Below are 71,937 nucleotides of genomic sequence, written 5' to 3' on the forward strand. Positions count from 1 at the left end.
CCTGATCGGTTCAGATTTTTACTTGCCCTGCCAAAGTTTTCACTGGCCCCACTAAAAAAATAAGTTAATAGCTATTACTTAGCCACATATTTTTTTGTGTCAAAAGCCAAAAATAACTATACATACACTTTTTATTCAGCATATTTTTTCTTTAAATACAACTAGGAATTTAAAGAAATTACAGTTGTGATGTAACAAAATTGAAAAAAAAAAAAAAAAAAAAAAGATACATATATACATACATGCATACATACAGGGCTGAAAATTAACATTTTTACTTGGCAGCACCAGTGCTCCTAACTTCAAAAGTTAGGTGCACCCAAAAAACTATAAGTACCGCTACTACAAGTTTTATATTGACAGATTTAACAGAAACTAACAAACAAAAGTCTTCATGTGCTCACCGGCCCTGCACACACTGCTTGACATGAATGAGATGAACTGAGTTAACGATAATAATTGTGCTGTTCTCACAGGTGGTGTCTGATATTGCACAGATTATATTGACATTTAACTTATTATTTGCGTATGTCATCTTAATTGAAATACGGTCTTTTCATGAGCTGTAATATTATTTTACACTTTGTGATGGTGTATGTGCTGCCAGTTGCATGACTGACAGTATCGTAACAATTAAATGATAGATTAAATAACGTCTCGTGCTTAAAATGTGTAGATGTGGTCAACGTTGTTACCTGAAAACACGCCCACTGGCTTTACGGTGATTGGCTTTAGTCATTTTCATAGTGGACTTTAACCCACTGGAAGTCTTTTATCTACTTTTCAAAAAGTGTATATGGTGGATTAACATTAACCATATGATCACTGATAAGATGCCATATTTTGTAACTTTAGGTGGTTTCTAAAACACAATCTGTCAATGTTGTTTTCATTCTCTCATATCCAGACCTACATTTTTTGCAGCTGTAGCTCTCTGTCTTCTGAACTGAGTAATTGACTGATATTAACAAATCCATTCGCATTCTGTTCTAGAGCTGTTGGCCAATAAGAAGAGCTTGAAGGTGGGGTGGAAATTGTGAGATCTATGTTAACTACAGCAAGTTGACATGTTCCTAAACATTTTTTGTTGCAAAGATGTATTCTGCGTGAATGTCTCAAATCCGCGCATACGGCGAACGTTTTGCAGTAAAAACTGATCTCACGGCAACAATTTCATGCAGCGCCGGTTTGCGTAACCTGACAGAAATTCAATAGGCTGTTTACCATTCTAAATGGTAAGCATTTAGAATGCATGGCACTGTTCAAATTTCTGCTGCGCCACAGAGCACCATCTGATATCTGGTGTGTGACCCCCTTTTTTGCCTTGCATGCAATTGATAAGCAGTCGCAGCCAAATTAAACATAAGTGACAAGGCAGTACTGGCCCGGTCAGACCAGTAACCATCTTGTCTACTGTCACGGGCGTCTCTCACACTGGCCCCTAGCCAACGGGCAGTCCTAATTGTCGAGCCCTGCTATTGGTAAATTGGTAAATAAATGTTGGTAAATCTAAGCTTGCAAGAAAAGTAATGTGTTGTTTTTTTGTTGTTTTATTTGTATTTGTGCAAGTGCAGAGGCTATACAGGAAAAGCTGAATGCTATCAAATTGAGAAAAACATTCATTTTAATGTTACATTTTTAAAAAATCTTCTTAATCTTTGACAGCCTTAGTTATATCATATGTGACTGTAATATAAAAGCCATGATGTTCTAGATATTTGGAAAAATCTGTCGCTAAGAAATATTGTTTTAAGGAAAACTTAATGTAGGGCAGGACAAGCAAAGATGTCTCTACACTGAATGCCTGCTTGTTTTTATGCATCATAGATCATCACCTTCATTTTTTTTAATAATCTGTGAGCTTTCAGATGAAAGCAGCATGTTTAGAAAAACTTAATGAAGATCCATTGTGAACTGTTACAGAGAAGGAAAATCCCTACATATCTCAATGTTTTGCAGCGGTTGAATTTGAACATCACTTGATTTTTCTCATGTAAAGCCCAGAAAAGGGAGGGAAGCATTCCAAAAACAGCAACCTTCAACGAAACACCCTTACAATGAGCGTTCACACTATCGCTTCCTTCAGTATCTACGCACTGGCAATCTGTCGAGGTATTTCATGTGGTGATTGGTTTTGATTGTAGCAGAACGGTCATGATAGCATTTAGACCTGCATGCTTTGTCTAGACAGCAATGTTTTGATACGTATTCTGCAGTTAATTTCTCAACTAACAAGAATAAGGGGGGAGGCTCATAAACAAATGGTTATTAAGCAGTAATGAGTTTGAAAATAAAGGGATATTCACCCAGACATTACGTTTCTTACCATTTATTCGCATTTAGTGGTTCTTAACTCTTGTTAATGTATTTGTTATCTGTTGAACATGCAACAAAATATTCTGAAGAATGTTGGAAAAGTCATGTCAATGGCAGTTTTTTCCACATCATTCTTTTGTATATCTTCCTTCCGTTCAACAGATGAAAGAATCTCAAAAAGATTTGAAACAACTAGAGGATGAGTAAAGGCTGACTGAATTTTAATTTTGGGTGATCTATCTCTTTAAGCTTTAAAAAAATAAGGTATTTTGAATATAACAATACAAAGAATGTATTAAAACCTGCTTCTATATATTCAAATATCTCTTTCAATGCCAAATGATATTAAATGGTGTTCACCCCAAAATGAAAGCTGTCATATAATTTAAACTTGAAACACACATTTGTAAGAATAGATAATTAAAAGTCACATAATGATATTGTAACAAAAACCGGACAATTTTAGATTTTTTTATTTTAACAACAAAAAAAAAATGTAATTATTTTCAACTAGCCAAGGTGGCAAGTGTGAGCAGCTGTCTAACCCACCCACCCACAGCTCAAATCTACCCGCATTTGGTGGGCGTTAATGTCAAGTCCTGTGTACAACCATAAGTCGGCACTCACAACCTCTTTGCTTTGGCAGTACATGTGCATATCCTCACACTTTAACTTTTGGTACATATTTTGCTATTCATGGGGACCAAATTGCTCGCTGCCATATTTATGTCTGATACGGTAACTCTCACAACCACAGCGCATTTAAATGAGACAAAATGAAATTGATATTTTGCTAAAGAACAAACAAATACTGGTTATGATGCTTCTGATGATACCTCAGACTTTTTCCACCTTCTTTCAAATCTGTGATTTGTCTGTCTCAGTTTTCTTCTCTGTACATTTATTCACGGCATCCCCACTGTGTGCCGTGGCCAGAAACTTTAGGACATACAGCCTACATCAGGATCAGAAAACTTACCCGAAAACAGTATTTGAAGAAAATACATTCTGGTGATCTGCTGAACCATAGAGTCTAGTAATAACCTCCAACACTGGTAAAATGTATATCTTATTTGTTCACAATGCACTCCAAACAGCAGCGAAGCTCATAGAGCGTTTACAGTAAAGACTATAGTACACAGAGACCATTGAAAATGTATTGGATGAAGTGTATTTTATCACAGAAAGTGATATAGATCTCAGGAATTAACATGACATCCATGACATTTATTTGTGTCATCAACACGGCAGATCGCAAATGGTGCTCGCGTGTTTCTGACACAGACCCAAATGAGGGAGAGCATGCTCTTTAAGAGCAACACAAGTATGTCAACAAGTACAGATAACAGATCAGTGTTTGGGTGTGCAAATTGAGAGATTCGTTAAGTTTCAACCTATGATGTGAGAGTACCAATGTGGAGTACATTCATGTGTGTCTTTTCAGTACTTTAACGTTCCACAAAAACGAATTAGGTTTATTCTTGTCAAGCTGGTATTGTTGAGCTTTATACACATAATATAATTCATAAGTATATCCAAGTTATGAATATATATGCTTAAGAGAATTCTTTCAGATTTTATTCAAATCTTCACTTTTTGTCAAAGTCTTTAGAATTTTGTTAATGACATGTGGTTGAGTGAATGATGACAGAATCTTTACTTTGGGGTGAACTGACATTTCAACTAATACACCCTCTATTGACATTTTTCGGGTTTATGCATTGGGTTTAGCATATCCCTGTCATTATGTACGGTTAATCAAATACATGTAGTTGATTTTATTTGTAATGCATTTTAATAATATAGTTTGGCAAAATTTGAAATGTATTTGCTTTTAATGTAAATGTTATGATCAGTGTTAAATATTATTGATTTAAGAGTTGAAAACTATTAATTAAATCATACAATCCCTCACTGAATAAGTGAGATGTAAGCTAACAATTAGAAACAAATAATGTGATCATAGTTATTTAATGTTTCTAACCTACATGAAACTTCACAATTCCTAATTACTATTTTAGTGACTCATTGGAGACTAAGTGCTATTGAACATTCCTAAATGTTTTTTTACAATTTAATTAATGCATTAAAAATACCATGTAGCATTTGATTATTGTTTATTATATATATTAAACCATGCTTTTAATTAAACTGTAAGTAATGTTTAAAATTGGACATGAAAGCTTATCAGAGAGAACCTGCATAAATATGTGAACATGCATTTAAATGAGCTCTTCTCTCAAATTGTTACTGAGTTAAGGTGGTACTACCACAAAAAAAAGTTACTGTTTTTGCTTTGATACTGAAGTAACTTATACTTCTATATATCATTATTCTTAAATCCAGTATAATGGAATCATATGCTACTAGCTGTAGGAATTGTCTGGCATTGACTGACATATTGTTTAAATCTTTACACAATAGTTAAAGGTGCTGTGTGTAAGTTTTTGACTCTTCTAAAGCATAATAATACCATATTATGTTTTTAGATATTTAAGAAACATGCCAAGTGAACATACATGTTTATCGGAAAAACAATGCTGAATTCAGATATTCTGCTTTGAAAATGTGTTTTCTGTACCGGAAAGCTGTCTTTGTTTCGTTAACTTTAACCTGCCCAGTGCCAGTTCAGCCAATTATCTTTCAGCACCCTGGGCTGCCTTGCTGGAAAATACCGTATTTCATTCATTCATTCTTAAAGCATACGTACGTGACCGAAATGTGACCTCCAGTGCACAGTAGCAGACTCTGAAATGAGAAGCAGATTCAGTTCCACATGAGGTTATTAATTAGCAAATTATATAAATATTAGAAACGTAAACCTTAGGTGATCAGGTTACATTCTAACTGCGTGTCCTAACAACACACTTTGTGATAAGATACGCAGTGATAAGCAAGTTGGCTGTTTCCACCAGATGAAACACGACAGAAATTAAATTAAAATACAGCCATTAAGAAGCACAGAATATGCACTCACTTACAAAATGTTAAGTTTTATAATGCATTTGTTACACAACCCTTTTTAAGCGTGTAAGCGTGTATTAATTGTACACGCTGAATCACTCATCTGTGTCTAAAGTTCATTTCATAAATTTCAAATGGTTTATTTTATTTACATAATCTGAGGTGAACTGTCTGCTGTTGCTTTCAGCATTTAGCAATACATGCCATGCCAGTTTTCTGTTGTTCGCCTGTTAGAAATAAAAGTCGTTTCTAATATATTAATTCGAGGTATTGGTTAGGACACAAACTTTTTTAATATGGAAAATATTCCTATCAGGCGCCGTTGCTTTTATTTAGAACACTGTTTAAATCACTCGCTCCGGTCCTCAATCTGGCAACCTGCGCTTGCATGTGTTTTGATCCAGGAGTGCAATATCTAGTTCAACCACTGGATGTCAAACTTACATACTGCATCTTTTAGAGGTTTAGTCTGACATACTTGGAAGCATTTAATACATTCTTAGAACAAAAAGTGCATTTCACAAAATGAATAATTAAAATGTAAGCACATAATACTTAAGGCCTCCTATTACAAAGTGGGACTCAAAACAGTCTTCACTAGTTGCCAGATTATATTGTTTTGTTGTTGTTGTTGAACTTTTCTCAACATGAAAACCTTCAAGGAAGTCACAGAACATTTGTGTGCAACCAAATTGCTAAAAGATTATCAGACATTAGATTTTTTTAGTTTAAACGTTTAGCATATATTTTTTATCTGTTTAATAATACTAATTTTAACATTTTAAATAATAATCCCTACAGTTTATATTGTGTTTTTCTAAAATCTCCTCATCCACCACCAGAGTGCAGCATCATCCTAGATAACGCGATGGCAGCCAAATTGTGCCAGACTGCACATCAGCTGATTGGTGGAGGGGGAGACTGAAGAGTGATGAAGTTAATTATTATATGGGGATGGTTAGAAAGCCATAATGGACAGAGGCCAGTGGGCAAATTTGGCCAGGATGCCAGGGTTAAATCCCTACTATTTACAAAACATTTCAACTTGTATTAGCAAAAATTGGCAAGAATTTTATTTATTTATTGTTCCCCCCCAAGAATAGTATTTTTTACTTATGCAGAAATTGAATATCTGTCTGGGCCTTTCCTAAAACTAGCTTCTAGAACAAAATGGGAAAACTTTTCAGTCTTTTAAATGCTATCCAAAAGTGTTAAAACAGTGCTGATTAGATGATTCCAGGACCAACTAATTTTCGTTTTGTCTTCTTTCTTTTTTTTACTCACTGTGCAGCTTGAAGAATGCAAATGGTTTAGTTGCAGCTGACTTGGCTCATGCTCAAGGCTTCCATGATTGTGCTCAGCTCCTCTGTAATGCTCACAACCATATAAATCAGCTAAATGGGTTCGGACATAATGGGACTGACCACGTACACATTCAGGGTCGCAGTCTTTTGAATGGGACAGCTAATAGGAAAAGATTTTTTGACAGCACAGAGCCAAACAATGTTAAAAAAGCAAGAACTGATAGTAAGTATGCTTTGAAGTTTTTTTTTTAAATATATATATTTATATCTAGGCTATAATTATTTAAATTTTTCATTTCAGGAATGAATTCCTCAGTGAAGACAAACAGTGCAATTGGAGAAGAGTTTGAGAGTATGAATGTGGAATCCACTGCTGAAATACAATCAGGTGGGACTGGACCTTCTCCACCAATGTCTATTGACCTTGAACATCGTGAAGACAGTGTTTCATTGAGGATCCCCTCTCCCAACCCAAAAATGTTGGACCCCACAGCCATGACTTCTGTTCCTGGCCCCTGGCTATGGACAAACTCTTATGCTTATTTATGATGGCCAAGTTTCTTGAGGGAAATCTGCAGTCTGTCAATGCGAACAACTTTGCTAGTGTATTCCTATGTTTTGAGGCTCTGAAATATCTATTTATCTGAATTAGAAAGACTGTTTGCCAATTATGCACAATTATGCATTTTGGGTTATTTAATGGCAGTTTGTAGTTCATTTGAGTTAAAGAATTACATTTGCACTTAGGTGTTTTAGGGCATTAAAATAAGAAAAAAGCTTGTGACTATTTGGCAGAGTAGGCAGTAGGCATAATTTCTTGAATCTTGTATAAAATGAAATGTCGTGTGAGCAAAAATACACACAATGAAAATGAAAAGAAAACGAATGTGTTCTGGTACAATTTTAGTTTCTCTGGTCTGGTCCAAGTTGATGTGTGATCAAGACATTTGTTCATCATTCTGTTTCTGACACGTATCTTGTTTTGAATGACAGATGAAGCCATAGCCACAGGTTTGAGGAATGGTCATGGGCATCACAACAGTTTCACTGTCAACAACTTCAGCACAAACGGGCAATGCTATGAATCTTTTTTTAATGGGGTTGAGACCATTCCAGCTGAACCAAGAATCGACATGTGTGGCTCTCTGCACCTCAGCGGCAGCCCAAGCAGCTGTGTGTCTCACCGACCGGCATGGGATGCATTTTCTCCAGATTCCAGTGAACATCTACATTATGGACACTACCATGGATTTGGGGATACGGCAGAGGATCTGGAAGATGCTAGCATCTGTCATGAACACAGTACAACTGTGAAAGTAGAGCGGCTCTATGACCAAGAAGTTCTCAGTGCCGTACAGCTGTTCCATGGATGTTAAAATCCATGGAATTTGATCGAAAATGGTCATATTGATGGCATTACAATCAGCCTTAAACTGAATGGTTGTCTTGCACCTTAATGCAGGCAGTAATAAGAGTTTTTGTTTGTTATAAATGGGGAAAATCTTTCTACCAAAGGGAAGCAAATGTATTGCATTTTTGTACCTGACCTGACATAATGACTTTATTTTATTATATGTATGTGTTTGAACTCAGCTTAGCCTAATGGGTGCATTTCATTTTCCCCTATAATAAAATGTTAGAATGTTCAGATGTACAAGGAGTTGATTTTGTGTGTATGGATTTATAGTTAATTGGTAGTTTTGTGAAAGTGAATACAAGCTTTTTGAAAAGGAGAATTTTGTACGATTTGTTGTATTACTTTTTTTACTTTTTCCTAAGAAGCAAAGCTTACATGCTTACTGTAAAACTTTATTGAAAGATGTATGACATTCCTTCATCTTTGTACCTTATGTTTTGATTAAAAACCATGTGTACATTAAAAGAAGCCTCTTTGCTACACAAACACAATTCTTATATATTAAAGTGCACATATATTAATTTTCTTTTCAGCTTAGTCTTTATTAATCCAGGGTTGGCACAGCAGAATGAACTGCCAACTAATCCAGCACATATTTTACACAGCGGATGCCCTTCCAGTTGCAACCCATCTCTGGGGAACATTCATACACACTCATGCACACTCATACAGTATGAACAATTTAGCCTACCCAATTCTCCTGTACCACATGTGTTTAAGCTGCGGGAAACCAGAGCACCCAGAGGAAACCCACGCGAACGCATGGAGAACATGCAAACTCCGCACAGAAATGCCAACTGATCCAGCTGAGGCTTGAACCAGCGATCTTCTTGCAGTGAGGTGACAGCGCTACCTACTGCATCGCCAGTGCACACATATTTTCATAATTTTTATGTAAAAACATTAAATCTGTTTATTTAAAAGCTAAACTATGACTTTGTTTATATTTATTTAAGTGCATTGTTTAACCCTCATTTAATCTCTGATGTGTATTTTCCATGTGGCACTCAGAAAAGCAATGGAAAAATAGCTCTTTACATCATATCTGAGATTGTTGATGCTGCATAAGTTTTTTGTTTGTTTTTCGTTTTTTTTTTTACTTGACGAGTCTGAAATAAGGACAGGTCGTGGTGCAAAACAAAAGAAGAAATTTGATTTGCAAAATTTTCCTATGGGAAACACATACACACCAGTTTTCTGCTTCAAGTGTAGGACCATTGGACACACGGGTGTCACCTGTCGTCTGTGCTGACCTTATATACTAGGTGCGCTCAACTTCATGCAGCACTGCGCAGATCGATCGAAATCTGTCTTAAAGCGGTGCATGCTGGTTAGAAATCTTGTCCGGATTGATGCTGCATCAAAGTACCGCGACAGCGCTCCGAGATCAGACGGCAACCTCAAGCCGCCTTTCCACTGCACACGACATTTGAACACGACTGTCGGAATACGCCCCCCTTGTGGCAGCCGCACAGTATTTTCAGCTTTAGTGCACCGTGGGGGAGAAACTGATTGACACGTGTCCGAAATAAAGGAGTGCAAAAGCAAGATCCTTTATTCTCTGCGTTTACATGGTTTAATGAATGAAAGAATACTAGAAACTCATAGACCGCTAAAATATTGGAGGGAATGTGGAGACAACATTAAAATATATTTTTTATTACTTTCTTACTTACATTTATGAACAGAAAAGTTTTTTTTAATATAGACTTTTTAGATTCTGCTTTTTAGACCGATCTGCTTGGACAAAACTGCAATACATCATATGCGGTCGGCAGGTCGCATACAATCTAGTAGCAGGAGTTCAAATATTTCAACGGATCCGCAGCTCAATTCGGATCCGAATTTTCCGCATACGGAGATGATCGGAACTCCACGCAGCTCCTGGACTGCTCTCCATTGGAGATGAATGACTTCCGGTCTGTCGTTTGTCGTGTGCAGTGAAAAGGCGGCTTCAGACAGTGCAGCATCTGAAGAGCGGCTGCAGGAGCTCTGATGACGACACCGATATTACACGATTGGCCGAGTTCACCACATGACAATAAACACGTGTGTTTCGGGTTTATTATTGGACAACTTTCGATTCAAAAGTTTCAAAACAAACAATTTACTTTTCATCCCCACTCTATCTTGTACACATTTTGCTTATTAAAAGACTATCAATATTTTACTGCAGTAATCATCTTTTGTTAAATAATCTGGTTATAAAGGCAGGCTTGTTTCCACAGGTTTATTTACAACTTTTTTATACAGACTATTTACTGCACCCAACTCCACAAACGATTTAAATGATCTATTTTAGTGAATAACATAAATATGAACTCAAATAAACAGACTTAAAATAAAAATAATCATCTTTATATATCCTGCCCTAAAGCTTTCTTAACAAATTAAGTTAAAGAACTATTTTATTAAATAATAATAAAATGATTTTATTATTTTAATATAAATATATATTTTATTTCCTGTCTAGCCGTTTATACCTGGTCTTATACCTGGAAACATCTGCTTAAAATGTAGCTTACCTTTTGTTCAATATTTTTGGATTAAAGTTCTTTTTTGAAAATTCTTTGAAATTCTTTCATTATCTAAAATAATCTTTTTTATCAAGACTTAATCAAAACACCTGTTTTGCGTTTTACATTGAAACGTTTTTCTCTCTTGCTTTTGTTTTATATTCATTCATTCATTTTCTTGTCGGCTTAGTCCCTTTATTAATCTGGGGTCGCCACAGCGGAAGGAACCGCCAACTTATTCAGCAAGTTTTCACGCAGCGGATGCCCTTCCAACCGCAACCCATCTCTGGGAAACATTCACACACACACACTCATAAACTACGGACAATTTAGCCCACCCAATTCACCTGTACCGCATGTCTTTGGACTGTAGGGGAAACCGGAGCACCCGGAGGAAACCCACGCGAAGGCAGGGAGAACATGCAAACTCTACACAGAAACGCCAGCTGAGCCGAGGTTCGAACCGGCGACCCAGCGACCTTCTTGCTGTGAGGCGACAACACTACCTACTGCCCCACTGCCTCGCCCTATATACTTGTACATATACAGCACTATTCTATGCCATTTTTTAGTATAAATAGTATAAGTAGTGCATTTACAGTACTTACTCAATGTTTGCTTATTCTAAAAACAATAAGAGCACTTTAAATACCTTTAACTATTAAAGAGAAAATATTATGCATTAAAAATCGTTAACGACAACAGGCTAATCTGCATGCAAGGTCAAAAAACACTTTCATTGTCTTATATTATGCATTTATTTTTATCTAATTATCCCAACGACTCCCATATGATTCGTTCAACGATTCATTTGTTCCCAAACCCCTCCTTTGTGCGAGGCTAATCTGCACTGATTGGTCAGATGACCCAGTCTGTTGTGATTGGTCAACTGGGTTCAGCTCGAAACAGAGAGAAACGCCCAGCACGGTTAAAGCCTCATTCACAGTAGGTGTGACTCGCAGTGGCAAAGCGACATGCATTCGATTATTTCAACGAAGAGTGAGCAACTTCCTCGATCTCAGGGTGCTTTCACACCTGTGAATCAGTTAATTTGTTCCGTAACAGGGATTAAAATTGTTATATTGTTGCTCTTTGTTCTTGGTGCGGTTCGCTTTCACATGGCAAAGTTCGGTCAATTTTCCTAACAGATAAACAGGTCTTGTTAATAGTTCAGCATGCTTTCACTTTCGTATTTTACATGAAACACACAATTACCAGTAGAAATGACATCCCGCCCTACACATAATTCTCTCTTCATATAGCCGTATATATGCCTATATATTATTATATATTCACATATGCCAAATGAACCACGCCAACTGGGCAAACAAGACAGGTTCCGAAACAAAAGTCTAGGTGTGAAAGCACCCTCAATCTACACGAGTGACAGCAACTGGGTGACTGGGTGGGTGTGTCAAGTGACGCAATAAAGAATCCTTCAACTTTATACAAATAAAAAGCATCTTTCTTGAGCGTCAGCCAATAGAAGCACCAACAGAGCTCATGTGATCCTCTCTCAGCTCGCTCAGAGGCCGGTTGTAGAGGGTATATGCCGAGCTAGTGTTTTTTCCATACTGATAAACCCCCGGTGACCTGTTATTATGAACTTTTTTCCATTTTATACGGTTCCTTTTACAGCATTCAGTTAAATAAACTTTGGCATTCATTTAGTTGCTCAAGCGTAAAACAAAACAAAAGCCATTTACTCGCACGCACCAGTCAGAATTGGCAGGCTATCGCAGAAGCTATACTGGGGTTAAATAAATGCTCATAATACAAAGACATGGTGGGGGAAAATGTAATTTAATGCAGTGCTTCTTTTACAATCTGAGACCTACTTTATATCGGATATCACTCAGCTAGTGGAGATTAATTAATTGATTGATTTTTAAAGAAAACAGACCCTTAAACGCGCCGGTTTTTGCATTGGTATACAGTTCGCCGAAAGCACTCAACTCTGGTTACTGGCAAATTAAAAGTCCCATTAGCATGCTTCGGCATATACCCTATTCTCTGTGCTGTAGACCTACACAGACCTGCGTTTGCAGCAGGTCGCCACCCAGAGCGAAAGGCAGCTACAAAGTCGCTGCTAGTGTGAATGAGGCATTCGAAGTTGTCAGAGCGCTGAGTAAATATACAAATGATAACAACATCACGCACTCATTATTAATCCACACAATTGACCCTTCGCTAAGCCACACCCAAACACCGCTACACACCAATCGTGGCTTAGCAACGGTAGCTACGCGCATGAGGTTTGTCAAGCTTTCGAGAGAGGGAAACAAGCCAAAGCGTTGTGCATATGGATTGTGCAAATTTTACCCGGTATCCTAAAAGTTTGGATGGGGTGGTGGAATTTTTTCTCTTTTAAAAACCTACAACCCAAAAAGAGAAATGCCAGCGTGGATCAAGCTCTGTGAGGGGTGCTAAGGGAGCGGAGTTAAGTTGGTTTTGTTTTGATATTCCTGACACATTTAGTGATAGACCGACGGCAATAACTCACACACCTCTTAGTCTAAACAGATCTAAACTGTGTGTCCTACAAAAATACAAAGCAGGTTATGTTTCACAGTTGTCTTTTTCTTTTTTTCGCTCGATATTATGAGCACTGCTCCGTTTAAGCCTTCGCCATATAGTCATACTAATAGCAATCATATGTCCATCTCGTTCTAGCAACAAATATTTGACATTACATATCAACAGATCAAAACCGAGATGTGATCACAAACTGGGCACTTGCAATCAGTATACTTCACCCCTGCTGTTTTTCAGTCATTTATAACCCTCATGTGCATGTCAGAGCTACAATTCACCAATGTTTTCGTCTGTCTTTTGAATGTTTAGTCATTCATTGGTGACGATGTTATAGCTGGTAGGAAAACCACCATAAAGGTTGTCTGAGAACTAATTTTTCTTGTTTCAGTTATAATCATTTTTCATGTCTGGCTACTAATACAGTTGACCAAAAACTAATGAAGTATTAAAGCCTGACAAAAGTTATAACAAATTAAAGAGCATAGCAAAGTCAGTTTGTCAAATATTTCACCTTTTACTTACTCTAACATAATCCTGGACTAGGCCATATCTTGAGCTGATGCTGCGGCGGTCATGGAGGAGCAGAGAGCATGAGCCTGATTCCTGAAAAACCCCAGTGACAGATGAGTCACATTGATCCCGTGGGCCAGCCTGATCACCTGCCGGTAACCTACTCACACCTGCAGTTCTCCAAGATGGATGTCCTGTGTTTCCCAGCCTCCGGCGCCTACTGAACTGAACTAAATTGAATTTAAACTCTAAAGACTAGACTGACACAGTTTCAATTTACTAGAACTTCTATGTTAAGCTGCCTTAACACTATCTACATTGTAAAAGTGCTATATAAATAAACATAAATTGGATTGAATTGAACTCTATGTTATTTAGCAGCTTTTACACATCCTTTTTTCTTCAGTGTTTTAGACAGTATAAATAATCAGCAGATTTTAGTGCAATCTGATGCTGGTGTTTACAGCACCATAATGGCTGCAAATACAAAACTGTGATGTAAATGAAAACACTCTATAGCGGGAGTGCCCAAACTTGGTCCTGGATGGCCGGCGTCCTGCAGAGCTTAGCTCCAGGACTGGGTTTGGACACCTCTGTTCTATAGGTTCTTTTGATTTGAGACAGAATAGGCTATTATAAATTGCTCTTGACTTTCTTGCTTTTTCCCAAGCCATGGATTTCTGTCTGTCTTACATTTTAGATATTGCCACTTTCCTTTGTGTTTGTGATTGAGCCCAGCTAATGAGAAATGGAACCATTTAACTGAATATCTCAACCAATCATCTCCCCAAATCACACCTGCTCATTCAGGCAGTAAGTTGGATCAATTGATGGGTCAGCAAGTGAAAATGCTCTCTGTCAGTCTTGGGTTTGGATCTTTTTTTTTTTTTTCGTGTTGTTGCTGCTGCTGTAGTTTTGTTTCATTTCTGCATAGCAACACCCTTTAGTTCCTTCACCGTGGTGACCTGCGGTCAAGTTCTTCCCAGTGTCATTATTACTACTTTTCTGATGTCTAGAACTCTTGCAAGCCCTGAGATCATATCATTGGAAGTACTGTATTCCTCTCATTTCTCCTCCTCCCATCTCTTAATGGGAATAACAGTTGATGTGGTAGAGACACCCTTTCAAAAGCTCAGCAAAACTATCCACTTGTGACTTTACTTTCACTTGTGGCATTACTTTTTAAACTTTTTAATTACATCGTACTTCCACTTTTTGTAATTAAAAGCATAACTCATAACTCATAAAGCATAATTTTCTCTTCTACTGCAGTACTTCAATGCCAGCATGACATTAAGGGAATATGCAGCCCAGCTAAAACAGTGTGCTGTGAGGTGTGAGTTCGGGGCAATACTGGACAAAGCACTGTGTGACCGATTCGTGAGTGGAATTTGCAATGAAACCTGCCAGCAATAAGTGTTGTCAGAATCTAATCTGGTATTTGCACAATTGTTTGAGACTGCATTAAGCATGGAGACGGCTGACAAAGACGCAGCAAATATGACTCGCACTTAGGGGTTGTATATAAAGTGGAAGTGTGACCTTACAATCAACCAGGTAAGAAGTGTTAGATGTCATGGCAAATGACATCTATAACACAATAAGAAGACATGCATCATACATGACATGCATGGCTCTGTGGAGGCAGAGAAAGCTGACTGGCTAATGTTTTCAGTACTAAGCGAAGAAAACGCTAAAAAAAGTCATTCACAGAGCATTTAATGTAAATGGCATGGGAATCATAATGGAAATTGATACTGGCACGGCTGTAAGCATAATATCTGAGAAACAATTCAAAGCAGTATTTTCAACTAGGCTCTAGAAGTCACAAGAGGCATGCTAAAAGTGTGCACAGGAGCGATTATCCCTGTCTTAGGACAATTTCAAGTGGTCTATGATGGCCAAAGTTAACCATCACCCTTTATTACGGTTAAATGGAGGGGTCTTCATTGACATAATATGAAGAATGAACTGTCACAGCATTTATAGTTCAACATTTACTATTGCATTACTAAAGTTCAAAGTCAAGCCTTTCAACATGAATTAACAATTTACTAACGTTAACAAAGATGAAGTAAAACTTTTGAGACTTCTCGTAACATAAAAAAAGATTAAAACAATACACCTAGTTCAATCCATGTTTATTTACATAGCACTTTTAAAAAATAGATTGTGTCAAAGCAGCGTTACATATAAGTTTTAGTAAATTGAATCCTTTAGTCTTGTCAGGCACAGGGATTGAACCCGGGTCTCTGGTGTTAGAATCTGATGACCTTGCCACAGAGATAGGGAATCACACAGAGAGACACAGCTCACTTCCAAAAAAGGTACAGAATCTTCAGAATGGGAAAAAAAAACAAAAAAAAAAAAACACAAAAAAATTTGAAAATGGGAAAAACTTCAGAAAACAAACAATCACAACATGATAAGCACAAACCCTAGACCAGAATTAATAATAATGTAAACAGAACTAGACACACCCACTTTCCTGACTTTTTCGAAACTACAGGTAAATGAGTTTGGGGTCCAAAATGTTTTTATTCAGGACCCAGGAGTGCTCCTCAGGGTCATAGCCTTCCCAGTCCACCAGATAGTGCCGAGATTTATGTACTTGACGGACATCAAGAATTTTGCGGACTGTGTAGGCTGGTTTGCCCCCTAAAAAAACGTGGAGAGGGAGGTTTGCCTGGCACACAAAAAGGAGACGACACCACAGGTTTTAACAAGACATGAAAGGTAGAATTTAATTTTAAAAATTTGTGTAAGTATAATTTCTAAGAAACAGGGTTAACTTTCATGACTATCTTGAAGGGTCTGATAAATCTCTGGGAGATAATTTTTGAGAAAATTTAAATAATTGTGAAAGGAGCTGAAGATAAACTAACTGAAAATTATGCAATGGAAGCCTAGCTAATGATCAAGATTTTAAAGGTTTTAAACAAGGAATTAGGGAAAAGCCATATATACCATATATTCAAGAAACCAGTTTTGGATTTTGTATTAAAGGGTTTGAGAATGTTATAGAGATAAAATAGGGGATGGCGAAACTACTTGTTAAACAAGATATACAAAGTTTTTGAAGAAAGAGAAAAATTTAAAAGTTATAGTAATAGAAGATTTTACAAATAATTTTCATAATCCATGTAAAATATTGTCACTTGAAACATTAAATGAATTTAGAAGGGAAAACTTATGTTTATAAATGATTTATAGTTTATAAAAGGCATGGAAAAATATTGAATGAAATAAGAAATGCATTTTGTAATGATAAATTTAAGACTAGAAAAATAATTTATTTTATTTATTATTTAGTTTTTTATTTATTTATGCAAATTATTGAAATGGTTTTCTAAATTTTGTTTCAGACTATAACTTTAAAAAAAATTCAATTATTCATGCACCGCTCATAATCCATAAAAACACAAGAGTTATGGCCTTGCCTCAGGTTATTTTAATGTTTAAACTAAGAAAACTATTAGCTTTATTATCTCCACATCGGGGGTTCCGGCAAGATGGCGGACTGAGCAGTCAACCTTTTTCATTCGTGTGGTATATATGTCCCAAGTTTAGTCCTAAATGGTTTAAATATTTTCATCTCGTTAGTTTTGAAGTCTAGAGTCGTTATACCCGAAGTTGTTTGCCTCAAGTTCGTATATGATTTCCCTTTAGCATCCATCTAATTAGATAGTATGGAGAAACACGGTTACTCGATGAACTCCGAGCTTTCCGGTAAAAGAAAACGGGGCACGGACTCTGACCCTGCCACCCCGTTAAAGCCTCAGGGTGGGAAAAAAGGCGAAAAAAACGTTGGAAATGGAAATCATCTGATGCTGGTGTGTCGAATGTCGCTATTTTAGAAGTAATAAAAGCTCTCGGTGTTAAAGTGGATGAGCAGCACGAAGACATTAGCACACAATTACAACAACATAGCGCCATGATCGCAAGTGTCGCAAAGGCAGTACAGTTGAATGCAGAAGAAGTTAAGGAGTGTAAAGGAAAAGTAAACACGTTAGAAAAGCAGGTGGAGGTTCTCACAAGAGAAAACAGCAGCTTGAAGAATCGAGTTCTAGAACAGGAAAGTTACAAGAGAAGATGGAGCCTTCGTATCAAAGGTATGAAAGAAACGCCAGGAGAATCCATTCGAGAAGATGTGGTTCAGCTTCTAATAAAGATTGCACCTGAATTTTCGTCCAGCATGAGCGAAGCGGTGGACGTGGTGCACCGAGTGGGGAGAAAGGAGGCTGACAGGGCCAGAGAAGTGATCATCCTCTTCGCGCGAAGAGGAATGAGAGAGGAAATTTGGAAGAGAATGAAAAACTCAACGGTGTGCAAGGTTGCTGGGATTAGATTTGCGGAAGATTTGACGAAAGAGGACAGAGAGGCAAGAAGAGCGCTATGGCCGAAGATTGAGCAAGCAAGAAAAGAGGGGAAGGCAGCTGGATTTCGAGGTCCTTTTGCTTACATAAATGGAAAACGTATTTCAGAAAATTAAGGGGTATATGGACCGCATCATTGGTTAAGTAAGATGATAGACAAATGATGTGGGACATTTTACAGTTTGTACAACTTTTTTGTACTTGGGTTTTTCCTACAATTTAATTCCACACGTTTAAAAACTATTTAGAAGGTCTTTTTTTGTTGTTCCAGTTGTTCTAATGTTCTCGTTATTATCTAATCTCTCTTTTTCATCTTTAAACTGTAGGGGTCTAAAAGATTCAATTAAAAGGAAAGGTTTTTTTCCTTTTTGCAAGAGCCAAAATTCAAATATAATCTTTCTTCAAGAAACTCACTCAGAATATATTCAAATATAATCTTTCTTCAAGAAACTCACTCAGAAGCTGTGGATGTTCCGTTTTGGCGTAATCAATGGCATGATGATATTTTTTTTAGTCACGGCACAAATCATTCCGGAGGTCATTTGAAGGATCACCTGACATTAAAGACTGAAGTAAGAACGCTGAAAAAAAAACATCAGATTTTAGCCCAGAAGAGTTTCTCTTTTCCTAAATTAAAGCAAAACTTCATAATATTGTGTTTATGAATTAATTTGTGTGTGTGTGTGTGTGTGTGTGTTGCACTGCTGGAGTAAAGGTTAACCAGTCCACACAGTTCATGCAGCTATAATCTTTATTATCTTTTATTAATAAACTATGTACAATATTTACAAGTCGGCTCCAGGTCTCTAGGATGAAGGTCTCTCAGCGATGTGGTCTCTTCTGGTCGCCGCGCGTCTCTGGTGAAGATGGGGAGCGGGACCGTTTCCCTCCGGCGTCCCGGACCGAAGATGCCGCACCTGCTGAGGACGAGGAGGGCAAAGGCTCGGTCTGGCAGGAGAAGGACGGCCTCTTTCTCTTCTCAGCAGCATAGGCCTCACTGAACAGATCGAGCGCAAACACACACACAAACAAGCAGACATCATGTGAGATTTGGACAAACACTAGAACATGCGGCTATGCCAAGTACAGTTTACTCACGCGTCTATGATGGGAATGACGTATCTGCCGCTGCCGTCTATTATGACTCCCTTTCGGTCTGGGTCGTCCACCTCCAACAGGAAGCTGCGGGGAATCCCTGTGCTCTTCCGGATGCGCTTGTGCGGAGCGGAGCCGCTGCCCTGTGAATTGAGGAGTGACAGTCAAACTCTGAGCAAACAATCTGACTGATGAGGACAAGAGCTCAAGTTCACAGCAACCGTAAGCTTGGAAAACCCAGTTACCACATTAGTGGGGCAGTGCCTAATGTGGTGTCCTGGGATCCCAAGCAGCCTCATGGCCTCACTAGTGAATATCAGAACCATGAGAATCAGCTCAGTCATTTCTCACAAAGCAAACCTGTCAGTGTCTGAACGCTCACCTCCTGGAGTAGTAGCACAGGCTGGACTGGTACATCACCACTTTCAGCTTGTCCTCCTCTGACACCTTTGCCTCAGCCAGATTCTCGGTCTGTTTCACAGGCATTTGCACATTTGAATCTTTTTCACCCTCAACCCCTCAAACAATCTCAAATCTCCCTAAGAAGCTGAGTGTGTGTGCGTATATTGTGTGCTTTACATTGCGTTTTGCTATTGTGCTATTCATTTGTTCAATACCTTCAACAACTGCTCCAGGGAGAGGAGTGAAGGATCAGCTCTTGGTGAAGGTTCACGCCAGCGTCCAGCTTGATGTCTGCAAAACAAAGGAGCTTGTGTGACTAAAACACCAGGGACAGACCAGGAGTCTTTATATAACATCTAACAGAGGACGCGTGTGCTCATTTCCAGAGTCGACTCACCTACAACTCGCTCCAGTTTGAAGACCTCAACATCAGCGCGGGGGAGCTGAAGCGGCAGATCATGAGGAGCAAGAGGCTAAAGTTCTGCCAGCTGAAGATCAGCAACGCCCAGACTGATGAAGGTGAGTTGAGGAAAAGACACTTCAACTGTTCTACACTAACATCAGACACTTAAAGGTGTTTGTTTAAAGGTGCCAACTGATCATCAAAAGTAAAAATGACTCATTTTATCTCCTCCCAACAGGGAAACCACCAAGAATGAAGAATGAGTTACTATCTGGTGTCATGGCTTTGCAATTAAAACAAGTTTAGTTATAATGGAGGTCATTGGGGGCAAAAACAGCCACTTGAACAATATGAACAATACATAAGGGTTAAAAGTCTAATAGACGGCTTGGTTAAAACGAGGCTAAATCTAGGCTGTCAGTGAGTGTGCACCCCTCTCACAGTGACCTCACTTGCTCCGCTGAGTGCTTTGTGTCTCAGATTGCATGCAAGTCTGCAGCCAGATACTACTGGAAGCTAGTCATCAAATACACAGGAACGAATAACTACACGTGTCAATCTGTCTATTAATCTATCTAATCTGTCTAGTCAGTCTTTTATTATCTTTTATATGCAAAAATATTCATTCATAAAAACATATGTATATATGAACACTGGGTCAAATAGGGTCCATGCATTTTAAATCTAATAACAAAAATAACCCAATGTTGGTTTTGTCCATATTTCAATGAACGTGTGTAAATGCACGCTTTGATCAAACCTTTTATTCCCCTTGATGATATTGTGCTTTTTTTCCCTCAATGCCCTCCAAAGTTTCAATGTTTGGCCGTGTCTGCCATATCTGTTTTGTTAAAAAAAAAAAAAAAAAAAGGAAAAAAAGGAATGCATCGGTTCCTGCATGTAGAATTCAGAAATCTCATGGCATTGAAAGAAAACTGGCAGCAGTTGAGTGCCGAGGTCAAAGGTCAGATGAGCAGGCATCACACCTGATAAACACCTGGGGCAACTGTACAGTAAAGAAAAAAAAAACAACAAGATTAAGAAATATTGCTTTAATTTGAGAGAGACAAAAAAACTCTTCCGTGTTAAAATTTGATGTTCCTCCAGCGTTCTTACTTCAGTCTTTAATGTCAGGTGATCCTTCAAATGTCAGTGTAAATTGTTGAGTGTACCATTAGTGCTCAGTCGTGTTTTTCATGGTTACCAGTGCCGATGGAGTTTTTTTTTAGAGCGTCATATTCTGCTGGAAAAGTTTCATTTTAATGGTAATATGCCATGAGCTGAGGTGTATGAGTAACTTCACAAGTTGACCATAGTCTAGACCGATGACACGCTCATCTACTCCCAGAACCTGGCAGAATGAAATGTTGCAGCTCGTCCGGTCTTCAATGATGAGCCCAAAACAGGCCACTTTACAGAGCCGGCCCAAGGCTTAAGAGAACTGAGAGGCTGGACTTGGTTAACTTTAGATTTTACACAAATCTCATTGTTTTGTTTTTCACCTAAAATAGTAATTAAAACATCCAAGACGTGTTTTGCCTCATCAAAATGTGGAGTTTGATCAGCAAACTACTCATTCTAAGACAACTATGCCTTGGGCTAAATGACTTGGCTTCAAGTACGATACCACACGATTCAGAAATGAAGGTACAGACTGCACAAACAGATAAACGACATGATGCATCTCATTTCACCACAACTAAAGGCAGCGACAAAAAAAGTCAAGCTCTCACGATGATGACATTTCTCATGCAACCCTTTAGCAAGCCTACATAGTATTTATGCCTAAAAGTCACTGCATGGGTAAATAAGAAACAAGCAACACACACACACACACACACACATTTATATATATCCATGGGCTACTGTAAAGTAATATGGTTCTGTCATAACGTTTTGAATGAAAATCTGCATTTGGATAAGACACCTTTAGTATAGTTTTGATTTTAAGGCATAATAAAGATCAAATGCAAGTACGAGTGGATTTACATTGAAAATTTCAAACGCATCAAGAAAACCATGTGCTAAGGAAATTTCAAACCATTTTGAACGCACAGAGACGAGCTTTTGTGCAAAAATGAACTTAAAGGTGCCTTTAAAAAAGTGTCAAAGTACTTTTAAAAACAAAAAAAGCAAACCCCCAATAGGTGGCAGCAAGAGGCCGCTTTATTTGAGTAAAGCATTGAACGATTCATTCAGCCAAAGAAGCCAATAGGATGAACGGACAGTTGAATCAATCCCTGAATCATCGACTCACCCGAGTCTTCTTGGCGAAGGCCTGAATCGTTCGTGTAGGGAAACGTCGCTGTGTATTATTCAGAGATGGCCAACTGTTCTGCTGTTTATTTTATTATACTTATCGCAATGATTTTACCACTACTACTGCTATCAATAAAATTAATATTAATAATAATAATATTGCCGGAAGTTGTACAGCGCATGCGTCACGTGTTCATCATCAGCATCCATGACAACCGTTCTGTGGGTGTTGTTTGAATCTCGCTTTGTCGATTGGCATCTGACCTCTGCGTCCTTCGTGACAATTTTTCCGGATTATCGATATTATTGATCGTTGGATACGTCGATTGATCGCCTGCTGTTCCCATCACTCAGGTTTGACCCTTTTTATTACGCTGTGCTTTGTGTTTGTGTTCAGTATGTCTTGTGTTCACTACAGGTTCCAGAGTCGACTCACCTACGACTCGCTCCAGTTTGAAGGCCTCAACATCAGCGCGGGGGAGCTGAAGCGGCAGATCATGAGGAGCAAGAGGCTGAAGTTCTGCCAGCTGAAGATCAGCAACGCCCAGACTGATGAAGGTGAGTTGAGGAAAAGACACTTCAACTGTTCTACACTAACATTAGATGCGTTATATCAGACACTTCTGGAAGCTGTAAGGTGGTGCTGATGCTGACATGTAGTGATGTTTTGACTGTTTTAAAAGGCTAATGGCTCTCAAAGTATACCGTGCTCCATAATTATGTGCTGATTCTGATTTTATTTTGCTGTCAGAATACACAGATGATGCTCTCATCCCTAAAAACACGTCGGTCATCATCAGACGGATCCCTGCGGCGGGACTGAAGTCCTCAAACAGAAGATTTGTTGGGTAAGTGCTGTGAAATGAGCACACGCGTCCTCTGTTAGATGTTATATGAAGACTCCTGGTCTGTCCCTGGTGTTTTAGTCACACAAGCTCCTTTGTTTTGCAGACATCAAGCTGGACGCTGGCGTGAACTTTCACCAAGAGCTGATCCTTCACTCCTCTCCCTGGAGCAGTTGTTGAAGGTATTGAACAAATGAATAGCACAATAGCAAAACGCAATGTAAAGCACACAATATACGCACACACACTCAGCTTCTTAGGGAGATTTGAGATTGTTTGAGGGGTTGAGGGTGAAAAAGATTCAAATGTGCAAATGCCTGTGAAACAGACCGAGAATCTGGCTGAGGCAAAGGCGTCAGAGGAGGACAAGCTGAAAGCGGTGATGTACCAGTCCAGCCTGTGCTACTACTCCAGCAGGTGAGCGTTCAGACACTGACAGGTTTGCTTTGTGAGAAATGTCTGAGCTGATTCTCATGGTTCTGATATTCACTAGTGAGGCCATGAGGCTGCTTGGGATCCCGGGACACCACATTAGGCACTGCCCCACTAATGTGGTAACTGGGTTTTCCAAGCTCACGGTTGCTGTGAACTTGAGCTCTTGTCCTCATCAGTCAGATTGTTTGCCCAGAGTTTGACTGTCACTCCTCAATTCACAGGGCAGCGGCTCCGCTCCGCACAAGCGCATCCGGAAGAGCACAGGGATTCCCCGCAGCTTCCTGTTGGAGGTGGATGACCCAGACCGAAAGGGAGTCATGATAGACGGCAGCGGCAGATACGTCATTCCCATCATAGACGCGTGAGTAAACTGTACTTGGCATAGCCGCATGTTCTAGTGTTTGTCCAAATCTCACATGATGTCTGCTTGTGTGTGTGTTTGCGCTCGATCTGTTCAGTGAGGCCTATGCTGCTGAGAAGAGAAAGAGGCCGTCCTTCTCCTGCCAGACCGAGCCTTTGCCCTCCTCGTCCTCAGCAGGTGCGGCATCTTCGGTCCGGGACGCTGGAGGGAAACGGTCCCGCTCCCCATCTTCACCAGAGACGCGCGGCGACCAGAAGAGACCACGTCGCTGAGAGACCTTCATCCAAGAGCCCTGGAGCCGACGTGTAAATATTGTACATAGTTTATTAATAAAAGATAATAAAGATTATAGCTGCATGAACTGTGTGGACTGGTTAACCTTTACTCCAGCAGTGCAACACACACACACACACACACACACACACACGAATGAATTCATAAACACAATATTATGAAGTTTTGCTTTAATTTAGGAAAAGAGAAACTCTTCTGGGCTAAAATCTGATGTTTTTTTTTTCAGCGTTCTTACTTCAGTCTTTAATGTCAGGTGATCCTTCAAATGTCAGGAGTTGCTATTTGTTTGCAGAAATGTCCCGGTAAGATAATTTTTCACAAAGCTGATGATGATGGACATTGGTTAGTAATTGTTCTTAATTTAGATAAACACTTCCTTATTTTGATAAATGTGTACGGGTATAACAACCGCAGCCAAAATAATGATTTACTCTGCTTAATTACTGATATTATTAGTGAATTAAAAATCACCTATCCCACAGAATTTATTTTGATTGGAGGGGATTTTAATTTAACGCCAGACTTATGGCTAGATAGGGAGCCCTCTAAGCACAAGTTAGCTCATGTTAATAACATAATTAAACATTTTTGTGTTCAAAATAATTTAATTGATATCTGGAGAAAGCGGAATCCTGGAATTAAACAGTTTACTTGGGTCAAACCGAACGCAGAGGCTAGAACAAGAATTGATTACTGGCTCGGCACGGACACTGTTTTTAAATACGTGTATAATTGTTCTATCTCTAGTGCACTAGTTAACCGATCACTGTGTAATTAAGCTAAATTTAAAGCAAAATATTGATTCTAGTTACTCAAAAGGATATTGGAAATTTAATTCAGAGCTTTTATCTCAAGAAAAATATTGTGAACAGATAAAGAAGATTATAAAGGATATTGGTAGCAAAAGTATGTCTAGCGGCTGTAAATGGGAGTTTTTAAAATTCAAAATTAGAGAATACTCTATAATATATGGAAAACAATTGAAAAAAATTAGATTAGAAAAAGAAATTAAATTATTACATGAGATAAATGAGTGTTGCAGTAAACATACTTTAAAAGAGGTCGATAAAGAAAAACTTATTTTATTTACGAATTTATTGACGAAGTTTATATTGGAAAGGCAAAGGGTGCATATGTAAGATCAAGAGCAAATTGAATGGAGGCTGGAGAAAAAAATAATTCCTATTTTTGTAATCTTGAAAAAAGACGCCAAGAAAGAAATGCTATGAGTAGTTTGTTAATTAATCAAGTAGAAAGTTCAGATATAATGGCAAATATAATGGCAAAAGAAGTTTTACAGTTTTACTCAAACTTATTCACGTCATCTTACTCCAAGGATGACGCTGAATTGTTCTTTAAAAAAATTAAAAAATGTATCCCCAAAATTGAAGATTCATTCAAAGACCTTTGTGATTCACATCTCTCCATTTATGAATTAGATCTGTCCTTAAAAAAAATGAAAACTAATAAATCGCCTGGACCAGATGGGCTAACTTCAAATTTTTACAAGTTTTTTTGGGAAGAGCTCAAAGTATTTTTATATGAAGCATTACAAGAGTGCATAAAAAATAACAATCTAATGCCTACTATGAAGCAGGGACTCATTATTCTGATACCAAAGCCTGGAAAGGATAAAAGAATATTAGATAATCTTCGATCCATCACGCTTCTCAATACAGATTACAAAATATTCTCAGGGGTGATTGCTGCTAGATTAAAGATTGGTCTACCTCAAATAATTAGCGAAACTCAATCAGGATTCTTAAAAGGCAGATGTATTCATAACAATATAAGGCTTGTTCTGGACATGCTAGAATACAATAATTTTATTAAAGAAGAGAGTTTTATTTTATTTCTGGATTTTTTAAAAGCATTTGATAAAGTAGAACACCAGTTTCTTTATCAGTCCCTAAAGTTTTTTTGGTTTTGGATCAAATTTTATAAATATAATTAAAATGCTTTACAAGGACATAAATAGTTCTGTTGCTATTAACAAAAAAACAACTCCTCGTTTTCAGGTGAACAGAGGAATAAGACAAGGATGTGGAAGCTCTCCTCTATTATTTATTTTGGTTGCAGAACTATTAGCAATTCTTGTTAAAAATGAAAATATTGCAGGTATTAATTTTATGGATCACAATTTTATAATTAGTCAGCTAGCTGATGATACGACTCTTTTTTTAAAAGACCATACACAAATCCCCTTAGCACTTAAGCAAGTTGAATGTTTTTCTAAAGCCTCAGGTTTACAATTAAATACATCAAAATGTGAATTGATGGCCATCCATGAGCACCCTTTGACCTCACTTTATAGCATCTCAGTTAAAAATGAAGTAAAATACTTGGGTATTATAATTTCAAAAGATGTAGAGAGAAACGAAAACCTAAATATTGACATAAAAATTGAGAAAAGTAAAATAATTTTAAATTCTTGGCTACAAAGGGATATTACAGTTTTCGGTAGAATATTACTAACAAAAATTTAAAGTATTTCCAGATTAATTTATCCATGCTTTTCATTATCAATTTCATCCAAAAAGTTAAAAGAAATAAATAAAATTAATTATGACTTCATTTGGAGAAAAAAGTATCATTATATTAGGAAACATGACATAATTAAGGAATATAGTGAAGGTAGATAGTACTTAAACTTAAATGGCTGCAAACATTTATAAAAAATGAGGATTCTTATTGGTTTGTAATCCCATCTTATTTGTTTAAAAAACTAGGAGGTATAAAGTTTTTTTTACAATGTGACTTTGAATTATCTAAAATTCCTCTGAAACTTTCCAATTTTTATAAGCAGATTTTGTTGTATTGGAAAATGTTGTACAAACATAACTTCAGTCCTCATAATGTGTCTTTATGGAACAATCGCTGCATATTAACGCAACGTAAATCTTTTTTTTTTGGATTAATGGTCACAAAATGGTATTTGGTCAGTACTGCATATTTTGGATAAGAATGGTTGTTTTTTCAGTTGCAATGAACTTGGTAATATATTTAATTTTAATTGTGTTAAAAAAGATTATTTTAAAGTAATTAGAAGTATTCCTTTACCATTAATTAATATGTTAAAAGAGACACTAGTTTATTCCACAGTCACACCAAAAATTCGGGACATTAAAATTGGTAAGTTAAATTTTATGGACAAGAAATGTACAAATATATTTATTAGAAAATGTCTTATACAGGAATGCTATCCTGGTCCTATTAAAAAAAATTATATTTTCCAACATTTTAATAAGAATTTAGTTAAAAAAAATTAGATGCAAATATTTGACATTTCCTCTTCCTCCAAAAAACAAAGAAGTACATTTTAAAATTATGTATGATATTTACCCTGCAAAGGAGTTTCTGAGAAAGAGATTTAATGTGAATTGTAATGTTTGTCAATTTTGCAATAGTGATATTGAAACTGTTGAACATCTATTTCTTCATTGTAATTTGGTTAATCCTTTTTGGTCAAATGTGGAAGTCTGGATAAAACAATACATTTCAAGGTTTCCTTCTATTTATTGGTACATTGTGAAATTTGGTGTGCATTTGGACAGCAAAGATGAGGACTTTACTGCAAATTGTTTACTCATTTTACTTAAATTCTTCATCCACAAATGCAAAATTATGAAAACAGCTCCTCAATTGATTGTGTTTAAAAAGGAGTTTGCCACCTATGTAGAAGCTTTAAAAATAATGAAAGGTGAGAAGGCTAAAAGATTATTTGATTTGTTTCTTGAATATGGTTTTATTTAACCCCTTACAGAGTTTCTGTTAGATGTCTGCATGGTATGGTGTTATTTATTTGTTTTTGTTTCGTTTTATTAAGATATTTCAAACATTGTTTTTTATTTATTTTTGTTTGGTTTTGTACTTGATTCATTGTATATCTGACATGTCTCAGTCAGTTTGAGATTATAATAAGATTATGTTTGGACTGAGTTTGGCCTAAATTGTTGTTTTTGAAAGGCAAAAAAAAAAAAAAAAAAAAAATATATTATCTCCACATCATATAATTTAGAGTGGGAAACGTCATGAAGATCCACACTCCTTACCAGTTGGCGGCGTAAATAAACCACGCTGTTGTTTCTCACCCGACAATAAATGTTTAAGAAGAAGATGACCATGAGTTGAGTTTAAGACTTCTTATTTGAACGTACCTTTCAAGTTAAAATTGGAGAAGAATTATCAGCTGCTTTTAATATTACAAATGGTACACCACAAGGCAGTGCAATTAGCCCCATTTTATTTAATATAATGATTAATGATGTTTTTGATAAGGTTAACAAGGTAGGAATAGGACTTGCACTTTATGCGGATGACGGAGCATTATGGAAAAGAGGACGCAATATTAGAAATGTTAATAAAGGAATACAGGAATCAATTAAAAAAGTTGAGGAATGGTCTCTGGAATGGGGCTTGAAGTTCTCAGTATTAAAAACAAAATACATGATATTTACAAAAAACAAGAAAATAGTACATACAGATTTAAAGTTATATGAGCAGATATTGGAAAGAGTACCTGTTTTTAAATACCTTGGCTTATGGTTAGATGAAAAGTTAATATGGAAAATTCATATAAATAAAATTGAAACAAAATGTAAAATTATTATAAATTGTATGCGTTCAGTTGCTAGTCACAGATGGGGAGCTAGTCGTAGTGCATTGTTGTGCATGTATCAAGCATTGATTCGATCCTGTTTTGATTATGGCTGCATTGTCTATGGATCTGCATCTAAGACTTTATTAGGAAAATTAGATACCATACAAACCAAAGCGTTAAGATTATGCTGTGGAGCAATTAAAACATCCCCTGTAGATGCAATTAGGGTAGAAATGGGAGAAATGCCTCTTGAATTTAGAAGGATAAAATTGATGATGACATACTGGGTAAATCTCCAGCAATCAGTTAGTAATCATCTTACTCGTAAAATACTAAAAGATTGCTGGGAATACTCATATGAAGGGCAGGACAGTTTTGGATGGAGGAGTAAAAAGTTGGCTAAAGAATATGGTATAGATAACATGATCTTCTGTCCCAATATACCACTTACTGATGTCCCACTATGGAGAGCACCTGAACCACTCATAGATGTAAGCTTGCTAAGTAAATATAAAGATGAATATAGTGGAAAAGAAATAGATGCGTTTTTAAATAATAAGTATTATTCAACTTTACAAATTTTTACAGATGGTTCCAAAGAACCTATTAGTAAAAAGATAGGAATAGGTGTTAATATTCCAGAGTTCAAAGTAAATATTAGTTTAAAATTGTCCAATAATCTATCAGTATACACTGCAGAGTTAACAGCTATAATTATAGCATTACAATGGGTTGAACAAGTCAGACCAAACAAAGTAGTAATCTGCTCAGATTCATCTTCAGCTTTAGTTAGTATAGCAAACTCAAAATCAGATAGAGAGGATTTAATAACAGAAATCTATTTATCTTTATATAGATTAAAGGAAATAGGAGTAGTCGTTTATTTCTGCTGGGTTCCATCACATATTGGGGTATCTGGTAATGAAGTTGCTGACAAATTAGCAAAGGAAGCACTAAATAAGCAAGAGGTGGAGGTACATGTACCTCTGGGGAAAAGAGAGGCAAAATCGATTTTAAAGGAAAAACTAATAAATAAATGGCAAATTAGATGGGATAATAGTAATACTGGAAGATGGCACTATAGTATTATACAGACAGTAGGGACAACACTAAATCAAGGAAGAAATAGGAAGGAAGAGGTGTGGTTATCAAGATTAAGATTGGGACACACAGGGTTAAATGCAACACTTGCGTTAATGGGTTTACATGAGGATGGGAAATGTGATGTATGTGGTGTAACTGAAAATGTAGATCATGCATTATTTATATGTAGCAAGTATAATAAACATCGCGATATGTTATTCAGTCAGTGTGGGGAAGATAAAACAATATATAAAATTATTCTAGGAAAAGGTATAATAGATTGGCAAGTATATAGAGCGTTTATTAGGTATATCGAGCATTCGGGTTTAGGTTATAGATTATAGTCTAATATTTATGGGTGAGAGTATACTCAATCATTGTCATGAAGGCCCTTTATGTTAGAGGAGCTGAACACGCAGCGCTGACATGAGTATGTGGTCTAGATGCAAAGATTGGAGAATATGAAACATCCAAGTTATTTTTTTTTTTATTATTATTTTTTTTTTTAATTTTTTTTTGTCCCTTTCCCTCCCTCCTCGTTTCTTTATGTTGCCCTTTCTAATATTCAGACCCATCATCGGAGTAAGATTCTGTACAGTAGGTGGCGATAATGCTTTTTAATGGGTTAGTCGCCATAAAACAGAAAGAAGAAGAAGAAGAAGAAGAAGAGTTGAGTTTAGAGTGATTTTATTTTATCAGTAATACACCGACCGAGATGCTTACATATTTTTGCCATGACAGGTCGATGAGGTTATAGCTAGCCTATGAACCAACTGCAAAATCTAAACATCTAAAATGCGTTTAAATGTCTTGTTATATTGCGGTTTAAGGTCATCTCAGTAACGCAATCTTTTAAACTCTATTCAAATACTTTGCGTTTTACGAATGTAACTTAGGATGGCAATGAGGCTGGCTTCAGCACTGATACTTAATTCTGGCTTTAGAATCAGGCGTGAAATTCATAGTGGAGTTACAAAAACGTCATTACTGTGCCGTCGTACTGCATGCAGCAGGACGGAAAGAGGGTGGGTAAAACCAGTGGGTTTTGACACCGGTGTAACGGCTTACAATAGTCTTACCAAGAAGAAAGAACCTTTAATTCTGTCACAAGAAAAAATTGCTACCTGGTAAGGCAGCTGTCTATAACGATTTTCGTACATGTTAATTGCAATCGTACTTCATTTTTTTCTCACTGTAACTTTCAGGTATAGCTGTGGACCGACTGTTTATGATCATGCCCATCTGGGTCATGCGTGGTAAGTGTTTAAATGTTTTTATAGCTTGTATCTTGTTTTTGGTTTAGCTTCAAGGGAGCAAGTCAGTATTCATTTATTGATACTGCAATCATAAAGTGTATCTTGCTAATAAAAACTGCACATGCTGGTAAGGTAGGTTTAAACTCTGGTCATGAGCTAAATCTTGCTGGTTTTCAGTATATCTGGACATCTTCATCCTGTTTAAATTTTTTTTAATTACGTTTAATTCTGGATATCAGTGAGCATTTTAACATTTTAAGAACTTTGGGTTACTGTTTGGTCATTTTTCCAATGCCATCCTCTTTCTTCTGTGCAGTTCATATGTCAGATTTGATATTCTCCAAAGGATATTATCAAGACTTTTTGGAATTAATGTCATTCATGTTATGGTCATCACTGACATTGATGATAAAATCATACAAAGAAGCCTTGAGGTAAGTGTCTACTGATAATGTTTCATCTATGTTTTTGTACATGTCAAATTAGTCATTGTGGGATGTAAAAATGTAAGTTAAATGTAGAGAGTAAACTTCTTTTCAGGAGAACATCTCACCCATCACTCTTGCAAGAATGCACGAGGAAGAATTTAAAAAGGATATGCTAGCACTGCGGGTAAATCACCATTTTTTGTGTTAATATTTCCTGAAATGTTAATACGTCTTACAATTTTTTGTTTGTTTGTTCAGGTTCTTCCTCCCGTAGTATATATGAGGGTGACAGAAAATATACCTCAAATTATAGCTTTTATAGAGCGTATTATTGGAAATGGACATGCCTATGTCACAAGTCAAGGTGCTTCTATTAATTCTTTTTTTTAATCACCCTTGTGTAAACAGCATGAAACTGAATGGTTGTTACTATTTGTTAATCCAGGGAATGTCTACTTTAACACGAAGTCTATTAGTCATCGTTATGGCAAGCTTGTCAATCTTGGAGGAAATGCTGGGGAACAGGGTATGTTCACTTTTCTTTTGAAGTCTTCTTTGGTACATGTGGACACTTATCTTAAACCGTTCTTCTTAACAAACCAACCTGCTTAACAGCGCTAAAGACATTACTGATTTGTTACTGTTTATAAGAGAAGTGAATTTATGTTATTAATATCTACTGGAAACTATGACCTAAGTTTTGAAGACTAATGTACAGATTTTTATATTTTAGGGGTTCAGGACAAAGAGAATTCAAGAGACTTTGCTTTGTGGAAAGCATCCAAACCATTTGAACCTTACTGGGAGTCACCTTGGGGACAAGGAAGACCTGGGTGGCACATTGAATGTTCCACAATTGCTAGGTAAATTTCTAAACTTAATGTTTAAATTTGTTTGCATTCTTTAGATAGTTTTCTTAGTTTAAGCATTAAAATAACCCGAGACAAGGCCTTAACTCTTGTGTTTTTATGGATTATATGCATTGCATGAATAATTGCAAACAGACACAGTTGCTCCTGTTGCAAAGTTGAACATTTTATTAAAGTTATCGTCTGAAACAAAAATTCAGAAAACCATTTAAACCATTTGCATCAATGTTTAAAAATGAAATAATATATAAAATAAATTATTTTCCAGTATTTAATTAATCATTACAAAATTCATTTTTTATTTCATTTAACATTTCTTCCATGCCTTTTATACACTCTAATGCCTAGTTCAGACTGCGTGATTTTAGCCCCGATTTTGGTTCGCCGACAGGTTTTGAGAAATCGCAGACAAATGCCTGAAATCACAGGCAAATCGATGCTTGTGCACGTAAGTGACAATCACACAGTATGAACTATCAAAGACGCGATCTGAGAGAATTCAAATCATGCCGTGTGAATTGAGTTTTGCCTGAAAATAACATCAGCGATCGCCTACAGCCAATGAGAGAGCAGCATTCACTTGTGTGTGCGAGTGTGTATACCTGCTGCAGGCCAGCTGGAGGCTGGGGGAAAAGTTAAAAGTGCTCTTTTTCGGTTTATTTGGACCCACGAAATGGAGGAAAAACTAGTGGAGGTTTGACAGGACTCAGGAGCAACTGTGTCTGTTTGACGTTTCATACAGAAAGAAATTAGTTTATTATCAACGTTAAGGAGAAATGGCTAATTCCCTTTAAACCCAGGTGAGCAAATATGTACATTTTCTACCCCATTAAAGGCTTCTTTCTCATTATGTAGTTAATAACAAAGGATATACTATGTGTTTTTGGCTGTGAGACATAGTTTGGATGAAGTTGTCGGCGATTTTTCCTATAGTAAAGTCATGCAATGTGAAAGTCCCAGTCGCCGATCCATCTTGCAGTGTAAACAAAGCAGCTAAACTTAGAAACACTTTCTGCATTTTGCCCATCCAAGTGCACAAACACAGTAATGAGAACTGAATACACCACCGTAGCAAAGGCTACCTGCCATGAGGAGATAATTGAGAGATGAAGTCAGCTTAACAGTATTTATTAATAACTGGAATGAATCTACAGAGAGAGGAAGCCAGCCTGTTTATACACCAGTCAGTGATTTATGTGCAAGATGTGAAGTGACTGGTAATGCAGAAGAGAATACGGAGTCTTGGGGCATTGAAACAGTGTTAAGGGAGTTGCAGATGAGCCCTGTATCCACTGTAAATGGAATTCCAGGTGTTTGAGATTGTTACATGGAACTAGCTGGTTGGTATGGGGGATGAAGCGATGTATTTATCGTGGTCCTAGTGGCGTAGACAGACAGTGCACACAAAAGTTTAGTTGTGATTGATATGGTGGTTGGAGCTAAAGAGCTGTTAGTTAGACCTTCCTGGCCACCATCAGGGGCCTGTTTCAGTAAGGAGGTTCAAACAACTCAGAGTTTAAACTTGAACTCTGAGTTGATTTACCGAGAGATTAAAAACTCAGAGTTTTCGGTTTCTGAACAGCTGATCTGAGTTGGGTCAATCAACTTCGAGTAGACCAACTCAGAGTTAAGCGCGCACACCGTGACTTTAAAAAGGCATTATCAATGGAGCGCAGACATTACGAGTGACTATGGCAATATCTTATAAAAGAGATCACCATTCCTTTCTCCAGCTGAACTTGATGTTCTCATGCAAAGTTATAGCAAATATGAGTGTGTATATTTGAAAAGAAGCAACCATCAGTGAAGAAGAGACAGTTAGCGTGGGAAAACAGCTGCTCAAGTTAATGCCTAATTTCACTTTTTAAGTATTTAAATATTTAAGTATAATAAAATAAGTAATGTAATTTGTGACGTTTATATTTTTTTTCTAAACTTTTTTTATACATTTATTAGTTTTAAATGATTTAACAGTGCACTTGTGTGTCTGCCTTTTTTATTGATCAAGTGATAGAGGTTAATATAACATTTAGAAGGTAAGCAGTACTAAAAAATAATTTTTAGAAAGAATAATAATCCCATTAATCTAGTTAGAGTGCATGTCGAAGGTGAATTTAATTTAGTTATTTATTAAAAAAGGATAAGCCATTCTAGTACAGTTCTTCTGTGTGTGACTAAAATGTAGGCAATAGCTATGTTTCCATCGAAATATATTACATAAATGTATGTGCAAAACTGGAATATTGCATAAAAGATGCGAATAAAATTCCATCCAACGAGTCAAAGAGAAAAAAATTGTCACTTCCTGATTAAACTTGCACCAAATATCAACGGTAAAAAAAGAATTTACTGTGGTAGAAGAAGCTGCATCAATTAATTCTTTATTTAGCCTAATTAATGTACTTGCGCCTCGATGTCAGAAGACAATGCTGAAACACAATGAACACGTGGGGGCGTCTGAAGCCATGAGACGCGGAGACTCTTGACACGCACCAGACGTTCGGAGGTAATTAATAATATACACTAATACTGAAACAGTTAAGGCATTTTAGAATGACTAAAACAATATTTAAGACATGTTACAGTGTGCTCAGCCTGCTGGTTTGTCCATTTACACACATTTTCATTATCATATGATCATGTTCTTTTTTTTAATGTACATACTGTAATTTGTTCAGTAAAAGTGTTTCCATCATAGTTTATGCGCACATTTTCTATCGAATAAAAGTTTATCCTACTCAGTTATGCACGTTTTTTATACATATTTTAAAAAGTTATGTGCATCATGACGTTTCTATCAATCGTTTTTATGCACATATCCAAAATGAGCATTAAAATAGGTGGGTGGAAACGTAAGGCTAAGGCGAGAAATACCGCTTCATCTTTAAAAAAGGGGAGGAGACAGACAGAAACTCTTGAGAATAAAACCTGCTTCTATAGAGAATAAAACCTGCTTCTGACCAGGTTAGATTCACAGAGTAAGTTACCACAGTAACTGACTCTGAGTTAAAGTTACCTCTCTTTCAGAAACAGGCTTGACTTACCCTGCTTTCTTGAGTTTAACAAACCTGCCATTTTGAAATGGAAAACCCAGAGTTTCTCTCATTTCAGGGTTAAAATACTCTGAGTTTTCAGTTAACCTCCTTTCTAAAACAGGCCCTAGGTCTACATAAAAGTGGGCAAGGCTTGATCTGTTTATACATAGAATATGTGTGTGTATGCCTGTATGTGGTTTCTCTGGAAAACACAAGCAATAAAATATAAATTCAACACAGATAACATTATTCATGTACAAAATATTGGCTGCTCACTATATCACAGCACTTAAAGCAACATAATGAGGCATAAACACAACACATTACAGTGTATATATTAAGAAATACATATAAGTATTACTAAAGAACTTCTAATCAAGAACATAAGGATTTTAGCTCACTATAGGACACTGGCGCACTATTCAACTGTGTGTGGATTGCTGACTGACTGCATCATCACATTAAAGTGTTAGAGTGTTTATTCATGAAATAATGTGACATCAGAGCTCATTGTTCACCAGAGATGGGAGTCAGTCACAAATGTGCAAGTCACAAGCAAGTCTCGAGTCATAACCTTTAAGTCTCAAGCAAGTCAAGTTAATTTTTGTCTGACTAAATTCAAGTCACTACTTATTTAGAGACAAGTAGTAGCTTGGTCTAGCAAGTCACTTTTAAGTCAATCAAATTTTTGTTGATTTTCAAACTTTTGCAAGTTATTTTTTGGGGGGGAAAATTATTGAATCAAAATGATTTTTTCTTTTAGTACAAAAAACATTGCATTAAAAGTAAAGATCATCTTCCTCAAAGACATTTTGTACATTTAAATAACTCCAACTCCAGATATTGTAGGCCATTTCACATATATGTTAGGGACAGGTTTAGAGATCAATGGTCTGAAATGGTTTCTTGCTTTGCCTAATTTAAGTTTTAAAAAATTATTATTTTGTTTAAAAAAAGTATCAAGAAAAAAATTATGCATGCGAGGAAACAAAATGGAATATAGCATTTACCAATTTGTTTTAATGCAATCTTATTTTGAATAAAGTTAAACTTTAACATGTTAAAAACTAAAATGTTAAACATTAGCATACAAATACAATATACAAATTGTATAAACTTTGATTAGACAAGACATCAGCTGAAAACAGCTAAACTAACTTCAAAGCGTACAATTTTTGGTGTCATTTGAGGTGTCAAATGAAATTAGAAGTAATTGAATTGCAGGTTTTTAAGTTGCATGCTTTGCATGTTGCTGATCTTGCTTGTAATCTCTAAACCTGAATTTAATTATCTTTGGCAGAGCGCATTTCATTTTTCACCCCCCGCATGCTCTTCATTTGATGGTCGAATAGCAAATACATTTTCTAATGAATCTAATAAATCATTTAAAGTGTTTTTTTTAATCAACTGATTTGATAGCTCTGCAAATCCAACCGTTTCTTTTAAATTGGTTTGCATTTTCAGTAAACACTAATCCACAAATTACTCTGACATGAAAAAAAAAGAATATCCCAAGTTATCCACTTAATTTAAAAAATCATCAACTCCAGTCAGGAATCCGTTGCAGTGCTTTTTTCGGAGAAGTACAGAGAACCAATCTCAGAACCTGATAACATTTTTTTTTTTTTTAAAGATAGATATAATTTATAACAAACTGTTATGTATTCAACAAAAACAAGTTATTTCGAGTAATTTAATTCAAGTCAAGTCTCAAGTCATGACAGTCAAGTTACTCTTATAGGACCCACTTGAACATACATAAACATCTATGACAGGGATTAACTGTACTGTAGCTGTAGGTGGAACACTGCTCCAAAATCTTTAGAAATACCCAGGTCACGTGACTAAAGCAATTCAAAGGATCAGTAACTACACAAGTGTTCAAAGAGTTGGTGAATCTGCCTTTTATTGACAGGGTTGAAGTCAGCCACAATTTAAATGCCCATGACTAAAGCAAAAACAATGACCGGAGTGATTTATCAATCTCTATATTGTGAGGAAATTTCCTTTTGGCCAGCTGGTGTCCGCACCTTCATAATAAAGGTCCTCTGATCACTGGCCATAATAATGTACTTTCACTCTTACTCATCCTTTTGCTTAACCACCATGAACACAAACCCAAAGCATTCATTCAAACCGCATTATTACTTTGGTCTTGATATCATTCAAGCGCATGTGGGACCAAAGGAGCACACTGTACTGTTATTCTGGTTTTAACTAAATTTATCTAAGTTTTTGTTTTTTAAACAACGAACATTGAAGAGATCTCATGTTTGAGATTTGCAAAGTGCACTCACCTGAAGAAATGAATGGAAATCCTTGCACAAATTGCAGGGGTTTCGACAATGAAACTGAAATGTCTGGTTATAGACTACAATAATTCATTAGTACGATGTAGGGCCTCCTTTTGCGAAAAATAAAGCATCAAATAATTTTGGGAATAATAGATATAAGTCCTGCACAGGGGCTAGAGGGATTTTGAGCTGTTCTTCCTGCAGAATAGTGGCCAGGTCACTACATGATGCTAGTGGAGTAAAACTTTTTCGGACTCGCTTCTCCAAAACACTCAAAAGTAGTCCACAGTCAAGGTGTTTGCTGCTGGCACCATTGAAACTGACGTTTGGCATTAGCACAAGTGACCAAAGGTTTGGTTTTAGGGTTTAAGCCCAGCCATTTATATTGATCCTGCCCTACGAACAATTTTTGTGGAAACAGAAAAGTTGAAGTGCACATTTAATTCTGCAGTTAGTTGTGCAGCTGTGGTTTTGCATATTTTGGATTCAATTCAGTTTAGCTATGAAATTTCCAGCACTAAAATGGCCAGTGTTTCAGTTTTGTAGTCCAACCCTTGTTGACAAAGAATAACTTACTTCTCAGAACAGTAAAATTCAGTTATGTCTGAAAAACACCTAAACCCATTAAAAACATATGCAATGGTGACCCCTATTACAAATTGTTTGTGCTTTTTATCTTCAGCTCAGTGTTTGGACATCAGCTGGATATACACTCTGGAGGGATTGACCTTGCCTTCCCACACCATGAGAATGAAATTGCCCAGTCAGAGGCATATCATCAGTGTGAACAGTGGGGAAACTACTTTTTACACTCTGGTAATGCCCTTAATATTCTGGTTTAAGCAGTAATATTGGGAGTAAGACTGGGCGATAACTCCATATCGATAATTATCACGATATAATAATATATATCCACCCACAGTTGTTTAAAACAGGCACAAACTAAAAAAAAAAATATATATATATGTTTTTGAAAATGTATCCTTTTGCAACAAATTTCATTTTGTATAATATGTAACTTAATTTTGATGTATATTTTGTTGGTTTATTATCTACTGCATAAACAAGAAAAACGAATAACATCTATAATAACAGCCCACTATATGCTTTAGCTCCAAAACAATCCATCAAATTTTTTTTACGGTTTCATTTTAATTCATTAACGAAGCGCAGTTTTAGCAGCTTGATCTGGACCGTCTTTACAGGCTATTCGCAGCACTTATAGTATTGTTAGATTACCTCGGAAGAATAAACTCGGTCTGAAGGATGATAGAGCTCAGAAGCTTGTTGTGAATGGAGAGGTTCCCCACATATCTCACCGTGATGCGCAATCGATAAAATAAGACTGCATAGGCCTAAATTCGCGCCAGTCTGTCAGATAAAATTGGTTAAAAAACACCTGCGAATATAAGAGATCTGCGCATAACAGGGTTCTATGTGTCCCGTGATATGTGATGCCAAGAGGGTGACTGCATAATGTAAACTGCACACACTTGATGACGTAATGCGTGGACACGTCGCACTGCACAAAGCATAACTAAACTTTTAAATGTCCATGCTTAATCAGTCATTGATAAGGTCTATCGATTAAAGCGTTATCGGCAATCAATAGATCATCAAGTAATCGTTAGCATCCCTAAATAAAATATATTAAAGGATATTTCACCCTAAATTCACCATACTTGCCATTCAAAGGAGAGTTCATCTAAAACTAAAAATTGTGACCATTAACTCACCTTTTACTTGTTCCAAACCGGTTACATTTTTTTTTTCTGATGTTGAACAATAATATCCAATAACTTAGTAATGTCTTTAAAACTTGAACAGTGAAGGCTGAATTAAGATTGTTCTTTTGCTTATTGTTTTATTTATATTGTCAGACAGCAGAAACCTCTCACAAACTGTGTTAAATTAGCTGCACAAAGGGATTATTGGTGTGCTAAAAACTTTTACATTTATCGTGATAATTATCGATATCGACCGATATGGAAAAAAAAAATTGCCATATCGCCCAGCTCTAATTGGGAGGGGATGATTTAAATGCTTGTGTATTTGTGAAATTTTACTTTAACTAATACAATAAATGGAAATTAAATTAAAACAACAAAAAACTGTTTTCAAGGGCACCTTCATTTAAAAGGAAGTGTAGAGAAGATGTCAAAATCCTTGAAGAATTATGTAACTATAAAGGTAACAAATATAAATGTACATAATGATGTGTTGTGTTTTTAAGATAAATGTACTGCATAATTTAAATCTAACTCTCTCTTTTTAATATATATATATATAATTTAGGATTTTCTGGCATCTTATACTGCTAATGAGTTTCGACTTTTCTGTCTTCTGACCAAATACAGATCAGGTACGTTACATGCTAAAAAGTACACCTGCAATATGTCCACTAGATGCTCTACATTTTTATCTTTTGTTTGTCCAGCAATCGACTATAGTGATGCTAGCATGAATGAAGCCCAATCTACACTGTCCACCATCTCTGCCTTCTTCCACAATGCACAGGCCTACATGCAGGGCCACATGCAGTGCCAGCCTGTAGAGGAAGGATTTCTCTGGGAGAGGTAAAAGCAGATCATTTTCAGGGTCTGGTATACATTTTGATCCAAACAGTAACATTAATACTGCCAGGTTCACAACTTCACACAGCAGCACACACTTGTCATGTGTACTCTTTCATCATCTTGATGCCTAACATCTCAAGAAGCATCTGATTGCACCAAGTCAGACAAGAGCGTGTGCCCACTGGCAGGTGAAAGTCTGTTCCTTAATCAAGCACTTAAAACTCCTGTTAAAGCTGATGCACGCAAGAAAATATCTATTGATATCTCCAGTATGCTGGAGGCTTTTGTAACTATAAAAAGCTCTTGGGATATCCCTATTAAACTTTTTCCCTCCAAGACAACTTAAATCCTTGCTTTGGCTTTTGAAAGCCATTTCATTGTCATTTAAATCAATGGGATTCCCTTTGTGCCACTCCAAGCTGGACTTGCATGCATTTGTTGTTGCTTGATGTTTGCCAAGCTCATTCAGTAGCTCATTCTATCTTAATTGCTTAATTTGTTCTTTAGGTTCTCTACACTTTTACGTCTGGTTTTGTCTAGCTCAGCTTATTCATGTGCATGAGTAAATTCCAGTTGACTGTTCTCTTGCAAAGGGGTTCCCAAACTTTTTCATTCCAGGACTCACCTAGGCAAGTAATTCAATCTCAAGACCCACCATAATATTTTAATATTGAAAAATGGGTAAAAAATTTATCCATTTAAAGCAGTCAAAAATATATGGTATTTGGCTTTTTTGATTTTGTGATTTGATATGCACAAAATGAGGCTTGAAGTGCTTTTTTTGGGATGCTGGCTGTAACTCAGATTTTTTATTATTTTATTATTATTATTTTTTTATTATTTATAAATTTTTTAGAAGAGAATATGATCAAGCTTTGTTAACATTTGCAGATAGTTTTGTTGTAAGGTGCCGTTTGAGTTTTAAGGGGTTCATGCTAGCTTATGCAATTTTTTATAAGCATAATAGACAATGCAGGACTTCCTCACCCTCTGGACCTCTGCCGGTAATAAAACTAAGATCGAGGTAGGACTGATGATATTTTCTGTGTGGCTCCTTTTTAGATTTGTTTTGATCTGAAGACGTATCAGAAGTCTGCAATGCCTTTAGTTTTAAAAACTTTTCCATTTTACCAAATATTTTGCGGCTGCGGTCATGAGTGCTGCATGCTACTGACGTAGACACGTGACAGTTCAACACAAATGAATCTGACTCAGTCATTCAATGTAAGCTGATTTAGACTGTTTTAGCTCATGCGTTTTAACCTAAATGGTTCATTTGAAAAACTGAATCAGAGTTGTTTGCTCATTATTATACTGGTTTTGATTCACCGCAACGTAAATATAGCTGCAGCCAATGCCTGGTTCACACTAGAGGATTTTAAGCCTGATTTGAGCCCGATTTGGAAGTTAACGAGCTCGCCGACAGATCGGGCTGTGATCGGGAAGAAATCTGTGGGTGCACGGCACTCGCCGCTCTTTATGTGTGAACTACTAAACAACGCATCGACGAGGCTCGCTGACGCGTCACCGACACCTCGCAGACGGAAATCCAACATTCAGCATGCTAAATATTCCAGAGCAGATGGCCGACTCAACCCCACGTGTGGTCAGATGTAGTGATGAGCTGCAGCCAATGAGAGAGCATATCAGCATGAGCTGAATGCCTGTGCGTTCAGGAGCTCACCAGAAACATCTGTGATTGGTCAGAATGGGCATCGGTGCACTCGCTTCATTCTGCATTAACACAGACATGAGAGTAGGCTATATTAACAGTGGAACTAGAATTCTGTAACTATTAGAATTACCATACTGCTCATGCTCACCGTTCTCATATAAAACGCCATATTGTCACAACATATTTACATTCAAAGCTATTATTGAGATATTAAAATTAAGCTTTGGATGTGTGGCATCATATTTAATGACACCATTACCCTAAAAATATAATCTTTTTTGGTAATACAGCCTATAAATATGTAGTTAAGATACTAAAACACTTAAAGGACTTGGCTTTTATATTCACTTTCAAACAGGAGCTATTTCACAGCACAAAATATGCTGTTTTGAAAGATATCTGAAGTGAATTGATGTTTTTGCCATCAGAAAGTTTTGTTTATGTTAGCAGGAAGTTGCTAGGCAAGAAAATGCACACATATTTAAAGTCACAGTGAAAAGTATCAGACATGCATGCAGTCATTTTGACCAATATGGTAATTTAAGGCAGAATTGCTCAGTTCTTCACTGTTTTGTGAAGATGTCAGAAAGAAATACACTGATAGTTAGAAAACGGCAGGGTGTTATAAATATGTTAGTTTTATTTCAAAGAGTTATAAAATTAAAAAAATTAAAAACTCTTTGTGTATCTATCCACTCGAACCTTGCAGATGAGTGATTAATCCGCTGATAAATCAGATGATTTGACGATGTTTTTAATGCTTTCTCCAAAGCTTGAAACTGTGTCAGTGCTGTCATCAGCACACAAGCAGCCAATAGTGTTCGGCTTTTTCTGACGACTCCTTCCTCAAAATTTCATTGGCTGTGGTTTGGTAGCTTGAATGAGCTGATGGGGAATGAGATGTTGTCAGATCATGTAGTGTGTGATCCCCCTCTTGTGGATCGTTCACGGAGTGTTGCGTAGTGTAAACACCACAGAGATTAAAAGACACAAAGTCAAGTCATGTAGTGTGAACGGCACAGCGATCTGCTGATGTTTAAAATCCTGTAGTGTGAACTAGGCTTAAGTGACGTTGCGTGACCCACCTTTCTTCATTGTGTGACCCACTTGACAGTTTGAAAACCCCTGCTTTAGCACATAGGGTCTCACTGTGAGTATATTGAATAATCAGGAAGCTAGCAATATTTCCCATAGATGGATTTCGAAAATGACACAATGAATGAAATGTGTTACTGTTCGCCAGCTCTTTGTAACATCAGGTGAAGAGATCTACCAAAAGTATGCCTCACTTGCTGCTTGAAAACAAATATGCTCATTGCTCACTGGGGAATTGTAGCACTTGCTTGAGTTTTATTCACTCAGGGAAGGTCCGGACCCTTACCTGTCAGTGTGTACGCATGCATACTCATTTTTTTCACGCCATATAATTGGATGCAGAGATCAGGCACAAAGGCAAGTCTCTCTCTTCAGTGTTTTAGATAACTTCATTCATGTACGTTACCATTATTTTCTATCTCTTTAGTTTTGGATCAGTTTGCTTGCAGAGACATACAGAAGCTGTATGTAATAAAATAGTTTTTTTTTTATTCTGTTGTTTTCTTTGCATAGTAGTTGCTGACATCAGGTGATAGGTGATATTGCAACTTATTGGCTTTTATGAGAATATTAAACAGATTTTTGACCTTGAATGATTTAAAACCTATTGTAGGAAACATGCATGCGTCGATAGAAATTTTTGATTGCCATGTATCGATGATTAACTATTTTTGATGATCATTTCATTAAAAAAATTTTTTATGATTTAAAACGGCATCTTTGGATATGTTTTCTAATGGAGATGCTGTTGTCCTAAAAAGCAAAAAAAAAAAAAAAAAAAAAAAGATAAAAATCATAGGCATACCCTAGAAATGGTATTGCAGAAAATTTTGACTGTTTTAAAACCTTGACTTGTCCAAACTGTGGTATACCTTGAATACGGTTATCACTCTATGCTTAGTCATACAGTACTTGATAGTAAATATGGTTAATTTTCCTGATGTTTGAATGTAGCCTAAACAAGCGTTTACAATAAATGACTTCATCTTACTTGCCTTTTGTCTTCACTGTTTTTGTTTGGTTAAGGTTGTCTAATACTCAGACCAGTGTTCATAAAATGCTTGCCGATGACTTTGACACACCAAAAGCTGTGGATGCCATCATGAGTCTCATTTACCATGGCAACTGTCAGCTTCAGCCTGCTACTAAGGTAAAATTATAGGGTAGGTCACTAAGGCCTCACATTCTTCATCTCCATTACACATTTTTAAAATGTTAACTTAATGGCTTTTAATCATCATTTTAACTGTGTCTGCAGGTGGATGGGCCTAGGAGTCCTGCTGTATTTGGAGCCATAATGTCCTATGTTATGGAAATAATGAGTGTTTTTGGAGTGGATCTATCAGACAAAACGGTGAGATATCAAACATCACTATCTATTCCTTGCCAGTAAGTTAATTTGTTAATTATAAGCATTATATTATCTGGGATAATGCTAAATGCATGTCCCTCCCTTCCAAAGCCACGCCTTCTCAAATCATAAATGCATACAGCGAATAGATGACCATAGATAACCTTATAACACTAGATCATGTCATTTACCAATTAGAAAACTTTATAGTACTTTATAATACTACGATTAAAAATGTAAAAACCTTTTGAAAACCTTTTTTTTTTTTTTTTTTTTTTTTTTAGAAATTTTTTCCAAATGATGTTTAACAGATTAAGGAATTTCTCACAGTATTTCCTTTAATATTTTATTAGGAGAGTGTTATTTGTTTTATTTTGGCTAGAATGAAAGTAGGTTTAAATATTTTGAAGAATTTTTTTGAAATATTATTAGCCACCTTAAGCAATATATTGTTTGATTGTCTGCAGAAGAAACTACTGTTATACAATGACTTGCCTAGTTACCCTAATTAAGCCTTTGAATCTCACTTTAAATCTGAAGGCTTGTATTTTGAAATATATCTAGTAAAATATTATGTGTTGTTATCATAGCAAAGATAAAAGAAATCAGTTATTAGAAATGAGTTATCAAAACTATTATGTTTAGAAATGGGTTGACGAAAAATCTTCTTTCCAATAAACAGAAATCGGCATATATGCAGTTATTTCCCTCCCTGCAAATAAGGAAAGGGAAATAAATACAATAGAATATAAATATGAAACATACTGTGCTTTAAGCATCTTCACTGTAAGAATAAAACTCTATCTACGAAAATCCTTCAGTCAAGAGCATTGAGTAATTTTTCCCTTTGTTGATTGATTAATTCTTAAAACAGGTGGCAGCAGGAATATTGCACGCTGTTACTTTAATGGTTTCTCTTTGACATGTATTTTGATTCTCAACCTGTTTGTTTATTACACAAATGAGGGTTAATATGAATAATCACTAAACGCTGCGTTTTGACACCTATTTGATCAATAAAGCGCTCACATTAAGATGACTTTAGATGTGTGTGCCCTGCTTGTCTCTGAGCGCACAGTGTGCTAATGAGACCGAATGCTGTGACCGCATTCACACCGCTGCGACATGCAGTCTTATTTCTCGCTTTAAAAAACATGATTCAAATGTAAACGAATTCCCGTGCTGCAAACGTTACAATACAGTAAATGCTTTTAGTAATTTTCATTCAAAACTGAGCTTTGCAGAGCAACAAATGTGTACAACTGCAAATGGGGCGGTATATGATGCAATAATCGTTTATCTTGATTTATGATTTTCATGATCGTTAGAAGTCAAAATCGAATTTGAAATTGAATTTGAGTTATTGCACAGCCCTTGTAGCGAGCAAAACTTGTCATAATGTGCAACTTGTCACACATACAATGATTGCTGGTCTCTGCTGACGTCTCAATGGAGACACGCACTTTGTCCAACGTAAGCGACTAAAACATAAGTGTTTCCCCAAAGCTGAAACTTTGCAACAAAGCAGAACTTGCATGCGATTTCAGATCGAGTAATCAAAGTTGCATTCTAAATAATATAGGGAGTGTGTCTCAGGTTGTCATTGTTAAAAAATAAACTAGTGTGTAAACATAAAATCAGCTTTACCATAGTAAAGATGGCTTACGTTAGGAGTAATAGCGCTATTTACTTGTGTTTTGTTATTCAACTATCTGAAATAAAGAATACTAAAAAAAGAAATCATCTGTCGCTTGTCATCTTTTTATATTAAACTTGCTTTACCAAGACAGCGACTGACACTAATGACTGCTCGCTACTCCTCACATCACTTATTTGCAACTAAATTAATGCTTAGGTCTGATTAATTGACTATATTTCGATTAAATTACATCATCTATGCTTTAAACAGTACCTTGTGAAATTGAACATTTCACAATCAATAAATGGCTGAACAACATTTCTGTGCAAGGACCATAATGCATTGCATATTTGGCTCATTCGTCAGTAGCCTAGATTCATATATATTTTAGAAAGGAATCGTTAATAAGGACTTAGCTTGTAATAACTTTAATTCTCTAAGTGGAACAGCTTGGGTAATCTTTTAGCCTAGTTGAATATATAAAAACATTTAAAACTTTGTGTTTATAATTGAGTAGTGATTAACGATTAATTGATTGGCAATTTAAATGATCATCGATCAAAGGATTTTGTTGAAATTGACATCCCTAGCTTACATGGTAAAACAATTGATTTACATGGGGCACCATTATACTTGGACTTGAATGACAATGAATTATGCATAATTGGTGTCATGAGATAAATAAAATAATTACATTTGATTTTGAATCTACTACTAATGGGGAATTTAAATCACAAATCTGACCCTTTTAAAATTAACATTCCCCTTCAAACACAAAACAAAGTATCTTTTATTGGCCAGAAGGCTAAGGGGATATCGACAAAAATTCAATATTGTGCGTCCCTATCAAAGCTAAAGGAGTATAGATTTTTAACATGTATGTAAATAATAATAAAAAAAGACAGGCTTACACAGGCTGCTTAAATGCTTAATACTTTATTACCTGCGACTCATTTGTGTTATGACGACATGTGCTTGGTTGTATACTATATCAATAAAGTGTTTAGACTCTTAAAAACAGTCTTGCAATACACTGAGCCACTAAACATTGTTCTTATGACGTTTTTCTACAGGAGGAAAATGCAAGTTACTTCCAAACACTTCAAATATAGTCTGTGTTATTAAATGCAAGGCTATTGATGAAATCCAGGCATAAAACTATGACAACGTTTCAGATGACTGTTCTATAGCCTAAAGCTAATTAATCTTTTAGATTCTGGAGTGCTTTACAGGTCTAAAGAAAATTATAAATGATAAATTATCTTCAGTAAAACAAATACGTTTAATGAGATTGTATATAATTGCACTCACCTGGGAAATAGAGGCAACTTGAACGGTTTGTGAGCACAATTAAATGCTCACAGAATAGTAAATTATCTGATAATTGCAGGAAATAATTCCAAAAAGCAATTGACTGTGTAAAGCCACATAAAACAAAACAAATACGATGTATAAGCCGATTTCAGCGGCTGATCAGTCGGAATCAGCTACGGTGATAAAACTGCGACCAGCAAGACCCAGCTATCACTCAAGTGGCCACGCCCTTAATTATGCAGACTTAATAAAAATGAAAAAAAGTGAATGGATGAGTTATAAAAAAAAATTTTCCCCCTCACAGTTGTCATGAAGTGTAAAATTAGCTAAATAAACCAAAACCATCATAAAATGGCCAATTTGCCATTGCAGTCAAAAATCATCTGGATTTCCTGGAGACAGCCCCTAAAGGGGAGTCGATGAATTGCAGCTTTAGTTACTTTCCGTATTGGCTTCCCGAGGGATAGCGAAAGGTTGCCGCTTGGTTCAGTATTTAGATATTTGTGGATGCTACAGTGAAACTGTTGCTTGATAAACTACAAGATACTCACAAGTTAAAGTAGTTAAGCTACTGCCAAACTACCTTTAAAAAAAAATACATAAACACATTTAAACTACTTTCACAATGACATATATTACAAATAATCGAATAAGCATATATGAGCAATGTTTTAAGTAAAATATTTGATACTTAAAAGTACAATATAATTATAATGTCAAAGTTTTATTACATGCACATTTAAAAAGTAAAAAATTTCAATTTTTAATAATAACATACAGTCATACACAATATGACATGCAGTGAAATCCTTACATTTGCAATGCTTACGTTTTTAATAAAAAAGGAGTGCAATAACAAAATGTAAGTGTAACAAAGGTTCTTTGTGTGGGAAGAAGAAGACAGGGTCGGCGTTGAGGTAAGTAACAGATTTTTTTATTTTCTTATCAACTGCACAGGACAGCTCCCACTATGTGGCCGTCGTTCAGGTCTCTCTCCCGACTGTTCCTCCCGTTCTCCTTAAGACGGGTGTCTCTCCGGCCCAATCACTAGAATAAACAGGTGTTGCTTATTATTTCGGATTGGCCTGCTGATTAGCCGCCGGGCTCTGAGCATGCTCTCCCCCTTTATTGGGTATTCGATCATGCTTACCTCTCCACAGTAAGCAACTTAAGTTAAACCTAGTGGCATTGTCTCAAAAAACCCTGTAAGAAATTCTTACCTCATGTTACTTGCTGTTAAAATACTCTTTAAATAAATAAAAATAAATACAATTTCATACACACACACACACACACACACACACACACACACACACACACACACACACCTATATATATATTAAGGGTGTAATGATACGCGTATTTATATTGAACCGTTCGGTACGAGACTTTCGGTTCGGTATGCATTGCAAACCGAATGATTCAGGCTAATATCTAAAAAGATAAAAGAGAAGAAGTACAAAAAAGTCCGCAATGCTTGCCCCGCCTTCAAGCTCTTCTTATTGGACCACTGCGCTAGAACAGAACGCAAATCCACTCACCCAGTTCCGCTGACAGGGAGCTACAGCCATGAAGATGTAAAGGTCTGGATACGAGAGAATAAAAATAACATTGGTAGATTTAGTTTTAGAAACCAGCTAGAGTTCCCACTAATGACAAAACTGATTAGGGATCATGTGCTGAATCTCAATCCAGCATTTACACTTGAGTAATGAATTTAGTGGATTAAACAAAAATACTGCATTGCATAAAAATGTGTAGAACTAAAGCATTTATTTAGCACACAACTCCCTTCATCACATAGGCTTGAAAGTTAAAAACCCTTAACCCTAAAATAACCCTTTGAAGTCTTGAACTCATAGACATCACCAGATACTGGGTTTTTTACCTTTTTAATGCTCTGCCAGGCCTTTACTGTAGCGGCTTTCAGTCGCTGTTTGTTTGTGGGCCTTTCTGTCTAAAGTTCAGTCTTCGATAAGTGGAATGCATGGGTTGCATAGGCTGTATGTTTTGGGTCATTGTCCATCTGTATTAGGAATGCCGCCAAATCAAATTGACTTCATTTAGTTGTATATGAGCAGACAGTATATGTCTGAACACCACAGAAATCCATTCAGCTGCTTCTGTCCTGTGTCACATCATCAATAAACACAAGTGTCCGAGTGTTTTTTTTATTTTTAAAAGCAAAGCCCAATCTAGCCTTTCTATTCTTAAAGCTTATGCGTGGCTTTCACCATACAGTATACCCTCTGTATTTACTTGTATGCAGACTCTTTATGGTGGGCTTGCCTTGGATATTGATATGCCTACCTCCTGAAGAGCTATGTTCACTTGATTGGCTGTTGTGAAGGGATTTATTTCACCATGAAAATTATTCTGCTATCATCCACCAGTGTTGTCTTCCATGGGCATACAGGTCTTTTTGTGTTGCTGAGTTTACCACTTCTTTTACCACATCCCGAATCGACTCCAGGCCCTATCTACTTTATTGATAATGACATAACAAAGAAAATGCCTGCCCATACAATAGCCTTTGAGTCAATTGTCTAATTACTTTTGGTGTCTTTATAAAGAAGGTGTTAAGGAGCACAAACTTCTAAACCCTTCACCCAATTTGAATGTGAATACTATGAAATGAAAGCTGAGAGTCTACACATATGTCCATGTCCCTTATATAACTATAATTGTGATGTTTCCGTTAACAGTAAAAAAAAACTGTATCTGTAAATTTAACACACTTTCCACTCTGTTATGTACCCGATTAGCTTTTCAACATTTATCTCCACTCAAAGAATATCATTATAACACCAATATTACAGATTATTCTGTATATTATACTGAACATTATTTACATTGCTTAAAAATTTAAGTTTGATCTGACTGTCATCTGAGCAAGCACATTTTCAAAAAAGTGTCCTTTGTAGACAATGGCAATGTTTTTTATTCAATCAATGTGTAGATTTACAAAAGAACTTGCCCTGTGTCCCTTAGGAAGTCCAAGTTTCCTCTGGAGTTTTGAATAATGTTGTGGAGGAGTTGGTTCATTTTCGGAGTGAAGTTCGTAAATTTGCTCTTTCTGTGGAAGACCAAGCACCACAGGAATCCCAGACTGGCAATAAAAATCAGAAAAGGCATCATCAACCAGACAGATTACACTTAAGCTTACTGAAAGCGTGTGATGCCTTAAGGAATAATCTAGCACCCCTTGGAGTCCACATTAAGGTAAATTGATATACTGTTAGACTTCTAAAGTTAAAGGACAATTCATTATAATGATTCTTTAAACATAAAGTGCAAACAACATATTTACCTAATTGTTTTCTTTCACATATAATATGTAGATATTCTAAACTATAAAAGTATCCAACATTTTCTAGCAAAGGCCATTGCATCTCTTTATGGTTAATGCTGTTAAATTGAATTTTTTTTTGTTTCAGGATAGAGGCACCAACTCCACGTGGGAGGTAACAAAGGCAGAGACGAGGAAGTAGTCCCTAACTGAATTTTAACAAACTGTATTGATTAGGACTCAGTTTAAGCGCTTTAATTTTTTTCTTACTAATGCAACTAAATCTGGAAAGCCTATTTATGTATTATTGTCATTTTCAATAAATCTGTTAAATGTTTATCATAAACTTTTGATACAACTTCTGTAGCAGTAAAGTGTATTAGGACAGGGTCATGAAGTTACTAAAGCAAAGCATTTTAATAGGTGCCATTAGCATATAAAACTTAAGCAAAATTACACATTGTTTTTCAGTTAGCTGATTTTTACTTAAATGTTTCATGGAAGACTTGATTGCAGTTGTTGTTTTATTTACCAGATCTGATGGCATTTCTAAACTTCACCTGTACTATCATTTATTAAACACAAAAGATGATATTTTGTAGAAAGTTGTCCACTGACTTCCATATAATTAGTTTTTCCTATTATGGAAGTACTGTGAATGTTTACAGGTTTGCAGCTTTCTTCCAAATATTTTATTTTGTATTCAACAGAAGATGGGTGAACTATCCCTTGCATTTTGCTCTTTTTCAACATGCTTAGCAAACACAGTTGTTGGAGAAACTAGACCATTGCCAAAGGTTTGAAAGATTCAGAAATTAAATATATCGGATAAAAAATAAATAAAATAAAATAAAAAACAGACAAAGAATAATTTACCAGATATATACAAAAAAATTGAACAGTCTTCCTTGGTGACATTTCAAGATTTTAAATTGAGACTTTTTAAAAAATTGTTCCATGTTTTGAGTTACCTGTTGCATCATTTCTAGGTGTAAACCTTTAAGAGGAAGCACTGATCCACTATCTCTACATAGGCACAAACACATCTACTAATTCAGTTTGAATTTCTTATTTGAAATGTGTTTTTTTTTTTTACGACAATAGGGGCATTAGAGAGGTTGATTTAATTGCTCCCCTGCAATTAATAGTGTGCCCTGTTCATATTTATTATTAGTATTGTGTCAAGTAACTTTCTGATTTTTTTTATCAAAATGATTAAAATTCTGATTTTATTAAAATGTAAACACACACACACACACACACTCAATTTTACATTATTGCAATACTTGTGTTAGTCCAAATAAGTATGAGTAGATTTTCTTTACTATGCATTGTTGATCTGAAACCTACTTTAGGTTTTTAGCCTGATTGGAACCAAATTAGTGCAGAAATATTCTCTGGACACTGACTATCAATAATTAATTTTTAATAAAGTTGACGTTTTGAATTTCACGTGAAACAGTAAACAAAAAGCTTCATGCTAATTGAAACTAACTGCTAATTGTAGCTATAACTTTTCAATGATATCATCACCAAACTTGGTTCAATAATTATGGAAAAACTCTACTTTGTATAGCTGTAACAGGCTCTTTACAAAAGGGGTGTGCCTACAATACATGCCTGTTAATACAAAAGGAAAACTTAAAATTTCACAAAATCTGGTGTGCACGTGACAATTTTGTAGAGATTGAAGAATAGGTGATGCTATAACAGATAAAAATGTCTTTAAAACATGTTAAATTTCTAAAAATGCAGTAAATGTACTTCATTTGCACCCCACAAATTCATATTTCCACAAATACACCTAAACTACATATCAGTTGATAGGCCTGTTCATACTGAACACTTTGACGCTTCACAAATCACCGTTCATTTAAGATTTGTCAATATACTTTTGCAAACTTGTCCCTCTTGTTTTGGTCAATCGCTACAAAACCAGTGTTGTAAGAATCTCTGGACTGACTAGATCAAAGATGCCCAAACTAGGGCCTACCGGCCAAAGTTTTCTCATGGTAACCATTGATTTGGCCCGCAATCACGTCTGAGGAGAGAATGATAGGGATGAGATTGCCATTTCTAATATAATGTAACCTTAATTTGTTTCATTTTTAAGCTACAAAAAAGCTATCTGAAATTAAATGTTTCAATGTAAATGTTGTAATTTGTTTAAATTGAACAAACTGTCTCCCGACGGACAGTCCAGAGACAGAGGACAGTTGATCAGTGTGTTGATGCTTATTTGAATTGTTGAAGGAATATTTTAGCCGCTAGATGGCAGCACAAGACTAATTATTGCTGCTATCTGCTTTTCAGTGCAAAATTAAAGAAAACTGCAGAAAGTGCTTATTTTACAGAGCTTTTTACAAATACTTGATCTATATATATGGTAGATCTGCTCTTTCTGGGCAGCTTTTTCAAAGATATCTGCTGTCAATCAGTTTATTAAGTAATTTAAATTACATCACTATTATACATTCTTGCAAACTAGTTAAACTGTTTTTTTTCTCTTCTCTACATCAGGATAACCAGTATTTTAAAAATCTCTGGACTGCTTAGATAAATAAATATTAAAAATTTTGCACATTTGCATTATCAAAATCATACATTCATTTTGAAAATATTTTGACCCAATGTAAGCCTGTAAATTTCAAAACCGCACAGTTATTCAAGCAGATGTAACATTCTAAACAAATACGAAAAATTTAATTTGAGGTTTACCAACCATTAAAAACATTCATCAAGATTAATTTTGTTTGAAATTATCATTGTAGCCAATAGATACCAGCAAAAGAACACTTATTGGTTACAGATAGACCTTAAGTTAATGGTATAAACACCCCTATTGCATGTAAAATCAGACTTAGTTCAAGTTTACCATTCATACTCCATATTTTTTCAACTTATGGCATTATAATTACACTGAAAGTTGTATATACATCTCAAAGAACACCAAGTGGTAAACATTTTGTTTACTTGTATTTTTTTAAATATCTACATGTGGCAACAAAGTGCATAAGCATGATTAATGACTATTATTGATTTAATAGTTTAACAATTTCTTTTTTTTCTTTGTCTTGTATCAACATTATGTTCATTGTAGATGTGTTTTAGTGTCAGCCATTATTTTGGCTTGTCAAAGACTTAATCAGCATTCGTGTCAAAAGTCTTTAAATGCTTAAACCTCCATAATGCCACTTGCGGCTTTAATTTATAATTTATTTGTGCTTTAGTACCAGGTCTTTGTTTCTGTTTGGAAATGTTCATGTTTATGGCAGATTTATTGATTGAAATAAAAAAAAATAAATAATAACTTTTTTCCCCATTTTCCATTTATTTCCAAATACCAGAAACATATTTTTACATATCTTCAATAAGCAAATGAAGTCCAGATTTTTTTTTTTTCTGTGAATATACACTCTCAGGAAAAATGGTACAATGTTGTACCAAAGAAGATACAAACCCTTGTCACTGGGGCAGTACCTTTTTATGGGACAAAATTGTACCTTAAGACAAAGAAACAAATTTGTACCATTGCAGTTTGTAACTTTAAGGACATGATCTTTACCATGGGAAGCCAAAATGTATCTTTGGTTTTTTAAACCTGCAGATACAATATTGTATCATCATCAGAGGTACAAATCTGATCCATAAAGGTACCACCACAGTGACAAGACACTTTGTATTGTAAGTGTCAAAAATACTTACCAAACATTTATTTAAAATGTCTTAAATGTTTAGTTTACAATACCCAAGTTTCATGTTTTACCAGTGATTTTGTATTATTGTATTAAAGAACTTAATAATTAATGTCTATATTTCTTTAAACATATACTTTTAAATGATGATTCTTACTTTTAAATGATAATTCTTGTTTTAATAGGAAAATTATTCATAAATTCACTTTTCAGTTGTAGTATAAAAAGCATAGAACAGTACCATAAGAAGTCTTTTCTGTACCATATAAGGTACAATTTTTACAAAGGTACAAAACTTCCTCAAGGAAAATTATTTGTACCACCGTGTACCTTTTTACTGAGAGTGTATAGTAGATAATGATAACCAGTCAAAAAATGTTGTTTCAATAAGATGTAGGGAACCATTTTTTAAAATAAACAAATGTTGATTGGGGTCATATATACCCCAAGTTCAAATTAAGGGTTAATTTGCAACTATGTCTTGACTGTTAGGCTGACAACTAACATACTAAAAGACGGCTAGTCCTGTGGGACCTAGTTAATCAATGACCTCCTGCTGTCTCAATGTGACACCTGTTTACAAACAGTCTACTGAAGCTTCTTTGCTCTGGGGATTTGATGACCTATCCTCTTTAAGTTGCCCTTTGCATGAAGCTCAGCAGTGCTCTTGTCACTCCTGTCAGCACTTCTTAAAGCTTCTGTTCAAAGAGATTTAAAGAAGAAACTGAAACCTCATTTATCATTTTTATCTTATACACTGAATGAAGATAAAGTTTTTTTTCTTGTAATGTAAAAACATTATTCAGTCACTGTATCCACTATATTCATCTGGTGTAAGAATGCAGTGTGTCTCTCATTACATTAGGAAGCGGGCATTTTTTCTTCTTTTGCAACAGGGGCAATTTCAGGCAGATATTTACAAGCTCGGTGTACATAATCACAGAAAACCAACCTCATTAGTAAACAGAAGATTTATCCTTTCAGTTCTTTAACAAAAATTAATTAAAATAAACTCTATGTTAAAAACAACACAAATGTGCAAACACATTCACACATTCCAGCCTATAAAGTTTGGACAGGATATGCTTACTCTGGCATTTGTTTTATGTGGTGGGTGCCCTTCCAGTAGCAACCCAGGACTGAGAGTACACTGAATGGCATATCATGATTTTGCCAAGTATGATGCGATCCTGGATTAACATCTATTTTGATCCTGGAACATCATTGTTGTTGGAAAATGTAACCCATACCTATTCCCTTCCCCTAAACCCAACCATAGCTGTAAATTATTGCGAATCTCCCGTTTCACCACATCCCAAAGGTGCTCTATTGGATTGAGTCTGGTGACTGTGGAGGCCATTTGAGTACAGTGAACTCATTGTCATGTTCAAAAATCCTGTCTGAGATGATTCGTGCTTTATGATATGGCTAATGTATCCCATCTGCCTAAAGGTTGCACATGTTGTGTGTTCAGAGATGCTCTTCTGCATACTTTGGTTGTAGCAAGTGGTTATTGCCTTTCTATCAACTCGAATCAGTCTGGCCATTCTCCTCTGACCTCTGGCATTAACAAGGTATTTGTGCCTACAGAATTCCCACTCACTGGATATTTCCTCTTTTTCGGACCATTGTCTGTAAACCCTAGAGATGGTTATGCATTTATGTGTTTAAAGTGACTTAAATCGTCTTTTTCCCCATTCTTATGCTTGGTTTGAACTGCAGCAGATCATCTTAACTATGTCTAGATGCCTTAATGCATTTAGTCGCTGCAATGTGATTGTCTGATTAGAAATTAGCAACAGTTGGACAAGCAGATGGACAGGTGTAAATAATATAGTGGCCAGTGAGTGTATCTTAGTGAGTCTTAGATTAGAAGCACATCTAACATTCTATATACTACATATCTGTCAAGGTGCACCAAGTTTGGTCTTTAGACTAGATTATTATCTTAATGTGGATAAATACAACATGACTTGGATTAGAAGCGCATCTTACATACTAATCTTGTTCTAGGCCATAATCTACTCTTGGATAATCAGTCTAATTAGTGGACTGTAAACAAATTTGAGATGAAAGAATCACCTTTGCCCATCATCATAAAGGAGCATGGGATTGACAGGATTTATGGATATTGCCATAAAAATATTTTAGTGTGTATATATTTTAGCATATTATATTCATTAAAAAATATAATTTAAATCTATTTTCTTACATTTTTATGTTATTATTTGTTATGAATTTTTTCCCAACTGCCTATACACAATTCTACACACAAATGCCTCACAGCTCTTTCAAAATGTAACACTATATTAAAAATGCCATTAAAACATCAGAATGAAGAATTTGCATCAAATGGCAAACATTCATTCATTCATTTTCTTTTCGGCTTGTCCCTTTATTAATCTGGGGTCACCACAGGGGACTGAACCGCCAATTTATCCAGCACATGTTTTTTACGCAGCGGATGCCCTTCCAGCTGCATCCCATCTCTGGGAAACATCTATACACTCTCATTCACACTGATACACTACGGACAATTTAGCCTACCCAACTCCTCTGTATCACATGTCTTCGGACTGTGGGGGAAACCGGAGCACCTGGAGGAAACCCATGCGAACACAGGGAGAACATGCAAACTCCACAGAAAAACACCAACTGACCCAGCCGAGGCTAGAACCAACGACCTTCTTGCTGTGAAGTGACAGCACTACCTAATGCACCACTGCGTCGCAAATGGCAAACACTTCACACATAACAGTAAATGTTGAGATATATCTTGTAAACACTGTTGTTCTAAATCTAAAAGTTGTGCTTTTTATAGACTTCTCTTCATTCCAATACAATGTTCCACAGTTAAAGCTTGCTAATTTTTGTATTTTAGGTAGAGAATTGTGTGTAGTGTTTTGAAAAAAGTGTTATATGCAATTGAATCCAAGGCTGAAAAAAGATTTTAAAAGACTTTATTGAATTTGCAATCAAAACTTTTAGATAACTTACACACTACAATAAGAGTAGGTGATGCTGATGAGATCTTATCAGTCAGTCAAACATCCATGCTATAAGCAATAAACTTCAGCAAATATTGATAATATCACAAACAATGCAATAACATTGCATATATATATATATATATATATATATATATATATATATATATATTTTTTTTTTTTTTTTATTACCCCCTGTAGGTTTTCCCCCTTTTTCTGTTTAAAGGTTAATTTATTTTCAATACATTGCTAAACATAATAGTTATAACTAATTTCTAATAACTGATTTCTTTTATATTTTTCATGATGACAGAACATAATATTTTATTACACATTTTTAAGATACTAGTATTCAGTTTAAATTTACATTTAAAGGCTTTCCTAGGTTAGTTAGGTTCGTTAGACATTTCAGGGAGATAAGGCAAATCATTGTATATTAATTGTTTGTTCCAATAAAAAAAAAAAAAACTAAAATAATTATTAGATTTAGATTTCAAAACTGCAGTTTAATGGAACGTGAACAGTAAATTTAATGTTATCATTTTATTAAAGTAATTTTACTCTTTAATATAAACTAATTTATTCATCTGAATAATTATTTTCATAATATTTCCTTAATCTTGGCCCCACATTAGCTTATGCTTTCACAAGTTGGATGTGTCTTGTTGTCTAAGTAGATTTGTTGTGGATAAGCTTTGTTCAATGGGTTTTATTTACATTACTTCATCATTATACTAGATTAGTGTTGTAGTGAGATTTTCAACATATGCTGCAAAAAGAGAGATCATATTAGATCACCCAACATCAGCCACAACAGAATCTGAGCACAATGCTTAATAATCCATAGGATTTATCATGTTTCATGTGACAGAGCTAGTTAACAATAGACAGCTGCTCTTAAAAAACCCTTCATCTTTTTTAGATCAGCCATGCTGTTTGCTTACTATAATCTTCTTTAGTCCAGATTATAAAACCAATTACAGAGCTGCATCAATCAGCCAGTGAACTCATTCTGGGTTTTGCTGCACTGGTATGAATGGCTAGGTCTACATATTATCCAAATACATATTATAAATCTGATGTCTTATTTGGCAAATGTCCTTTATATAGTTGCATCTAAAATGTTGAATCTTTTGTTGGATTACACTTAAACTATTAATAAAGAATCAGCAGACTGAAGTGCACTGTGACTTGATTTGGGTCACTGGCAGAGGAAAATATACTTTCTTGTGAAGAAAGAAACATTTAGTATGGTGTTATGCAACAGATTAATTAAAATATCTCAGGTGTTCTCAATGGATTAAAAAAACAAGAATTTAATAACCTTTTTGGGAGCAAAAAGAAAACCATATTTGATTTATGACATTATTATTTATAATTAAAATGAATGCAGTTAGATTCATGAAATGTATTTTGAACTTTAACAGCTAATAATTTAATTATAAGAGTATACATGTACTTGTTTTTATGCTCAGTTATTTATCATTTAGGACCACAAAAACGGGTTTGTGGTAAATGTAGCCTAACTATTTGCTGTTGCTCTCACAGTCGCCGTGCTGCGCCTACATTACTAAACGCAAGTTGAAATAGAGCTATAGACACTAAACCGTAATGCGACTATTTTAAATGATATATTCAACATTGTGTTGTTATGATACGCTTGACCGTAGGGTGGCGAATGTTCACTTCTACATGCTAGCAGTATATCTTGTTTTCCCTGGAACAAACAGATCGATTTCTAACATTCCAGAAAGTTCCGAGACTACCTTAAGTAAAAAAAATGTGAGTTTAAAATAAATATAATTCATTAAAAACACAGTTTAAAAGTCGATTGTGTCATACGGTATTTTCGCGAAGAAAATGCAAAGGCAAGGACACCACGGACGAGAGATACATAACAACATTCTCTATTAAAATCCACAACTTGATGAAATATTGAAGTGCAGATGCGTTTTTCTCGATGTTGCCATGAACAAATGCTGGTTGGCAGTGCTGTTGCTGGACAGGGACACCCAAGTGCATAAAAATAGACCATCATGCGTTATGTAACACGCAGCACGCGCATTACGACTCCGCTCTTGTTTACAAGTTAGAACGGACTCATGACTCCATGATAAAACACATCACATAATGCGTTGGCTAAATATTTCCGAAATTTAGTTTAAAATGGACATTTCATATTTGTAAACAATTCTGAATTAGCTACGCATAGCTTAACATGCCGTTTTATGACATCTTTATTTATATTATATTTTTTCTTTAATAGATTTGATCAGGTTGCAAATAAAACATGTCAGTGTGCGCATGTTAACATGCGAAACAGCAAACATATGAAACAGCAAACCAGACGCAACTGCAGCACCCAGTGCGTATGTACAGTTGGAAAGATGTGTCATCCACACAGCGCTGTTTGTTTTTAGGAGGAGGAGAGAACAATTTGTGTTCGGGGGGATTTGTCTCATATTACGCCACGGATTTGTCAAAGCGCCGTCAATCTCTTCGCCTAGCCAATGAAATCAATAACCAACTCATTCGTTGGCTCTTCGGGAACGCCTCTTAAAGATCGCACCGCCTTATATGACTGTTTTTTCACTGATCCATGATGGGCTGCGTCTACGTCACATGTTGTTTTTTGCTTTAGCTCACTCGGCCACTCCGAACGAGGAGTTGCTAGTGGAGAACTACAGACATTACGCGCTGAAATCTCCAGAAATCGGTAAAGTTTTTCTTGTTTTTTTTTTTTAACGAATGGATAAGTTTTGGAAACTGAGTAAATAAACTGTCAACGCAAGTATGGCAAGTCCGCCTCTTAAAGGGGGACCCTCGCTATCAAACAGCAACAACATTCATTCAAACAACATACGAAAACATGGATATCTCAAGAAGCAAAAACACGGACATCGGCGCTATTTTGTTTTGAAAGACACGAGCGACGGACTCCCAGCGCGCTTGGAATACCACGAGAATGAAAAGAAATGGAAAAACAAGTCTGCACCAAAAAGAGTGATATTCCTCGACTCGTGTTTGAGCATAAACAAGCGCGCTGACGCGAAACACAGATATTTGATAGCCCTCTATACCAAGGACGAATATTTTGCTGTGGCTGCGGAGAATGAGCAAGAGCAGGAGAGCTGGTACGGAGACTTGACTGATTTATTAAGCAAAGGAAAAGTGTGTGACAGCACCGTTTCTAATTCGGCATCCTCTCTGGTAGGCTTCGACGAGGGAAATTACGGAATGATTACACCGGTGAATGCTGCTTACAAAGAGGTATGGCAAGTGAACCTTAAAGCAAAGGGACTTGGGCAGAGCAGAAATATCACTGGAGTTTTTAGGCTGTGTTTAACAAGTCGGACTATTAGTTTTGTGAAACTTAACTCCGAGGTGGCATCAGTTACCCTACAGTTGATGAATATTCGTAGGTGTGGGCACTCTGATAGCTTTTTCTTTATTGAAGTTGGAAGATCAGCCTCTACTGGACCTGGAGAACTGTGGATGCAAGCAGACGATTCTGTGGTGGCACAAAATATACATGAGACAATTTTAGAAGCTATGAAAGCAATGAAAGAGCTGTCAGAGTTCAGACCCCGCAGCAAAAGCCAGTCATCAGGATCAAACCCCATTTCTGTACCCACTCGTCGGAACCTAAACAATTTACCTCCAAGTCAAACAGGGCTAGTGAGGAGGTCAAGGACGGACAGTACAGCAGCCACATCTCCCGTGACCAAATTTTCTTCTTGTCGAATACGGACTGCAAGTGAAGGGGAAGGTACCATGATCAGGCCAGTCTCTATATCAGTATCTGAGAATGGAAGCCCAATGACTGTTGGCCGGAACCACATGAGTAGATCTAATACAGTTTCAGTAGGCTGTCGGACATCAGAACCATCACTACTTAATCACAGCAGGTCCATGTCTATGACCATGTACCACTCTCCCCCATCTGTTGTAAGTCCACTAAGTTTGTCTTCAATCAGTATGAATGGTTCTATCTCAAACAAAGCACACAGACCTTCCAGCTGTAGTGGTTCTGTTTCTGGGTCACCAAATGATTTTGGCTTTTTAACGTGTGAGGATTACAGTTCCAGCCCAGGGGATGTGAGGTACAACCTAGCAAACAGGAGTGACACTCCTTCTTCTCTGTCCAGCACACCACCCTTACGAGAAACCAGTGAACTCCATAGTTATATGGTGATGGACAGGCCGTCCAACTTTTCACAGAACAAGACTAGCAGAGACATGTTGGATGTGGAGACATACAGGAAGAGGACATATTCTCTAACAACCCCACGGCAGCAGATGGCACACTCCCAGTTATCTTCAGCGTCACTTGATGAATACATGTTGATGAGGGCTGCGAACAGCCACTCTGGACGGAGCACAAATTCTGCTTCTCCTAAACTTTCATATCCAGAAGATTATGGGGACATTGAGATAGGCTCTAACTGTAATGTGGGCGATGATGGCTACATGCCAATGACACCAGGCATGGCACCTCAGAGTGCAAAAAATGACCACTACATGCCAATGAGTCCCATGAGTGTTTCAGCACCCAAGCAGATCATTAACCCGAGATCTCATCCACAGTCTCCAGGCAGTGGCTGCACAGCTAACTCACCCAGCAGTGGATCTCTAGAGGACAGCGGGTACATGAAAATGTGGTCCGGATCCAAGTTTTCACTGGAGAGCTCAGATGGAAAAGCTGCGAATGGAGAATATGTGAATATGTCACCTGTTGACACATCCATCTCACCCACACCACCAGAATATTTTATGGGTCCGTGTGAGCCAACACAACGGCCCTCCCCAACTCAAAGTATTCGCTTCAATAAGCAACAGGTGCCTAAAAGAGTAGATGATAACCAGTATGTTTTCATGAGTCCTCAGAACCAAAATCAAGCCGAAGAGGCCAACAGCGTTTCTTCTCTGCCCCCTCTCTATCGCCCTGATGTAATGGCACAGAGATCAAAGGTCAACAGGCCCAATAGGTTATCTCTAGACGCTCTAAGGATGCTTCCAAGGATGACTGAACATCCGCTACCATGTGAGCCTAAAAGCCCTGGAGAGTACATAAACATAGACTTTGCTGCTGCTACACAGTACTCCTCTCAATCTATGGTCACTGTGGAAAATCAGGCCTCACTGTCCAGCCTCAGACAGGGATCTCCGCTCTCAGACTACATGAACCTCAACCAGAGTTCACACTCTTCTAAACTGTGTGAAATGAGTAGTCCCCTCGATGGACTGCCAGAGCTGGCTGAATGCCCGCCTGATGATGGGACTTGTTTTCTCAACGAACAGAGAAACTTACCATGCCCCTCTGTATCAGGAAAAGGTAATTACACTGAGATGAGCTTCAACAGTGGTTCCCTTGAAAATCAAAAGAGTGCTTCAGTCAGCCCCACTAACAGGGTTCAAAGACTTAACTTGGGCAACCAGGGGGTTTCAAAAGGAATTGGCGCTTTCTTGTTAGCTGCCTCCTCTGTAGATCCAAACGGAGGAGCAAAGGTGATTCGAGCAGACCCCCAGGGCCGGAGACGGCATAGCTCTGAGACCTTTTCATCCACCACCACAGTTGCACCGGTCTTTCCCTCTTTTGCACACAATGTTAAGCGACACAGCTCTGCCTCCGTAGAAAACATCTCAGTACGAAGCAGTGAAGGTTCTGATGAGGAGTATGAGTCTCCTATGTGCCAAGAAATGTCAGCTGGTTATCAAAATGGGCTCAATTACATCGCCTTAAATCTCATGGAGAAACAAGAGACTGGCAATTGTGAAAATCTTGTGGGCTTTAAGACTGGCGGTTGTTGTAAAGCAGGAATAAATGGATTACACACAACTCCCTATGTGTGTCTTGGATTCAAAGAAACTGCAACCACTGTACAAGGTAAGTTCAGATGATATGATGTTCTGATATAAATCAAAAAGATGACTAAACTGGTGAAAGTTGAAAAGATGATTTAGCATGTAGGTTAAGCTAATATTAAATAATTAAATGCATTTTTATTTATTTGCTTTAAGCATTGTGGTTTAAGGTCACTTTGTTGTTGCTTAAATCTCAGTTTAGTACTTCTATAGTTTCATTAGCATGCAAGTATGACTTATAAACAACATTAACACTATCTAATTCACTGTGAACAATTTTGAACTTTGATATTCATTGGCCAATAATATGATTTCACTATTTAAAATTTGTAAAGGATACTTTTCTGAAATTATATTATTAAGGAGAATGTGTAAATATCCATATATATATATATATATATATATATATATATATATATATATATATATATATATATATATATATATATATATACACACACACACACACACACACACACACACACACACACACACACACACACACACACACACACACACACACACACACAGTTAGTAGTTATTTATATGCATTAAAATATATTGAATTATAATGTTATTTGGTTACATGGAACGAATGATTGTTTGAATTTAAGGTTTGAGTTTAAATGTACACAATATAGGATATTTTAACACAACTTTATCGCAGTTATTAAACAAAAATTTACGTTAAACAAAACATCAGAAAACAACGACATAGTATATAAATGTAAACACTAGTGAGACGTGACCTCTGTCCGCTTGTGTAAGCAAAAAGATAAGATATGTTTTTTTTATTCAGAGGAATTCCAGAGAAATTTGAAGCATGAGAAACGTGACTGTCTGGCCGCGCGCGGTAAACAACCCAACTGCGCATACACTATGACGCTGCAGGAAATCACGGCGCGCGCGCTTGTTTATTTCCAACAAACATGAATCGCAGCTTGCTTTTTGCTGATTGAGGCATGTTAATGATTAAACCTTTTAATGCTTGTAAAAAGCGGATATGATAAGTTGAACGGTTTCGGGCATGGAATATTGTGAACTGTGGCGAGGGAATGTTGTTTTGAGGTTTATTTGGCTTAAATGTGAAGCAGTGTTTTCTGCACATTCCAAGAAATAAATCTTCGATGTAAGGCAGATTTCTCATAATATTCTGATTTCCTGTATTAGTACGCATCGACTGGTTATTCCCATTAATGGGCATGGTAATTTGCAGTTAAATTATTAAAATATGTGTCACGTGTTGGCAAGAGTGAACACTGTCTTGCAAGAGTGCATGCGTTAATTTGGCTACTTGAATTTTATGTGAGCGTGAGATCAAACTGCTGTCACGAGCAGGAACGGTATGCTGCGCCTAATATAGTGCAGCGCCTGGGGCTTTTTCCTGTGCACGCAGTTTTTGCATATCACCCAGAAAAACAACATGCCATGTTAAGAGGCACGTACTTCACATAATCTGGTTCTCCCGCATTTGCATTATGCCTCAGTGGGAAGCAGTGTTGTGGCCTGAAATTATCCCCACTGGTTAAAAGACCGTTCATGGTTGGTAGTTTTCATTGCAGGCTGCCTGCTGTGGAAGATCAAAAAGATGAGGGATAATGAACGGCACAGCGTGTTAACCCTTTCTTTAACTGGGAACTAAGCCTTTGAGAAAATGAGTGGGCAGGTAGAAGTGAGGGCTCGTTTGCATTTTGTTTTTGAAATGGGACATGTGTTTAGCCACGTCCACCGGTCTAATGAGAGGTTGAGCCTTCCTGAGCCATATGCATCTATCAGGAGGACAAACAAGCCAGTTGTTTGTTTGTGGGACATATTGTCAGGTAGTGATGAGGTTTGAGGGTTAGAATGCTGGACAGGTAAAGGTTGCTGGGAGAGGACACTCATTAGTTTTGATTTCACCTACAGTTTTAATATGGTTCACGCTTTCTACCTAATGTCAGCCTTTTGTTTCACATAAATAGTAATAGCATACCGTGCTTTGTACTGTTGATTAGTTTAATACAAACAAACAAACAAACAAACAAAACAAAAGAATTAAATGATTGTAAAATAATTATTATTTGATTTCTGTTTGTCCTTTATTTTTAATGTATTTATGAATGTTTATATATGTAGAAAACTGGCCAGATGACAACTTAACATATTAATTACAAATTATGTTTTATGAATTTATGAAAAAAAAATTAGGAACAAAAACTACTGTGGCAGTGCTGTAATTCAGTCATGATATCAAATTTGTTTACTGATAGTGTTTTGATATTTTTCTGGTTGGATCAGTGAAAATTGAGAACAGGACAAATTTACCAGGGCTAAATTGATACCCCTGAAGAGATGATGCCCTAGATCAGTGGTTCTCAAAGTGGGGGTCGCGGGGCAATGAAGGGGGGTCGCCTGGTGATTTCCAAAAATCTATTTATTTTTATTAAACCTTAAGAATTAACATATTTTATCCATAACTATACTGAAAATAAAAATAGTCGTTTATAGTTACTATATACTATATAGTTACTATAGTAGCTTATAGTTACTAGTTCTATTGGATTGCGACCCCTGGGGTAATTACATTATATTAAAGGCAGCAATAGCGTCAGATGCATTTTGATTTTATAACATCAGGTTATACTTTCTGGCACATTTAAAGCACTGACACAAATTTAATTGGTGTGTCTGCGTCATTGCATGCAAGGTTTCTGTATTTATAACCACCTCAGAGGATATTGGGGGTCACGAGTCACTGGCATTGCTATTTTGGGGGTCGCGGGCTGAAAAGTTTGGGAACCCCTGCCCTAGATGGTGGTGTTGCCTAAAGGGCTTATTTTTTTTGTCTAGTTTACAACCAGGTGTAAATGACCAAATATAAGTGGCAATGAATAGCAAATGCTGGAGAGTAGGGCTGCAACAACAAGTTGATTAAATGAATAATTACTGGTGTTGAAATTTGTTGTCAACAAATGCCATTATCGATTAGTTGGGCTGCTCACGTGACTGAGGAGTGCGACAACAAGATACACTGCTGCAATCGAGGGTGCCAAACCAGCTGCAGGGGAAAACATGCACCTCAATGCAGGGAATAATTTAACATTAAATGCCTTTAAGAAGACGATAACCTACCCGCTATGCAAGCCATGTGTAATGGAAATAGCCTACCACAGTCTTCTTTAAAATAGTATAAATTAAGTGCTTTTGTTTACCTGTTTGCTCACAAGCTATAGTGATGAACCATTAAATGGTGCTACTTAAGATTAGCTTAATTTAAACAGTGCTAATAGACTGAGACATCACATGTTTAAAATCACATGTTTAAAATCATTACTTTTCAGTAATATAATACTATTAATGTTACATTTCTTCTCAGAGCAATGGCAGTTTAACCTGTTCTTTGAATATTTCTTAAGTTTAATATATATATATATATATATATATATATATATATATATATATATATATATATATATATATATATATATATATATATATATATTAGTTTATTAATAATAATATTGCTTTTTAAACAAATTCTGCTGCTTAAAGTCTTATTGTCAGCATGTCCTAATTTCATAATGTGAATGCAATAGGAGTACAGCATAACAAGGAGTACAGCTTGTTTTGCTTTTGCATTTATTTATTTATTTTTTTATTTGACTTTTATACATAAATAATAGCCAGATTTATATAACCATAATAAGCTAAACGTTAAAATAGTAACAAAGTTAATTTAGTTAAAAAACATTTAGTTTTCAGGGGTGGGAGGAATCAGCCAACTAATCGATTATTAAAACGATAATTAGTTGCAACCCTTTTGGAGAGTATTTCATGAGAGAACTGTAAAAAAACTTTATAAACAGGGTTAATTTATGTCTGAAAAAAGACTAGAAAGTTGATATAACTAAAAGAAGAAATTAGTTTAAACATGGTCTTTCTCTCTCTCTCTCTCTCTCTCTCTCTCAATTCAATTCAATATTTGTTTTATTGGCATGACAAATGTTACAAATGTATTGTTAAAGCAGTTATAAAGTTTACATAAAAATAAGAGAACATACATATATAATAAAAACACAATAAGCAGCAGCAGTAGTAGTAGCAGAAAAAATATACATATAATAATTATAAATTAAAATAATTTATTATTAAAATAATAAATATATATTAAATAATAAAAATATATAAATAATATATCACATTATTATATATAATATTATGTCATATTATTATTCAATATTTCATATCATTCATATATTATTCATTTATAACAATAAAAATAATAATATTACAGAATAAACTGTACATTTACCAATTAACATTTTAGGATTAAACAGTAATATAAAAACAATAATAATCAGTATATTTACAATGATTAAATTATAATCATCTAGGGGTGTGTGTGTGTGTGTTGGTGTGTTTGCTTGCAAGCGCATAACTGATGTTTTTAATGGTCTCCTCTCTCTTTTTGTGACAGGCATTAATGTATTGCGCCAACAGTCAGGCATTAATGTATTGCGCCACAGTCAGTTTTTTTTTTCCCTTGGTAAATACTGCACTTTTGTTTTATTGTCTAACTCAGTTTACTGTGGGTAAATGCTCTGTAGTTTGGGGTAGAATGTTTCACTGATGTGCTGATGGTTTGTGCAGCGGGTGATGAAGTGTTCCTGTGTCTCCACCTCTGCCTGGGCACAGTGTGGGCAGATGCGGCTCTCTCTGGGTTGCCAGTTCTGTTTGTATTGGCTTGTCTCTACAGTCAGACTGTCAGCTCTCAGCCTGTATTTGGTCATTGTTGTTCTTAATTTACTATCCTTTACTGCAATCAGAAATGTTGCTAAGGTATAATCTCTATTTAGGTCTAAATAACATTGAAGTTTACTTTGTTTTCCGACTGCTTCATTCCAGTAAATCAGATCCTCTTCTTTTTGTGCATTTATTGTTTGATTGATTGTGCCTAATTCTGTGGATGAGCATGTCCGTGTCCTGATGCTGCCTGCTGTTAATCATATTGGCTATGTTAGTTTGTCTTTGTAGCTTCAGGACCATCTGAATCAGGGAACTTTTTTCAATGTCCATTTCTTGGTTTTTGAGGGCTTTAAAATGATGAGAGTTGGGGTCACTCATTTTTATGTGTTTCCAAAATTTGAAAGCTCGTTTCTCAATAAATGAGTAATGGATACTGGCCTAATTCTGCCCTGCATGCATTGCTGAGTGTGTTCCTCTGTACCCTGAGGATGCTCCTACAAAACTCTGCATGTAGGCTTTCAATTGGATTTTTATCCATCAAACACATGACTAAGGAGAGGACCCCCCCCTCACCCTCTCTCTTTTATGCAGGCATAATAAGTATATTATCATGTTAGCGCTGATTTATTTAATGTAGAATGATAAAATTAGAAAGAAACCACTCTGAAAAAATAATGTCTGCAAAATTGTTGCAAACTATTTGTGTGTTGAATTTAAACAAACAAATTACATTTAGTAATGTTCAACTTAATTTGTTTGTTTAAATTCAGCCCAAATAAATTGTTTACAAACACTTAACTTAAAAAGGTTTAGTAAATCCAAGAAATCATCTGTGAATCATTTTTTTCAGTGCAGTTGCTGCTTTGAGTACATAAATATTACATTTTATTTAAAATGTTAAAAATTTGATCGATCTATATATATTTTTTTCTTTCTCACTCTATCTTCTTCTCTAGAGCAGTACTCCTTAAGACGATTGTGTCCATTTGCATGTGTGGCAGATGGCTGAATAGATGTGGGGCTGTGTGTGTGTGCTCGCGTGCACCTGCCGCTCTGCTCACCGCAGGTCTGTTATCAAGCATGGCAGCAGCACAGACAATACACTAATGACAGCAGGCCATCTGCTTCTGCCCCAGGACAGTGCTTGTCCCTTGTCCCTTTAGCCAGAGCTTGGTGGGGGATGGGGGACAGAAAGATAAAGATTTCTTTATTTAATGAGTAATTAAAATTGTTGCTATTAATGGTGTCTTGTTCATCGGCAATAAACCAATTGTTATGAAGTTCTTCAGTAACAGGTTGCCTCTCCATATTTTAATCAAACATATTTAACATTTTACTATAAATTTTTGTCGTAAAAATCACTAAAGCCTTTAAAGTCCCAATGACTCGGAAGCTGTGATCGGTATTTTTTTTATGTATTGTGACGCAGTTCCTAGAGAGACTGAATTTTAAATGAGCAAACAGTGGGTGTAGCTATTTTTTTTTGAATGGATGTAGTAAAGTAGGCATTTCATTCAGAAAGATCAGGAAATGGGTTTTAGAATAGTTATTACAACCTAACAGACACCTCCAGCTCACCATTTCTGTTTGTTGTCAAAATTGACAGTTGAACTAGCATTTTAAGTATATTACCTCAAAGTCACGTCATCTGATTATTTAACTGAAAACAAACAGGAAGTGCATTTTCAGATTTCTATTATAGATTAGAAGAGAAAACTATTTGTTTCTCAATGACATGCACAGATGATTTGTTCATCACAAAACTAGCAATGTGAGCTAACCAAATCATATGGTTAGTTTTGATTTCTTGGGGACTTTAAACACTATTTCGACTGAATATTTATAATGCTGAAATTTTGTTGCATCACTACTTTTAAGATGAAAAATTGTTCAACCGCTGATATATAAAAGAGAATTCTATATAGATCAGAGGGTGCAACTCGTATTGCTGAGTGCGGACTGACTGTGAATATGCATCACCAGCAGAATAGATCGTACCCTTGTAAACACGTTTTTGTGTAACTTTAGCACAAGGACAGCAAATGTGCTTTTTCTGAGAATTTAGTTACTATTCTACTACTCTATCAAAAACAAGTCTCTCTCTCTTTCTTTCTCTCTCTCTGTCTCTCTGTCTCTCTCTCTCACACACAAACATTTTTATCTTTAGCATTATGTTTATTGTTATTTTATGTTAATTACATCTACCATAGCTGTACAGAAACATTGTGGGTTAATAATGTATTATTTATTATAAGATATAAATTAATAACATGGTTTAATAACATAATGCCATTTGCCATAGAAAAGTGGTATGAAATACAAAAACCCTTAAACCCTTACACCTTCGAAAATGCTTTTTTTGTAAGTCGCTTTGCAAAAAAAATGCCTATGAAACAAATGTTATTGTTCCCAAACTTTTAGTTCAGCCAAAAGTCATCATTTACTCCTCCTTCACTAGTCACAAATCTGCTTAAGCTTGTTCCTTTTGTTGAACCTAAAAGAAGATATGCTGAGAAATGCTGAAAACCTTGTATTCATTTCCATAGTATTTGTTTTTCCTTCTATGGAAGTCAATGTTGCAGGATTTTCAAAATAAATGATTTTGTGTTAGAAAAGAAAAAAGAAACACCTTAATGTTTGAAACCAATTGAGGGGGAGTAAAAAAGTGAGAATTAAATTTTTTGCTGAACCATTCCTTTATCAAAACCGTTATTCTAATTGCTTGTTATATTGTTTTGATTTGATTGATTTATTTTAGAACAGAAAAATCATACATGAAAATTCTTTAACAAAAACTACATTTCAACATGATCGAAAATGGAGCGGGATGAAGCACAAGCTTATTATTTCTCCACCCCCATTATCACACAATGTATTAGTCTATTACTTCAACTTATTTCTTCTTTTACTTATCTCTTCTTTGTACATGAGACATATGAGCTTTACATGAGACATATTTTATCCTTTTGGTATCTTTGACATGTATGTTTGATTCCATTTGTACATTTACATTTTATAACATAGACCCAATACTGCAAACAGCCATTAATTGAAATTTCATCATACCTTTCTCATTTTATTCTTTTTCAATCACCTCTATCATTATATTGCTTTAATTTTAGATATTTAGGCAACTTTTTAAATTGATTAATATCCTGACATTGTTTGAGAATCTTATCCAGATTGTTTCATAATTTCACACCACATACAGATATACACAACTTTTTAAAGTTGTCCTTATTTTCAACCTCCTAAAATTGTGTTCTTTTCTCAGATTATATCCCCCTTGTCTTTTTTCAAAAAACTTTTGTATGCATTTCGGAAGTAATTTATTTCTAGCTTTAAACATAAATTGTGCTGTTTTAAATTTAACCAAATCATTGAACTTTAGAAAATAAAGGATTTGTATGCTCCAAATACCCCACATTTTCTATCAGTCTAATTACTATTTTCTGCATTGTACATAAGGATCATAATTAAGATTTGTATGTATTCCCCCAAATTTCAACATATTTTTTCATATATGGCAACATAAGTGTGTTATATAATACATACATTGACTTATTGTCCAGGATAAATCTTGACTTATACACTATTGCTACAGTTTTGACTAATTTTGATATCACATTATTTATTTGCGATTTCTAACTTTATGATCCTATACAACACCAAGAAACTTAATTGCATATACTCTTTCTATCACTTCATTATCAAATTTTAAATTTATATTAGGACTACTTTCTAATTTCCCAAATAACATAACCTTTGTTTTTACTTGTATCTAATGACAGTTTTTTTTTTTATTTATTTATTTTTTTTTTTTTACGTCAAACCACAATTTCAATTGATTTATTTCTATTTTAATCAACTCCATAAGTTTCGGTAAATTATCCCCAGAACAAGAGATACTTGTATCATTTGCAAATAAAATAAACTTAATAACTCTGATATCTTACACATATCATTAATGTAAATTCTAAACAATATTGGACCTAAAATTGTTGTTTTATTGGTATTTTAACAAAATTCTTATTGTAACAATATTGTTATTGCGTTTACTGGTTTTAATGTAATCACTAATGCAGCAAATAGCAGTGTTATGGCTTATTACTTTATCAAAATTCTATCA

At 35.9% G+C, this 71,937-nt stretch overlaps 5 protein-coding genes and 1 long non-coding RNA gene across 17 annotated transcripts in view; 5 read left to right on the top strand and 1 right to left on the bottom strand.

The window, feature by feature from the left end:
- ankrd10a (ankyrin repeat domain 10a) overlaps positions 1-8,466 on the top strand; it is a 33,198-nt gene extending 24,732 nt beyond the window's left edge. The window contains exons 4-7 of one of the 2 annotated variants that reach the window (XR_015475594.1): positions 2,000-2,112; positions 6,572-6,807; positions 6,886-6,972; positions 7,578-8,466. Coding sequence is in view for 1 of the 2 variants with exons in the window: in NM_200980.1 (NP_957274.1) it covers positions 6,572-6,807; positions 6,886-6,972; positions 7,578-7,960 (706 nt within the window). In the remaining variant the exon portion in view is untranslated. 2 annotated transcript variants of the gene reach the window in all.
- Positions 8,467-18,671: 10,205 nt separating this feature from the next.
- On the bottom strand, positions 18,672-20,011 carry LOC147846875 (uncharacterized). 2 transcript variants are annotated; one of them, XR_015476630.1, is made up of 5 exons: positions 19,833-20,011; positions 19,651-19,726; positions 19,416-19,504; positions 19,037-19,176; positions 18,672-18,935 (listed from the first exon to the last, which is right to left on the bottom strand). XR_015476630.1 is itself a non-coding variant. In XM_087237286.1 (4 exons), the coding sequence occupies exons 1-3, from the start codon at positions 19,789-19,791 to the stop codon at positions 19,077-19,079; spliced, it is 330 nt and encodes a 109-aa protein (XP_087093412.1). In that variant the 5' UTR covers positions 19,792-19,806; the 3' UTR covers positions 18,672-18,935; positions 19,037-19,076. The 2 variants fall into 2 exon arrangements, 1 of the variants encoding a protein (XP_087093412.1); XM_087237286.1 differs by lacking the exon at positions 19,833-20,011 and having other exon boundaries at positions 19,651-19,806.
- A 2,294-nt stretch (positions 20,012-22,305) lies between these two features.
- Positions 22,306-28,029, top strand: si:ch211-198k9.6. Of its 3 annotated transcripts, none has more exons than XR_015475452.1 (7): positions 22,306-22,655; positions 22,849-22,945; positions 23,049-23,124; positions 23,271-23,359; positions 23,599-23,738; positions 23,836-24,043; positions 24,259-28,029. XR_015475452.1 is itself a non-coding variant. In XM_087234887.1 (7 exons), exons 1-7 carry the CDS (start codon positions 22,496-22,498, stop codon positions 24,008-24,010), a joined length of 798 nt encoding a protein of 265 aa, XP_087091013.1. In that variant the 5' UTR covers positions 22,306-22,495; the 3' UTR covers positions 24,011-24,095.
- Positions 28,030-28,128: 99 nt separating this feature from the next.
- On the top strand, positions 28,129-51,141 carry cars2 (cysteinyl-tRNA synthetase 2, mitochondrial). 2 transcript variants are annotated; one of them, XM_087237272.1, is made up of 16 exons: positions 28,129-28,158; positions 30,384-30,842; positions 30,921-30,971; positions 31,288-31,405; positions 31,512-31,583; positions 31,658-31,763; positions 31,845-31,925; positions 32,133-32,262; positions 38,280-38,413; positions 39,720-39,787; positions 39,893-39,959; positions 40,035-40,173; positions 43,970-44,093; positions 44,202-44,297; positions 50,239-50,469; positions 50,685-51,141. In XM_087237272.1, exons 2-16 carry the CDS (start codon positions 30,613-30,615, stop codon positions 50,736-50,738), a joined length of 1,701 nt encoding a protein of 566 aa, XP_087093398.1. In that variant the 5' UTR covers positions 28,129-28,158; positions 30,384-30,612; the 3' UTR covers positions 50,739-51,141. The 2 variants fall into 2 exon arrangements, 1 of the variants encoding a protein (XP_087093398.1); XR_015476629.2 differs by lacking the exons at positions 28,129-28,158; positions 43,970-44,093; positions 44,202-44,297; positions 50,239-50,469; positions 50,685-51,141 and adding an exon at positions 40,681-40,806 and having other exon boundaries at positions 30,358-30,842; positions 40,035-40,361.
- Positions 51,142-59,819: 8,678 nt separating this feature from the next.
- The window catches only part of irs2a (insulin receptor substrate 2a), a 20,721-nt gene continuing 8,603 nt past the window's right edge, over positions 59,820-71,937 (top strand). Inside the window, exons 1-3 of one of the 6 annotated variants that reach the window (XR_015475575.1) lie at positions 59,820-63,105; positions 68,765-68,948; positions 69,000-69,100. Coding sequence is in view for 3 of the 6 variants with exons in the window: in XM_087235310.1 (XP_087091436.1) it covers positions 60,012-63,105; positions 68,770-68,915 (3,240 nt within the window). In the remaining 3 variants the exon portion in view is untranslated. 6 annotated transcript variants of the gene reach the window in all.
- The window catches only part of LOC147846876 (uncharacterized), an 8,337-nt gene continuing 6,175 nt past the window's right edge, over positions 69,776-71,937 (top strand). The window contains exon 1 of one of the 2 annotated variants that reach the window (XR_015476641.1): positions 69,776-71,937. This exon is cut by the window's right edge and continues 1,179 nt beyond it. This is a non-coding gene — a long non-coding RNA (uncharacterized LOC147846876). The other variant, XR_015476640.1, reaches the window with a different exon arrangement.

Source organism: Danio rerio, chromosome 1 (genome assembly GCF_052040795.2).
Source record: "Danio rerio strain M-AB ecotype USA chromosome 1, GRCz13ab, whole genome shotgun sequence".
In the NCBI taxonomy this organism is placed as follows: Eukaryota; Metazoa; Chordata; class Actinopteri; order Cypriniformes; family Danionidae; genus Danio; species Danio rerio.

Excerpts from the sequence above, each read along its gene's own strand:
- LOC147846875 (XM_087237286.1), bottom strand. The coding sequence starts at position 19,791 with ATGTTATATAAAGACTCCTGGTCTGTCCCTGGTGTTTTAGTCACACAA. Across the intron at positions 19,505-19,650 it reads CCCTGGAGCAGTTGTTGAAG|ACCGAGAATCTGGCTGAGGC; the intron begins GTATTGAACAAA and ends CCTGTGAAACAG. Across the intron at positions 19,177-19,415 it reads CTGTGCTACTACTCCAGGAG|GGCAGCGGCTCCGCTCCGCA; the intron begins GTGAGCGTTCAG and ends CTCAATTCACAG.
- si:ch211-198k9.6 (XM_087234887.1), top strand. The coding sequence starts at position 22,496 with ATGTCTTGTGTTCACTACAGGTTCCAGAGTCGACTCACCTACGACTCG. Across the intron at positions 23,125-23,270 it reads CCCTGGAGCAGTTGTTGAAG|ACCGAGAATCTGGCTGAGGC; the intron begins GTATTGAACAAA and ends CCTGTGAAACAG. Across the intron at positions 23,739-23,835 it reads GTCATTCCCATCATAGACGC|TGAGGCCTATGCTGCTGAGA; the intron begins GTGAGTAAACTG and ends CGATCTGTTCAG.
- cars2 (XM_087237272.1), top strand. The coding sequence starts at position 30,613 with ATGGCAATGAGGCTGGCTTCAGCACTGATACTTAATTCTGGCTTTAGA. Across the intron at positions 31,764-31,844 it reads TGCCTATGTCACAAGTCAAG|GGAATGTCTACTTTAACACG; the intron begins GTGCTTCTATTA and ends TTGTTAATCCAG. Across the intron at positions 32,263-38,279 it reads GAATGTTCCACAATTGCTAG|CTCAGTGTTTGGACATCAGC; the intron begins GTAAATTTCTAA and ends TTTTATCTTCAG.